This window comes from Panulirus ornatus, chromosome 5 (genome assembly GCF_036320965.1).
Source record: "Panulirus ornatus isolate Po-2019 chromosome 5, ASM3632096v1, whole genome shotgun sequence".
Classification (NCBI taxonomy): Eukaryota; Metazoa; Arthropoda; class Malacostraca; order Decapoda; family Palinuridae; genus Panulirus; species Panulirus ornatus.
Genome location: NC_092228.1, coordinates 1,480,065 through 1,552,153, shown reverse-complemented (window position 1 = coordinate 1,552,153; position 72,089 = coordinate 1,480,065). Strand labels below are relative to the sequence as shown.

General features: G+C 40.5%; 2 protein-coding genes across 5 annotated transcripts in view; both read left to right on the top strand.

The window, feature by feature from the left end:
- The window catches only part of LOC139747069 (gamma-aminobutyric acid receptor subunit alpha-5), a 95,364-nt gene extending 77,332 nt beyond the window's left edge, over positions 1 to 18,032 (top strand). For all 4 annotated transcript variants that reach the window (XM_071658872.1, XM_071658864.1, XM_071658889.1 and 1 more), the window contains exons 5-12: positions 1,927 to 2,147; positions 9,161 to 9,243; positions 10,009 to 10,146; positions 12,081 to 12,233; positions 13,550 to 13,710; positions 14,392 to 14,622; positions 15,858 to 15,969; positions 17,301 to 18,032. In XM_071658872.1, the coding sequence (XP_071514973.1) occupies positions 1,927 to 2,147; positions 9,161 to 9,243; positions 10,009 to 10,146; positions 12,081 to 12,233; positions 13,550 to 13,710; positions 14,392 to 14,622; positions 15,858 to 15,969; positions 17,301 to 17,554 (1,353 nt within the window). In that variant the 3' untranslated portion in view covers positions 17,555 to 18,032. The remainder of the gene's footprint in view (positions 1 to 1,926; positions 2,148 to 9,160; positions 9,244 to 10,008; positions 10,147 to 12,080; positions 12,234 to 13,549; positions 13,711 to 14,391; positions 14,623 to 15,857; positions 15,970 to 17,300) is intronic.
- Positions 18,033 to 22,548: 4,516 nt separating this feature from the next.
- On the top strand, positions 22,549 to 60,921 carry LOC139747063 (uncharacterized). The gene is made up of 12 exons (XM_071658853.1): positions 22,549 to 23,748; positions 27,440 to 28,207; positions 29,267 to 29,315; positions 31,848 to 32,040; positions 37,729 to 37,861; positions 40,375 to 40,484; positions 44,920 to 44,956; positions 51,732 to 51,875; positions 53,299 to 53,390; positions 55,370 to 55,547; positions 57,481 to 57,564; positions 59,751 to 60,921. The coding sequence occupies exons 1-12, from the start codon at positions 23,713 to 23,715 to the stop codon at positions 60,669 to 60,671; spliced, it is 2,745 nt and encodes a 914-aa protein (XP_071514954.1). The 5' UTR covers positions 22,549 to 23,712; the 3' UTR covers positions 60,672 to 60,921.
- The last annotated feature ends 11,168 nt before the right edge of the window (positions 60,922 to 72,089 follow it).

Here is a 72,089-nt window from a genome sequence, read left to right as displayed (position 1 = left end):
ATAATACTTATATCTACTTTTATAACAGAAACTCTGTAGTCCTACTTCCCACAAAGGAAATGTGTCTTAAGAAAATGGGCACAACAACAACATATGTATATTGCTTTTGTTACAGAGAAATGGGTTCATTGTCAGGGAAACACAGGGTGTTGTGGAAATCTGTGGCATCGCATTCTCTGAAATTCAGATTAGATATCAGCGGATCCAGGTATACTACTGAATTGCAAATGGAGATGAATTTTAAACCGCCTTTTTTGCCTCGCCAGTAAGTTGTAAACAGGAGACTATCATGTCAGTGTGGAAGGCTCGACGATTTTTGACACGGTTCTGCTGCAGATGAGTCATTACTGATGGTGTTTATCATCCCCACCTGCACTCCTCGAGCATGGTTGTTACTTGTGTAGTGTTACCTCGCGCTTCTGGTGGTACACTGGTGATGGCTACTGAATCATGACGAACCTCGCTTGACTCGACATTTCATTTGGCTTTTTTCTTTCTTTTCTGCTTTTTCCGAAATGCAAAACTTTCCCGTCAGTAAAGACATTAAGTTCTGGATGATGAGAGGGAAGAATATATATCCTGCCACTTTATTTCTCTGAGTATCAACATGATCGTGAACACTTCCTTTACTGTTATTTACCATTACGAAGACAATGACTTAATAAGTGTTCGCATAACATCACACCAAGTTTGGGTCACACTTGGTGACCAGGTTTGCTGCTAGGAGTCAGGGGGGCGTGGCGCCAACGCCTCTCATCGCCTGTTTTAAAAACTTTATGTGATTTTAGATTTATCTTAGATAATCTCTAAATCAGTGAACGATCATTGAACGGAATTACACAAGAAAAATATTTTTATACATGTGAAACGAGAAATGACATCAGCTGACTTCATTTTTCTCATTTTCGTTTTTCAACAAAATACTTTTTCTTTTCTATGTTTCTAAATGTTTCAACCACGTGAAACTTAATTCATTATATAGAAAATTAACCCAATTTTAACACTCCCACCTTGCTGAACCTTTCTCCTAACACAAGCAATATGAAAATACTATAATGAATGATGGTTGTGCGTTGATGGTTGATGATAGTAGAGGAGGTCAGAGGTTAACACGGCTGAGGCTCCGCTTGACCCACCTGGCACATCGTTACGACCCTTGAACCCGGAGATGACCATTGTGCATGACGGGAACGATCGTTTGAGAACGGCGGTACAACCCTTGAGCAGGACGGTGAGGCCCCTGAGTATGACGGTATTTGGGTACGAAGACCTGACCCTCGACCTGATTTTTAAGGGTCAGGTAAAAGGTCATAGCCAAGGGTCGTGCCGTCCTGTTCGAGCGTAGCCGTCATGGGCAACAGCATCACAATAACTGAAATAACATCTTTGTCTCCGCTTACCTTACTTATCTCTATATTTTGTCTCTCGCACCATCATGCCTTCTCCTTCGCCTTTTTGTACCTTTTACTTGCTCTTCCTTCCTTCCTTCCGTTCTTTCTTTCTTCTTTCTTTCTTTCTTTCTTTCTTTCTTTCTTTCTTTCTTTCTTTCTTTCTTTCTTTCTTTCTTTCTTTCTTTCTTTCTTTCTTTCTTTCTTTCTTCCTTCCTTCCTTCCTTCCTTCCTTCACACAACCAGACCATTTCTTCTACCTATCCAGACCTCTTCCACCATCTGTTATTTCCAGTTTACATATACATAGATCAGGACTGCAGGATACTATTACTGTCCTTCAGCAGATAACCTCATCTCTTTTTCCCTTTCATTAACCTCTTTATATTTCAGGTAAGGTCTGGCCCTGATGTGGACTCTTCTCCGTGACTGGAGCAAAAAAAATAAAAGATAGAAAAGTCAGGTCGTGTGTTGCCTGACTTTCCCTCACATCAGCATGACCACTACACCCACCTGACTCTTCTTCCTCCCGGTACAGAAGTACTCGATGGAGTGCTACCTGCGTCAGGAGTGGAGCGACGACCGCCTGCGGTTCAACGGGCCGCTGCAGCAGTTAACGCTGAACATCAAGATGTTGGAGGCCCTCTGGAAGCCGGACACATACTTCCACAACGGCCTGGGCTCCTACGTGCACATGACCACCAGACCCAACAAACTTATCAGGATCAACCAGAACGGTGACATCCTGTACTCCATGAGGTGCGTCATGAACACCTTCTCCCCTCACCTCACCTCACCTCACCTCACCCCGTTAACTGGGGGAGACAGAGAGAGAGTTGTGCTCTGTATGGTAAGCCGGGATGCGCCCTCGTCACCTGAGGGCATGGGAGGAGGAGACTGTTGCTGACGTTTCCGTCAGGAGGGTCGTGTGTGCTGTGAGTCGGATGATGAAGGCAACGATACGCTTGTATGAAGGGGGGATCATGGGGTGTGGGGAGCAGGCAGACCTTCCTACAGTGCCACATGAACAGTAGTCTCTTTATTTTATTGACAACTCCTTCTCCTCCTCCTCTCCTCCTCCTCCTCCTCCTCCTCCTTCCGTGTTTAAGTTGTTGTATGTCTTCCTCACCTGTGCCTCCGGAAGTAAGATAATCCTTCTCTTCCCTCCACATTACTGTCTCTCCTCCTCCTCCTCCCTCGCCACCAGCCGGAGCCCCCCCCCCCCCCCCCCCCCCCCGTACCTCCCACTCCCTCCTCGCCCGGTACAGGTCCTCGCTCGCCTCTCCCAACATCAGATCTTCCTGACAACACTTGTGTTGTGTTCATCCTGAAAATACCCTTCGACCGCCGCTGTGTGTGTGTGTAGGGTGTGGGTGTGAGTAAAGAGATGGTACATATATACAAGGTTAAGAGACGGGGCAGCACCAGTGTAAAACTGTCTCCCCGTAACACACAATTAGTGATCACACACACAGACACTACTGTGGTGAACTGGTCGTATGGATCATTAAATAAGAACACAACCTAACCATCCCATCTTCCTCCAGAGACCCCATACAGACCGCATAAAGACCACCTGTGACTAACAATACCAATCTTTATTTTGGAAAGAGACGATTTGTTGCCCGCTGCGCCACCTGTCCGCCACAGGTGGACGTAGACGACAAACGTTTAATTAATTTGGCATCGTTTACAACAGTCATCCTCGTCAGTAGAGACATAATCTTCTCTTCCACAGGAGGAACAAAAAGATGACGTCTGCATCATTATCATTATTATGAATAATAATTATTATTATTACTATTTTTCTATTAATTTTTATTTTATTACTATTTTACTTATTGTTTACTGAAGTTGTTTGCCACAACCCATGTTCATTTATCCATAAGACCCAGCGGTCTGTCTCTCCTGATGATGTGTACGAAGTCTGCTAAATCTTCGTCCCTACATATCTGAACTTTATACACGAACCAGTAGAGACCCACCCTTGGTGCACACGAAACTGCCTCTGAGTTAGTGTGTTTACTTGGCGGGGAAACTATATTTCAGTACTTTTTGTTTTCTTTCTGCTATGACATCTGAATAATTTTTTTTTTTTAAATAATTCTGATATGTTACTACAGTCTTTTGGGCTTTACTTATTATTGACTTTTAATCTGTATACCGGCTGTTTCAGCTGTTGTTATTAATCAGATGATGGTTACATAGTTCAACTATCATTTTAGATTGTTTATCGTATGATATGATCTCCGCTGTAACTTCACAGCTGCTGATAGGAATGTGTAGTTATGTAAAAGTTCGCTAAGACTAAGCTTAATGCTGGCTTTTGTCAGAGAGCAGCCAGGGAGAATAAAGAAAGAACAGCCTTCCGTCAAGATAGCCTGAGGCACACTGAGGCGGGTGCTGGTGCTCACACCTCTGGAAACGTCTCAGCGACCAGTTGTTTTGAGCATGTAATGTGGGTAGTCTTAGTGGGATGTGTTGACTGACTGGGATACGTACACTGTACACGATATACTGAGTGAGTGACAGCACACAGGAACCTGTCTGTATGTACTAACGAGGCAACAAGTGAGGACAATGATATAAGTGATGCTAGGAGGAAGGTAAAGCCTGCTCCACACCGCGCGTTAGGACGGCCCATGCTAAGCTGTTGGGGCCCAGGGTCGGCTCCACTGTGGACTACCCACCCGCCGGACAAGACGCTTATAGCATTAAAATCAGAGATAATGACTCGTTCACTCATGAACCCGTGTAGTTCATACTTCGCGTTCGAATTCATAAAGTGAATCATGAGTCCATGTTTGACAGTAAACATATAACTTGGTCTGTTAAGTTGACGTACTATCTGAAGTGAAATTTGTAAACATTGAAATACAGAGAGAATTGTACTGTATGATATTTGTTCCTGCGACTGTGACAAACTTGGTCACAGGAAGGTGGAAGCTTAGGTAATCAACCAGAGGGAGAAAGTTAGTGGAGCGACCCCGGGCGGCCGGCCTGGCTGATGGGACGGAAGATTCAACCTTTGTCTGGTCGTAGAACACACGAATGATGCCGTCCTCACGAACCTTCACGAAGGCGACCAACCACCTTGTGAAGATCAACGAATTAATTTCGTGATGAGTAGTTGTGGGTGCCACGTGACGTGGTTTGTGGTAATCAATAATGATTCTTAACTTCTAGAGTACAGTGGTACGACCCTTCAGTATATAGATGGCCCAGCCTTTGACCTGACCTATGAGAATCAGGTCAGAAGTCAGGACCTTCATAGCTGAGGGTCGTACCCTCGTCTTCAAGGGTCATTCCGTCCTTCTGTAGGATCGTTCCGTCGTGCTCAAGGGTCGTTCCGTTCTGCTCCTGGAACTTGTATCCCTAAAGTTCCATAAGTTGTGTTCACCAGCACTTGAATGTGTTGCTCTTATTGGATGTCATTGTGGAGAGGAAGACTACAGACGCGTGTTACCACGGCAGTCAGTACTCTCGTTGGTAAGTTGTCTTCTGTAAAGTTTTTATGATAAATCTCCTCCGCCATGTTGTCTCAGTCTCACAACCTACTCTCGCTCTTCCAGAGTCCAGGTAATGTAAAGTCAGACTAGAAGTCCCGTCTTTCCTGCCTCCCTCCTTCCCTGCCCAACCTGCACGACCACCCTCCCCACCAGCCAGCCCCTGAATGCAATACTTGAAATGTCAGCCAATCACGGACGGTGAGGGACACTGTTCACCCAGCTCATCATTCACCCTCAGACTGACAGTCAGTCAGTCGACAGTATGTATACTCGACCCTCCTGCAGCTACACCAGCAGCTCCCTGAGAGCCTCGGCGACTGTACTGAATGAAGTGTGTTGTGATGGTGGGAGGGGGTGAGGGAGTGAGCGAGGGGAATGGCAAAATATCGGAGGCTGAGGACACAGTAGACGTGGGTTTGGTCAGATGAGTTTCTAAGGCCTACGGAAAGATGGTCTGTCCGGGTGAGGACGTGCCTGGCTGGTCTGGATGTTGGATGAGCGTAAACACGCAGACTGGTGGATGACGAGGCCTTCCTAACTTTATATTCTTGGTGGATGAGATGTGTGTGGTTGGTGCTGGATGAAAGGAAATGACATGAAACGATGGAGATGGTTATAGTGAAGTGGCAGACGAGGAGGAGACATGAAGATTGAAGTAGGCAATGCGGGAACAAGACATGGGTGAAATATGGAGGATATCACAATGGAGGAGAAGCAGTAGTCATGCAGGAACAGTGTACGGAGGATGAGTCACTCATCTGTTTGTGTACACTGCGGGTAGAGAACTGATGTATACCCCGCCACTATTGTCTACCCTGTTGTACAGCATTGTCAGCTCTGTGTGGAGTGGCCTTGAGTTGCCACAAAAGGACTGGTGGATCAGAACAATGCACATCCATTTTCTTTCACACTACAACACCGTATTTCACACACAAAATGAAGATCAATATTTCAACAGAAAAATGTCAAGAAATAGAGATGAGAATCGCAAAGTTTCCTGATGTTTATTTTTTTTAGTTCCATTTGTTAAGATATTAATGACTGAATTGGTCAGTTATATCGTAAGTTACAAATATTTTTATATAAGGTGAAGTTATAGTGACTGTATGGATTACACATTATTTATCGTATGACTGCTGTATCCATGACGTAGTGTATGACTGCTGTATCCATGACGTAGTGTATGACTGCTGTATCCGTGATGTAGTGTATGATTGCTGTATCAGCTCCTGACCGTAACATATAAGTCATATATGGTCTGCCTCACAACCTGGCAGGATCGACTGATACAGTTTGTGACAGTTAAAGACCAAACTGTTGTTAACTGGGAGATGAACTGCCAGGCTCCCAGCGTTGGTCCGTCATACCAGCAATTCCTCAATATTTCTGTTCTTTCGGAAAAGGAAAAAAAAAAATGAAAACGAGAAGTTATCATGGATGAAACTGAACCCCATTTTCTGCGTTGTCTCAACGTTCGTGGCCAGAAATTGCGTAGCCTGAGTCTGACGGTCACGAATTGTGTTGTGTGGAATATATTTTTTTTTTATATATAACGAGAAACTGAAGGACAACAATCTGAATGACGCTAACTACCAGGTCCAGGGAACAAGCCTGTGCACCCGACAGTGTAAACTGGTCAGCAGACACGTGATCGTGGTACAATGAACAAATAGGAGGTGTGTGTACACTAGGCGCTCTACAGCATCATGTTAACAAGTCGAAGAAAAATGTTATTTTGAAATGAGTTTGTATGCCATCGATAATGACCATCCAAATGTAATTATACTAATTACTTTGTTGCCAGGAGAAACTGATTACTTGATCGTAAGAAAAGATTAGCCAATAGTAATCTAGGCCAGACCTCGCGGTAACGTTCCTGTTTAATCTTTAAAGAAATGAATTAGTAATATTTTGCTTTAAGAAACTCGTTTATTCATTTTGTCAATAACCTGATAGGTAGTTACTGATGACATAAAGATATGGAGACAAACCATAGCAGATGTCAAAAAAATGTACTTGATAACAATGAAGATCCCATGTTACAATGTCACATAAACACACTCTCATACTCTACTGTGTGGATGCTGCCATCTATTAAGTTTCTCCTACACAAAATTAATAAAACATTACTTATCCTACAGAATAACACAACAAAACCATACAATATAACAAACCTTTACTCATACAAATATTGAATAAATTTGATCATGTCGATTGTAATACTTTCCAGTGTGTGTATTTACCAGCCTATAATTTACATGACCCACGTGGGGGTTACAGATGAGAAGTTTTGTTTGTGTTAATAAATGTCAGCTGTTGTTTGGAAAACAGAAATATTATGGTTTCCGTTTTCTATTCAGTATTTTTTTTAGTCTCCCCCCCCCCCTCCCTCCCCTCCTGTTATGTTGACATTAACATTACAAGAGTACAGGTCTGAGAGCAGATCTTACAGAGGTGTTGATACTTCCTTAATATATTGTCGTGCTCACTATATTTTCCTGCAAAAAGATCATGTTGCTCTATTTGGTATATATAGAGGAAATAATTTCCTTAAGACCAGGTGAATTCATCTCATAATATATTAATTCCAGTTATTTTGTTATTGTTATAGTTTATCTGTACATAAGATTACGTCCAGAGGCCTGGATGGTTTGTAATTTCATGTTATAATAACCTTATAATAACCGGGTGGCGTTTGTTTGTCTGTTTGTTATGTTTACAAGTGTTTGGCACTGCACAACCCGGTCGACTATCTCTACCAACCATCAGCTCTTATCTTGAATGTAGTACAACATTTGTAACCCGCGCCAGCCACGTGAACCTGCCCTTCATGTACAGCGCTCGTTGTAAACCATTGCTCGTGGTAAATCACCCCTCCTTCTAACCGTCCCTTCCTTATAAACCGCATCTTATAAACCAGTTCCTTGGCTAAACCGCCCTTCCTGCATATAAACCACCTCTGCTAACTGTCCCGTACAGAAAAGAAACTACAGCCCCTTCCTCCTGTACATCGTGAGCTGCGTCCGTGACATATACCCTGAGCTGTGCCATTAGTGTTCATAATGAGCCTCTCTTGCCTCTTGGACAACTTGCCTCTCCCTGCACGTGGGCTGCATCACCACGACCACCACAAGACAAGGGCGCTACACTCCGACCCGGGCAAGTTATAATGTATGTTTCGTGTTCAGTACGTGTGGCGTCCCAGTCACAATGTTGAGGTCTGGGGGCAGAGGTGAGGTCTGGGGGCAGAGGTGAGGTCTGGGGGCAGAGTTGAGGTCTGGGGGCAGAGGTGAGGTCTGGGGGCAGAGGTGAGGTCTGGGGGCAGAGGTGAGGTCTGGGGGCAGAGGTGAGGTCTGGAGGCAGAGGTGAGGTCTGGAGGCAGAGGTGAGGTCTGGGGGCAGAGGTGAGGTCTGGGGGCAGAGGTGAGGTCTGGGGGCAGAGGTGAGGTCTGGGGGCAGAGGTGAGGTCTGGAGGCAGAGGTGAGGTCTGGGGGCAGAGGTGAGGTCTGGGGGCAGAGGTGAGGTCTGGGGGCAGAGGTGAGGTCTGGGGGCAGAGGTGAGGTCTGGAGGCAGAGGTGAGGTCTGGAGGCAGAGGTGAGGTCTGGGGGCAGAGGTGAGGTCTGGGGGGCAGAGTTGACACCCATTGAGTAGCAGAGGAATTTCTCACGTCATAACATTATGATATGTCTTTCATCTTGTAATCACCTTAGCGCAACGTTACAGCCCTGAAACACGCTGTTACGGTCTTTGAGCGCGATGGTACGATTGTTAAAAACGACGGTACGACCCTTGAGAGATGATACGACTTGTGGTCATTGTACCATGCCCTGTGACCTAACCTTTGAGGGTCAGGTGCAGTACTGATCATGTCACAATATGTTATCACCTTATCTCAATTATCGACGAATGGACTTGAAATGTTGCCAATTTCTCCATATATACTCAAGATCTACAGGTTAGGTTTTGACGTCAACCATAAGTTGACATTAGCTATCTCTTTATTCTCACGAAGTGATAGAAAACGTCTGGATGGTTTTTAAACTTCATCTTAGTATTAAGGTTATATGTAATGCGTACCAATTATAATAACTGTCGTTATCCGTTATGATGGTTGTGGTGGTATGTCTATTGTGGGCAAGAACAGTCGGTACATGACCTGACCTTCCGTAGTGCTCTCTCTCTCTCTCTCTCTCTCTCTCTCTCTCTCTCTCTCTCTCTCTCTCTCTCTCTCTCTCTCTCTCACACAGTGTTCGTCCCCGCCCAGGTTGACGATCAAGGCCAAGTGTCCCATGGAACTTCGTAACTTCCCGATGGACAAACAGTCATGTCCTCTGGTCATCAGCAGCTGTGAGTAGCGCACAACCCTCACCCCCTCCCAACCTCTCCTGTTGCCATGGTAGTGCACAACCCTCACCCGCCTCTCCTGTTACCATGGCAGTGCACAAATCCTCTCACCTGTTACCATGGTAACCACAGTCCATATACCATTCCTCTTGGGTTACCATGGTAACCGGTGTAGACATGATTCGTATCCACGGTAACTATAATATGCTTCTTCCCCTTGCCTTGGTATACCTAGTGAACAAGCTTAATTAGACCATTTCCTAGATGATATTTAAGGGCATTAAAGATTGACTCAAACAATTAGTTCCATATATTGGATCAGTTATGATGGTAGGATCGTACTGAAGTGTTGCATTACAATCATTACGTGTCTGAAGTAAAGGAAGCTGATCATCATTTGTATATATAAAGTCATTTTGTAGTTTCTTAAGAGTCATACAAAATGTGTGAAGTGTTGTATTATTCCTCACTCACTCGCGTGTCCTTAACCTTCTGCACGAAACAAATTATCCAAATCTTTCATATGAACGACCTTCCTGCAGACTAACCCATCCTCCACCACACCACACCACACTTTACAACCCACACCTTACCACACCACACCACACTTTACAACCCTCACCTTACAACCCACACCTCACCACACCTCACCTCACCACACCTTACAACCCACACCTCACCACACCTGACCTCACCTCACCTCACCTCACTTCACTTCACACCTACAGGAAGTCTGAGATTTCATGAGTTCTGGTGCTCCTCCAACAGATGGGTATCCAGAGAAGGATGTGAAGTTCGTGTGGGACCAGAAGCTGGTCAGCTTCGTTCCCGGCATGGCCATGAGCCAGTTTGAAATCCTCAACACCAAGTGTACCAATTACTCGGTCAGGTGGCGCGCAGGGAAAGGTCAGGCCAATTTGGGTCACAAATTTTATTCTTGATTTTAATTTTAGTAAATTTAGTTATGTCATAATTTTGGAAGGATTGATGTGAACAAATCTACATTTTTTTTTCTTCCATCTTACGTAGAAGCTCCGATCAAGGATACTAGTTCCCCAGGAATGTTTGAAGTACTGGAACTATTTGAAGGTCAGGTAGATGACCTGTAAAGGTCATCATGAGGGGAGTGAGATACTGCCTCATGCATAAGTCAAGGTTGTCACAGCCAGGCTCCGTCACCTCCAGTGTTTACCTTGGCAACACCACATGCATCAATTTAAACTTTTACAAACATTACAACTTTAAATGAACTAACGCTCGCCAAGCCAGAGCTTATTTTTCTCCTGAGTAACTGAGTTTTCCCTTCTTTTTTTCACATTTTCTTTGTAATTTCCTTGTATGTGTGTGTGTGTGTGTGTGTCGCTTTGCACTAGTCAGTGTCAGCCTGGTGTGTTGTGTGCCATTACTGGCACAGATCTGGCCGTGTGTGTACAGCAACACCTGTACTCTAGTGGTCATAATGTGACGTTATTGACCTTAGTGACCTTAGCACTTGATGAAACTAAAGCTCAAAAAACCAACCAATCGTTTGCTTCAGATGCTGCATATTGTATTACAATACTGTATTGCATTATGTGTTCTGTATTGTATTACATACTGTATTACATTATGTATTCTGTATTGTATTACAATGCTGTATTACATGATGTATTCTGTATTGTATTAACTCTACTATATTGTAGAAAAGATGACGAGTACTTTCGTCTGTCATATATATATCAAATCATTTCATATTTGAATGTTACACTTAAGACTACAGTGATTACTACAGCGAGTACCTCCGTTACTTATCGCTAAACAACTTGTCATTGGAAGACGCTGACAGTGTGGACACTTTATGATACTACACAAACACAAGTATAAGAAAAACACACTCCAGCTTGTGTATACTTTTACACTTACTTGTACGTCATATTCCGTGTCCTCAAGACAGTACTAAACCAGTGTGGCTATGTAAACACCTTCCTCTGGCTTGATGGCATATATTCAGACGTCTTGCCTCAGTGTTTCTTTTCATCATATGAGAGGTTGATGGTGGATGTGCTGCCACAATGATAATGATAACATCATTAATTTATGTTAATTTATGTTTCATATTTTCAATGTGATTAGCTGCTGATGTAATTAGCATTTATGTTTTATCTTTAGTGTATAGTAATATCAGTATGCAAGGATATGTGGTAATACTTCCCCCAGTTATGTACTCTATGTGGCAATACTTCCCTCAGGTATGTACTCAGTATGTGGCAATACTTCCCCCAGGTATGTACTCAGTATGTGGCAATACTTCCCCCAGGTATGTACTCAGTATGTGGCAATACTTCCCCCAGGTATGTACTCAGTATGTGGCAATACTTCCCTCAGGTATGTACTCAGTATGTGGTAATACTTCCCTCAGGTATGTACTCAGTATGTGGCATTACTTCCCCCAGGTATGTACTCAGTATGTAGCAATACTTCCCTCAGGTATGTACTCAGTATGTGGCAATACTTCCCTCAGGTATGTACTCAGTATGTGGTAATACTTCCCTCAGGTATGTACTCAGTATGTGGCAATACTTCCCCCAGGTATGTACTCAGTATGTGGCAATACTTCCCCCAGGTATGTACTCAGTATGTGGCAATACTTCCCTCAGGTATGTACTCAGTATGTGGTAATACTTCCCTCAGGTATGTACTCAGTATGTGGCATTACTTCCCCCAGGTATGTACTCAGTATGTGGTAATACTTCCCTCAGGTATGTACTCAGTATGTGGCAATACTTCCCTCAGGTATGTACTCAGTATGTGGCAATACTACCCTCAGGTATGTACTCAGTATGTGGCATTACTTCCCCCAGGTATGTACTCAGCGCTCCGGGTAAACTTCAACCTGTCCAGGAGTGCAGGATACTTCCTGATCCAGGTGTACATCCCGTGTATCCTCATCGTCGTCCTCTCCTGGGTCTCCTTCTGGATCAACCGGGAGGCCACCAGCGACCGGGTCGGCCTTGGTGAGTCGTCAGCGGCCGGGGAACCGCACACTTCTGCCAGGCGTACGACCAGGGTGGGGAGGGCATCACTGTCAGGCGCACGATCAAGGCGAGGAGGGGTGAGGGGCGTCGCTGCCATACGAACAAGCCTGGGGATGTCGCCCATATTAGAACGTAGGATTAGGGAGGAGAGATGCCCCTTCCAGACGTACAATTAAGGAGGGGAGGACGCCCCTGCCAGAGGTACAAACAAAAGAGGTACGCGACGCCCCTGCCAGACGCACGGGCATAGCTGGGGAGGGAGGGATTCATACAGCCGTCGCACCATCCAGTATTTTGATTTTTGTCACCAAAAATAGTGTTCACTTCACACATGCTGTGCGTGGAGCATGTGGACACAGAAGGCGCGGAGACTGGGGGGGCACAGTGATTGATTTATACGATACACGTTACATAATTGTATGATACACGTTACACTGTGCTTTGGTTGTGTTTGTGATTAATGTGGCTACTGGTGAGGTAGAAGAAAAGGTAGTCACTGCCTCGCCTCTCGTCTCTCCCTCACCGTCTGTTCAGTTCTTACTCTTAACAATACGAGACGTGTTATGCTGCCACAACCTCCTCCTTCCTGCTATATGCTGGTCTTCCAGGCTGTGAGGTTTTACGTATAATTTCTATGATAACTTTCTTACACACACACACACGCACACACACACACACACACACACACACACACACACACATATATATATATATATATATATATATATATATATATATATATATATATATATATATATATATATATATATATCACTAGTAGTCCTGCCTCTCTCCCTCCCTTCCTTATGGCCAGTCCTTCCCTTCCCTAGCACTAGTCTCACCCTTCCTTAGCACCAGGTTCTTGCTTTCATGTGTTCGTCTCTCTCCAGTTAAGACATGATGTGTTTTGTCTCCTCCCACACTGCCGTAACTACACACAGCCAACCATAGACTCCTGCCTGGTGATCTAATCATATGGCAGGTAGGATGGTCGCGGCTATTTAAATTTATTTGTTCCCTTTTATAACATAAAGAAAGATTCTTCCTGTTCCCACGCCTTCTCTTCGTTTTGCTCTTCCTCTTCCTGCTATAGTCGTAGTTTTCTTTCATTCTTTATGAGTCCTTCTGTTATTCTTCCTTGTTTTCTCTTTCTTTTACTCCATTTTCGTGTTTGCTCTCCGCTGTCTTCCTTTCACTTCCGTTCTCCTTTTCCAACCTTCCCTCCGTACCTACCCTCCTACCTCCTGTAGCAAAGCCTGGCATCCACCACCTGAAGCCGGCTCCTCCTCCTACAGGTATCACCACAGTGTTGACACTCTCCACCATCAGCCTGGACACCAGGACAGACCTGCCCAAGGTTCATTATGCCACCGCCCTCGACTGGTTCATCCTCATGAGCTTCGGTTACTGCATCGCCACCCTTCTGCAGTTTGCCGGCGTCCACTTCTTCACTAAGGTGAGGTCAGGAGGGACAGAGGCCCAGCAGGGGTCAGAGGGTCACCTTCTCTCTCCCTCTCTTCTTACCCTCTCATATTTTGCTGGGTCAGGTCAAAGGCCTTTGGTATCGAGGGTGTAGTGGTCTGACCTGAACTATACTGTACTGTATGGAGGGAGAAGCTGCGGTGAAGATGGTGTAGTAGGTGGCATTTGACCTAACCTACCCGTAAGAGTGAGGTTATTTCAGGTTGATCAAGGATGTGGTGAAGCTGTGTTTGGTTGTGCCTCCCTATGTATTGAACACGATGGTGAGAGATAGTGTGGAGGGAGAGTGTTGTGTTGACGTTTCTATGATAATATTCTGTTTGTCGTGTATCTTGATTCTTTAGTTATGCTCTTGCTTTTCATCCCTTACTCTGCATCCTTCACAACTCCCGTCTATCCATTGAGGATAGGGATGTAAGACTGTAGGTAGTGTACCCTGACACAGGGATCATAGAATTTGACAACTTTAAGGAATTAGAATATTTTATATTATTTTCAAGAAAACAGTAGAGTCGAGATTTGCCCAGCCAGTAAGTGTAGAGTAAACAATTAAATGAAGTTGGAGATGAGGTGTGAGGGAGGGATGATGCAGTGTCTGGCTGAGAGTGTGTGAGGTGTTGTTGTAGCAGTGAGGTAACCCAGCCTGATGCCACAGGTCGGCTCTGGAGAGATCATGGCGGAGGAGGAGGAGTGGGAGGACGTGGAGATCTTGGAGGACCGCTGCAGCCTAGGAGATATGCAGGAGCTGGTCCAGGCCCAGGACACTTCCTTCGACGGTTCCATCGACGCGTCCCTGGACAGCCGGCCGGAGATAGTCTTCCTCAACTCGACCCATAAGAAGAACTGTCCTAGGAATGCAGCCAAGCTTTACGCCACACTCAACTCTGTGAGTCCCTCAGTAGTGGTCGTCTCCACTTCGTCAGATCACATTCCTCTAAACTTTTGAACTTTACGAAGGTATGAAGTTCCTATGTGCCAATTTTTTTTTTCTCTTGTTTTTACTGATATTTATTTACGTAGTTTCAGTGATACGTAATGGTTCACTTTCCCTCTTCTATTAAGTATTACTTTGGTTTTTGCTCCCGAGAGCTGGCTGCTTGTGTGCCCCTACCACTACCTAGAGCACACAATACTGGACAAGCTGCTGCCTCTCATGAGTACCGTGTGGCCGTTATCAACTCAGTGGGTCGTTTTGATAACTGTTTCTCTCCCTACACGTCGAAGCTTTGGAACTCTACCCTCTCATGTCTTTCCTAGTAACTATGACTTGGCATATTTTAAAAGCAGGTCTTTCACTTCCTTCCAAATTCTTATATACTTTCCCTTGTTTGTTCATTTTCCCTTTCACTAACCTCTCTATATTTCAATTAAGGCCCGGCCTTGATATGCACTTTTGTCTGACATTAGAGCCTCCGAAGAAAAGATAATATGACATGTTATAAATGACAGTTTCGATGAGGGTGTTCATGAAGGTAATAAAGTTTTTCTTTTCATCCATGGTTCATCCTACCAAGCCAGGCTGCCGCAGACCTCTGGTTCCAGGCGATCACGTGGGAGTAGTCCCACCACACACACACACACACACACACACACACACACACACACACACACACACACACACACACACACACACACACACACACACACACACAGTATATGTCACAACATGAAAAGACTGTTATATATCTTGTATCTCCCCTGATCATGTGATTATTACACGAAAGCAGAGGTTTTATTTAACTGTGAAGAACAAGTTTACCGATTGTAAAGTTCTTGAATATTGAATCTAAAATGTAAGATCTAAATGCACCAGAGAGGACAAAAAAGATTATTATTGTATTTCATGAATTATCTTGATTTACAGTATACAGAATCATTCAGAAAGCTGTAGGTATTATCACAGTAACATGTTCTGGTGTATATATCATCACAATAATATGTTCTGGTGTGGGTATTATCACAGTAACATGTTCTGGTGTATATATCATCACAATAATATGTTCTGGTGTAGGTATTATCACAGTAACATGTTCTGATGTAGGTATTATCACAGTAACATGTTCTGATGTAGGTATTATCACAGTAACATGATGTGTTGTTATTCTTGTGATGTGGCGGCAGGACGCGGGCGTGTTGAATCATGCAGGGGACAGCCTGGCCACTTTCAAGAGCACAGAGACCCAGACGGAGATGAAGGAGCGGTGCTGGACCCAGTTCTACCACTGTGTCCTTGGTGAGTTGGGCCCCACCTGACCGGCCTTAGTGAGCAGGGGGCCCACCTGACTGGCGTCGATAAGCAGGGGGCCCACTTGGCTGGCGTCGGTGAGTAGGGGGCCCACCCGGCTGGCGTCGATAAGCAGGGGGCCCATCTGGCTGGCGTCGATGAGTAGGGGGCCCTCCTGTGTGGCGTCAGTGAATAGGGGGCCCTCCTGTGTGGCGTCAGTGAGTAGGGAGCCCTCCTGTGTGGCGTCAGTGAGTAGGGAGCCCTCCTGTGTGGCGTCAGTGAGTAAGGGGCCCTCCTGTCTGGCGTCAGTGAGTAGTGGGCCCTCCTGTGTGGCGTCAGTTAGTAGAGGGCCCTCCTGTGTGGCGTCAGTAAGGGGCCCTCCTGGTTGGTGTCAGCCAATGGGAGATTACCCGCCTTTCCTATAACACTGTTCTTGATGTTAGAAATGTAATTAGGTTAAACTAACTATTCGTGCAACACAAATCAGCCAGTGATTGTGTAAGTGGCTTAAACTAGCTGTCTGACACAGTTCTTCTAAACATGTCAAGTTCTGCAATTGGATAAAGCGACAGTGTTTTATGCGCTACTGCCAAGCGAAACATAACACTCTTAGCCATTACTGATGCGAATGTGGATTACAAATTATGAACCAGACACCACTGCTGTTATCTTAGTACTTACATTTTCTGGCATGACTTGCTTGATAGTTAGGGCGTTTGTGGAGGCCCCGTGTTCTCAGGACTCTCCAGAACCACAATGATCCCCTTCCAACATATGGTAGTGAACATGAGAGATGTGAAGACCAATAAATTCTCACGGTAAACTGACGTGGAACAGGATGTTGATACTTGGTAAACATTCTTGCAAGATGTATCTCATGTGGTTGTCAGTCTGGTTCATTTTCTACCTCTGGTAGGGTGTTCTCTCTCTCTCTCTCTCTCTCTCTCTCTCTCTCTCTCTCTCTCTCTCTCTCTCTCTCTCTCTCTCTCTCTCCTGTTTCTTTTTATTTGACCTCAGTACTGTCATAGGTCATACATGTCAGGTATAGTTAAACACCAGATTTGTCATTTATTGAGCATGACGGTACAGTCTTTGGCAGGTTGACGACCCTTGAGCATGATGATACTTCCCTCATGTATGATGACCTGGCCTTTGACCTGACCCATAATGATGACAGGAAAGGCCAAACCGTCGTACCCAGGGGTAGTGCCATCATGTTTCCCGGGTTACATGGACACTTCAGTTGGTGTCTTGCGTCTGACTGACCCCCAGTCCTTCCCATAAGGAGAGGACCACGTCACTGACCCGTTCATCACCATTACCCTCCTTCCCACCTACAGGAGACGACAGCTACCGAAGGGAACGGCAGAGGACGGCGTGCCTACAGAGGTCCATCAATTCGGTCTCCGTCATCGACACCATCAGCAGGATCCTCTTCCCTCTGTCCTACGGCCTCCTCAACCTCTGGTACTGGTACTCCTACTACGACACAGAGCTGGTCTTCAACTGGAGTGACCCAGGCTTCCAGGATATCGGCATACGACCTCAGGATCAAGATCCTTATGCTGGCGGGGAGAGGAGACAAGGGCAGTAGACATGTTGGAGAAAACTATGTAAACATAACTGGGGAGAAAACGAAGACGATATGAATTCCTGAGAAAAGATAATGATATATGTGGGAGAAGCTGTGTAGGGACAATATGAACGACTGGAAACAAACATAAACTAGAAAGAAAATTAAGTACGAAGAACATTTGAGGAGATAAAATCAGTAAAAACACTTTGGAACAAGGCGAGAGTATGAGACGAACTTGGGGAAGATAACGATGATTAAAGTCCAAGATACTAAGAACCTCGGGAACAATAGAAGAACCAGTATAACATCACACGTTGTGGCATGATAGTCGTTCAGTTTCTGTAATTTTGCAGCACCACAACTGACGTCCGGGATTATAAACAAATGTGCAATATAATATGAATGACATAAACGGTCAAAACCAAGAACCTTACGTAACATAAGGTAACGGCACATGACTGTTATGACTAGGCATAATGAAAAATAAGGCATCATGTTGATTGTTTCATTACCAAGATGAAATAGTGCATGATAAGCTTTCAAAGGGGATCTTGAGAAAGTTCACTCAGAAACTACTTCAGTATCAAACTAGCGAGGCAAAATCGAATTTGAGAAAGGCCTCTTTTCCACTTCACATTGGAGGTTTTTGATATGTGAAATATGAAATCTCTAGAAATGACGGAAGCCAAAATATGAGCAAAGTTTTATAGACATCTTAAATAGACGACACATCTGAGTATCATCTCCAACTCAACTTCATTTTCTAATAAAAAAAAGAATGTGGAGATATTCGTAGTAATGTTAACACAATTTCCTCTGATAGAGAGATCTTGTAGGATCTCTTAGCATCGTAGAAATGCAATGAAAGCTATTGACCCACAAATACATCAGAACTTGGAATACATTTGTTACCGTTTGTACATCTGATCACACAGAAAATGATATTGAAACATCGTGGCCAATAACATGACAGAAAACGAGGATAAGAAGACTGACCTTAACTAATGAAGATTAAAACCATCTGACCAGAAACTGCGTTCCCATCTGGAAATATTAAAAGTTCATCAAAACAAACTTTATCACGTGAAGTGATCGACAGTATGCCAGTAATATTAAGCTGTATCTAAACTGTTTAGTTATATATATATATATATATATATATATATATATATATATATATATATATATATATATATATATATATAATATATATATATATATATATGTATAAATAAATATATATATATATATATATATATATATTTTATTTTATTCTACTTATTTTGCTTTGTCGCTGTCTCCCGCGTTTGCGAGGTAGCGCAAGGAAACAGACGAAAGAAATGGCCCAACCCACCCCCATACACAATGTATACACACACACACGTCCACTCACGCAAATATACATACCTATACATCTCAATGTACACATATATATACATACACAGACACATACATATACACCCATGCACACAATTCACACTGTCTGCCCCCATTCACTCCCATCGCCACCTCGCCACACATGGAATACCATCCCCCTCCCCCCTCATGTGTGCGAGGTAGCACTAGGAAAAGACAACAAAGGCCCCATTCGTTCACACTCAGTCTCTAGCTGCCACGCAATAATGCCCGAAACCACAGCTCCCTTTCCACATCTAGGCCCCACACAACTTTCCATGGTTTACCCCAGACGCTTCACATGCCCTGATTCAATCCACTGACAGCACGTCAACCCCGGTATACCACATCGATCCAATTCACTCTATTCCTTGCCCTCCTTTCACCCTCCTGCATGTTCAGGCCCCGATCACACAAAATCTTTTTCACTCCATCTTTCCACCTCCAATTTGGTCTCCCACTTCTCCTCGTTCCCTCCACCTCCGACACATATATCCTCTTGGTCAATCTTTCCTCACTCATTCTCTCCATGTGCCCAAACCATTTCAAAACACCCTCTTCTGCTCTCTCAACCACGCTCTTTTTATTTCCACACATCTCTCTTACCCTTACATTACTTACTCGATCAAACCACCTCACACCACACATTGTCCTCAAACATCTCATTTCCAGCACATCCACCCTCCTGCGCACAACTCTATCCATAGCCCACGCCTCGCAACCATACAACATTGTTGGAACCACTATTCCTTCAAACATACCCATTTTTGCTTTCCGAGATAATGTTCTCGACTTCCACACATTCTTCAAGGCTCCCAGGATTTTCGCCTCCTCCCCCACCCTATGATTCACTTCCGCTTCCATGGTTCCATCCGCTGTCAGATCCACTCCCAGATATCTAAAACACTTTACTTCCTCCAGTTTTGCTCCATTCAAACTTACCTCCCAATTGACTTGACCCTCAACCCTACTGTACCTAATAACCTTGCTCTTATTCACATCTACTCTTAACTTTCTTCTTTCATATATATATATATATATATATATATATATATATATATATATATATATATATATATATATATATATATATATATCTTTCTATTTTCATACTATTCGCCATTTCCCGCGTTAGCGAGGTAGCATTAAGAACAGAGGACTGGGCCTTTGAGGGAATATCCTCACCTGGTCCCCTTCTCTGGTCCTTCTTTTGGAAAATTAAAAAAAAAAAAAAAACGAGAGGGGAGGATTTCCAGCCACCCGCTCCCTCCCCTTTTAGTCGCCTTCTACGACACGCAGGGAATACGTGGGAAGTATTCTTTCTCCCCTATCCCCAGGGATAATATATATATATATATATATATATATATATATATATATATATATATATATATATATATATATATATATATATATATATATATACCTCGCTACCTCGCAAACGCGGGGGACAGCGACAAAGCAAAATATAATATAATGTATATTTTCTTTCTTTTTTCTTCTACTTTATTCGCCATATATATATACATATATATATATATATATATATATATATATATATATATATATATATATATATATATATATATATATATATATATATATATATATATAACTAAAGAGAGCTGAGAGCAAGTTTTCTCTAAGGCACATTGGATTGAATAAGACAGCACATTTAGAGTTATTACTCTTTAATATTCTCTAATTTTCTCAGTATCATTCTGTCATTAAGCGGGTGGTCAAACATCAGTTGTCGGGAGTCCAGCAATTAATACATTCAAGATTTCACATCCTCAGAAGCATCATCAGGAATCTACAAAAAGAGAAATGTACTGCGTCACAAAATTTGTTAAGAAAAGTAAAACGCTGTGTATAAAAGTATTTGGAAAAACACAACACCTAACACATAAAAGTAAGAGAAACACTGAACAAATTATAAGTCTCATGAGAGGTAGTACAATCTAAATACAACATATGGCAATAGAAAAATAACTCAATATGCTCTCGTGTTCAATCCTCTCTCTCTCTCTCTCTCTCTCTCTCTCTCTCTCTCTCTCTCTCTCTCTCTATATATATATATATATATATATATATATATATATATATATATATAGTATGTGTGCATAGAAGCCCTTAAAAAACTTGTTCCATCACTTGTAGCAGTTCTGATTAGAGACAATCGGTTGCTTATCAAGTTATGCTATTGTTTGAATTAAAATGTCAACCAATGATTTTTTCTGATTGATATGTTTTATTACATGTGCTTCATATGTATGGTAAAGATTCTGAAAACTACCTGGAGGTCGATAATATATGTATAAAATATATATATATATATATATATATATATATATATATATATATATATATATATATATATATATATATATATATATATATGTGTGTGTGTGTCTGTGTCTGTGTGTGTGTTTATTTTTTTTTTTTTTTCATACTTTGTCGCTGTCTCCCGCGTTTGCGAGGTAGCACAAGGAAACAGACGAAAGAAATGGCCCAACCCCCCCCCATACACATGTATATACATACGTCCACACACGCAAATATACATACCTACACAGCTTTCCATGGTTTACCCCAGACGCTTCACATGCCTTGATTCAATCCACTGACAGCACGTCAACCCGGTATACCACATCGCTCCAATTCACTCTATTCCTTGCCCTCCTTTCACCCTCCTGCATGTTCAGGCCCCGATCACACAAAATCTTTTTCACTCCATCTTTCCACCTCCAATTTGGTCTCCCTCTTCTCCTCGTTCCCTCCACCTCCGACACATATATCCTCTTGGTCAATCTTTCCTCACTCATTCTCTCCATGTGCCCAAACCACTTCAAAACACCCTCTTCTGCTCTCTCAACCACGCTCTTTTTATTTCCACACATCTCTCTTACCCTTACGTTACTCACTCGATCAAACCACCTCACACCACACATTGTCCTCAAACATCTCATTTCCAGCATATCCATCCTCCTGCGCACAACTCTATCCATAGCCCACGCCTCGCAACCATACAACATTGTTGGAACCACTATTCCTTCAAACATACCCATTTTTGCTTTCCGAGATAATGTTCTCGACTTCCACACATTCTTCAAGGCCCCCAGAATTTTCGCCCCCTCCCCCACCCTATGATCCACTTCCGCTTCCATGGTTCCATCCGCTGCCAGATCCACTCCCAGATATCTAAAACACTTCACTTCCTCCAATTTTGCTCCATTCAAACTCACCTCCCAATTGACTTGACCCTCAACCCTACTGTACCTAATAACCTTGCTCTTATTCACATTTACTCTTAACTTTCTTCTTCCACACACTTTACCAAACTCAGTCACCAGCTTCTGCAGTTTCTCACATGAATCAGCCACCAGCGCTGTATCATTGTACAAAGGCAAAGGGGATAAGAGTGAGTGCTCAAATTACAAAGGTATAAGTTTGTTGAGTATTCCTGGTAAATTATATGGGAGGGTATTGATTGAGAGGGTGAAGGCATGTACAGAGCATCAGATTGGGGAAGAGCAGTGTGGTTTCAGAAGTGGTAGAGGATGTGTGGATCAGGTGTTTGCTTTGAAGAATGTATGTGAGAAATACTTAGAAAAGCAAATGGATTTGTATGTAGCATTTATGGATCTGGAGAAGGCATATGATAGAGTTGATAGAGATGCTCTGTGGAAGGTATTAAGAATATATGGTGTGGGAGGAAAGTTGTTAGAAGCAGTGAAAAGTTTTTATCGAGGATGTACGGCATGTGTACGTGTAGGAAGAGAGGAAAGTGATTGGTTCTCAGTGAATGTAGGTTTGCGGCAGGGGTGTGTGATGTCTCCATGGTTGTTTAATTTGTTTATGGATGGGGTTGTTAGGGAGGTAAATGCAAGAGTTTTGGAAAGAGGGGCAAGTATGAAGTCTGTTGGGGATGAGAGAGCTTGGGAAGTGAGTCAGTTGTTGTGTTTATTTATCATACATAATCGTTGTTTCCCGCGTCAGCGAGGTAGCGCTAGGAAACAGACGCTTGTGGATGTTTTTGTCATTCTTATACATGACATGATGGTATTCCTCCATTAAATAATACAATGAAATACCTTGTATGAAAGAATGTATGTGAAATTATTAACTGTAAAGATATAATACATACTTTTTGACTGGGTTTATCAATATCCTTTCGTGCTCAGAAGAAAAATGTTAGTAATATTTTCTTGCATTATGGAGTTAGTTTAAACAGTAAAGTGTTTGATTTAGGTTGGCTCTTGATCCCATCGGCCTGTAGCAACTGATTTATAATTCATCATATGGCTATACTTGTGATCTTATACAAGAACAATGTGATCTTATACCAGAACTCATGATGTCGGTTTTTGCAATGGTGCTGTCACTGGTCTATCCGTAATTACTAAACTTCTAACATTAACACATATCAATTGTTCCCTTACTATTGATTTCTCTTATGATTGTCATAGCGACAAGTTTGATTTCTTACATTTCACAAAAGTATAAATGTCACTCATGAGACGATCTTTACCAATGTTTCGTAAAAAAAATATTTTCAGTAAGTTTATGGGATGGTGACCAAGGTATGACATTCTTATTTGAACATCTTTACTAATTTTTGAAAAGATAGTAACTTCCGAATTGAACATATTTTTTTCGTTAACTCCTTTTAAGAAATGTAAAATGAATATATTGAACTGCATGAATAACTGAAAAGAATGACAATATTTTATTATTAAAAGTGGTGTACCTAGTGATACCAACAAGTCGGAGGGTGGATCATGGACGACATAATGTCGCGACTTAAGATAACTCAGGTAAATTGCTTTTTCTGTTTGATGGTTACACTAAATTCTGATATCAGACTGACGGAAAGTAATGATAGCCAGTAAGAAGTATAACAACAACATTCTCAGAGACAGACAGTAAAGGACTTGTAGGGTTTGTGGTAAAGACGTTCGACTTTTTGGATGGTATGGAAGTTGTAATTATTCATTTCTTAATTATTCTGGGAGATTTTCAATTTTTTCCCCCTTAATGTGTTTGTGAAATTTATTTACGCTATTATCATGACCTGGTGCATAATTTTTTTCCTGGGAATGATACTGTGGGGACTCCCATGATTAGTGAAAATGCTTGGAAAGTTAATAAGTGTAATAAGTGAATGTACACTGATAACACGACATGATGACAGACATCTTAGCAGAAGAGTTATCTGAAATCATATTGTTGTCGAAATACGTCAAAGGTTTTATCTTCTTTCTGCATACTTAGCACAGACAGTCAAAAAAACAAATCTCCGAGCAATTGACTGGAATCGTCATAACATATTTTAAAGTTGCATCAAAAGAATGATAGATTTAAGTTGCTAGAGAAGTTAGGTATGGATGGCTTCAGAGTTACTGGTTATGTTTAGGTGTATTTCACTTTTACCCCCTATTTTTGAAGAAAAATATAGCCCTCCCCACTAATTATTATTATTGGTAGTATTAGTATTTTATTATTGGATAAAAACCATAGCTCCAGTTCATGTTTCCCTGCCCAAAGTCAGCTGTACAAAGTTTGATAATTTTATACTTATGATTGTTTGCCTTTGGCTATCATGGTAAAGTTCCAGTTTAGGTGCACCAAAGAAAGAACTTGCGGGTCGATAGGAATTGCATAAGTATGCCTTTGGCTTCATATACACACATACAACCTCCAGTTGTCGTGTATAATGCCTGTTGTTATGTATGATTATGAAGAATGTGTTGGCTGAGAGCGAGTCATGTTTATTTTAAGAGATGGGGACAACAAAGGCTTGGATAATCTTGACAGAATTAACCTCAGAAAGTATGCATGTGATATTCATCATGGTAAATTACTTGTTTACTCATGCCGTAAAAGTTTGGGACATTGAGTGCTAGTGTTGTGTTTAGTGAATAAAGAAGAAATTGGTCAACATAGTTTTGAGCATTTTATTATATCCTGTGATGTTAAATAGGGTGATTATAGTAAGGGAGAATGTGGGGTTAATTTATGTAAAAGTGGATGAAATATACACCCAACCATTCAAGCATTTGAGGTTTAGTGTTCAACAGGATAGTCAAAATATAGTATTTTACTAGTGCCGATGAATGTCAATGAGCAGACAACTGAGCAATGGGTCATGCTACAGCCCAGCTTCCTAAAATCAGCCATTATATATTATCCCTAGCAGCAGACAGGAGACTAGTTTTATAGTGGTATATTTCTGCTATACCTCTTATCTATGAGGGGTTAGGTGCAGCTTTCATTAGTTCTGCTTATTATATTTTTACAAGTATTTTATCTATTTTTGTATTAACCTTATATTGTCCTTGATATATGAAACTCACATTGCAGTCACCTTACATAACATTGTAGAATAAAATGCAATGCCCTGCAACTCACTGAATTTTCTAAACCTTGCATTGCCATTAGAGATCAAAAGTACTCATTTTCCAAGGTTTTGGTAGTTTTTATTTGTTATTTTTTACTATATCTTTAACCACAAAGATGTGCAAAAACAATTTTGAAAGATAAGCTGGTTGATGTGTTAATTATATCATTTATCTTGGGAATTATGAAAATATAATGATTGCCTAAGGATTGTATTGTTCCCAGCCTGGATACTCTGAGGTAAAATTTTATGAAAACCACATTAAGTGGATTTACTTAGTATTATATACACCAAACAGTAAAAGTATATTATAGGGATGTACCATTATTTGCTTACATACAGTTATGAAAATTAATGTTTTTCATTTGAAATGGTCAAAGTGCATTTGCTACCCCTTAAATGATAACTAACATTTATGAAAATCAAGTGATTTGTGTCACTTAATGGAAACAGTTCCAAAGGGTGAACTTATAATTGGAATACTTTTTTTATAGTTTAGGTCAGGGTCTTTTGTGATGTGTTCATTCATATTTAACCAGACTAGTAGATAAAAAACTTCTTTTAATGTAAGTGCAGTTTTCAGTCTGTTTTAGGAAATATAACAAATTTAAAATGAATTCCCTCAACATGAAGATATACCCTTAGAATAAAGTAAAAAGTTTTACTCAATGAATTCCAGTGTGCACATTTAAATTTGGATTTTCTTTTCATATCTGCTTAATGTTCGGGTAGGCTTAGGTTAGAGAAATTAAAGCAAAAATTCTGTGGTACAAGAACATATTCTAAAAACCTTTTAAGGAGGAATTATAATGTAGCAAATGGAGGATTTGGAGTGCATAGGTAAAGGATGAGTTTCTTGATGTGGCTTGTATAATAGTTGTCCAGAATGGAAAGTGGAGAGTCTTATGTCAGGGAAAGTGATATGTTTAATGGCATTGAAAATGGAGAATTTGTGTAGTATGTGAAATGAACAGTATGGAAAGTGGTAGGGTCAAGCAGTATTGGTTAGGGAGTGGATGTGATTTGGGTAGGGGATGGAGCTTTTGAATCAGGTAGGAGAGGAGATATGCAGCTCTGGAAGAGGAGTGAGTGTGTAAGTCAGGGAGGGGAGAAAGAGTCTGTTGTTTGGGAAAGTGGTGTGGCATACTGCTGGGGAGCAGGTAGTGAGGATAAAAGAAAGTATATGTGAGTTGGGTAGAGGAGAGTTTATGCATATGCAGGTGGGGAAGGGGCTTGTAGCGTGGGGAGAAGAAGGGATGTGCAGCTTGAGTTGGAGGGAGGGTAAAAGGGTAGGGGAGCGGGCTATGTGTCTCAGGTAGGGGAGGGGATATGTGACTCAGGTAGAGGAGAGTTTATGCAGATGTAGGTGGGGAAGGGGCTTGCAGCATGGGGAGAAGAAGGGATGTGCAGTTTGAGTTGGAGGGAGGGTAAAAGGGTAGGTGAGGGGGCATGTGTCTCAGGTAGGGGAGGGGATATGTGACTCAGGTAGGAGAGATGCTTGGTTCAGGGAGGAGAAGGGAGTATGCTGCATGGATAAGGGAGGGATTGTGAATTACAGCAATCATTAGGAGCACTAAAAAAATGGTAGTTATTGATGTTATGAAGTATGAAACTATTAAGGTTATTTGGTAATGGGGATGGTAGGGATATGGGTAGTAGTGAAAGATGATTCTGTAGGGATGGAACAAGGCAAGCTTTGTGGGAGGACAGAAATGAATTGTAGTTACTTAAATTCTTTTTAATTGAATTGGTGGGGATGGTTAGGTAATGAAATAGGTACTTTTAGAAGTAGATGAATGGAAGTAATGATAATATATAAATTGATGTTTGGTACCATGAAAAACTGCCCTTTTCATAGACATGTATTGGTAGTTTTTCAGTTTACAGTCTTGGTTTTATTTGGTAAAATCATTATGAATTTTGAGTCAGATATTTTTTTGTTTAGATTAAAACTAATCTAGATGTACAGGGCAGTCTGGTTGTAATAGGCTTCGCTTGTTACAGTATTTGCAGTTTTGGTTTCTAAATTTTTATTCAAAGAAAAATGATTTTGATAGCTGTGATTTTCTGTCAGTAAACATTTTGTCTTACATGTCTTGATAACCTAGACAGCAGAGGACTCAACTAGCGAAGAAATATCACCAAGCAGTGACGATGAGTCAAGCAGAGAGGAAGAAGGGACACCATACAGTGAGGATAAATCAAGCAAAGAGGAAGATGGGACACCAAACAGTGAGGATGAATCAACCAGAAAAGAAGAAGGGACATCATGCAGTGAACAGTCAGCCACAGAGGAAGAAGGAACACCATGCAGTGATGATGAATCAACCAGTGACAAAGAATGGACACCATGCTTTGATGGTAAATCACCTAGAGAAGAGGAAGGGACACCATACAGTGATGATGATTCAACCAGTGAGGAAGAAAGGACAACATGCACTGATGATGAATCATCCAGAGAAGAGGAAGGGATGGTATACCTTAATGATGGATCAAGCAAAGAGAGAGAAGAGACACCTTGTGATGATAATGAATCGTCTAGGGAGGAAGAAGAGACACCATGCAGTAATGAATCAGCCAGAGAGGAAGGGTTACCTTGCTATGATGATGAATCAACAATAGAGGAAGAGAGGAAACCATGCTGTGGTTATGGAGAAATAAAGCTGCCTGCAGGAATAAAGGTGAATGAAGAGAACAAAAATATCTATGATGACCAGAATGATAATGAATCAACTAGAGAAGATATAAGTGCATTATTTACTGATACAGTCAGATTGACTGATAACAAAGAGGTGAAGAGCAGAGAAAAGGATTCAGTCAGTATTGATAGAGATACAACAAAAAGGAAAGCAATTATGGGTACAACCATTAAAAAGGTAATGTTTCTTGTTAAGAACCAGTTGAGTAGGATTTGCCTTCTTAGTAGCTGCAGTATATACATGTGTTTGTACATAAGTTGTATGATTTGAGGGGAGAGCAACTTCAGGTATTGAAGACTGTTCACGCCTATGATGCACCTACCTTAAAGAAAACACTGAGCACTTATTACTTTATTGCCCTCTACAAGCTACACTCATACCATCACAACACTTTATGATTTGTGGTCCCAACAGGTGGATGTGGAATCTTTCTCAGTGCTGATGAAGCCTCATAGGAATGAAAGGGACTCCTGGTGCAAGAGGGTATGTTTGAAGGAATAGTAGTTCCAACAATGTTACATGGTTGTGCGAAGGAGGGTGAATGCGTTGGAAATGAGATGTTTGAGGACAATATGCGGTGTGAGATGGTTTGATCGAGTAAGTAATGAAAGAGTAAGAGATGTGTGGTAATAAAAAGAGTGTGGTAGGGAGGGCAGAAGAGGGGTGTTTTGAAATGGTTTGGTCACATGGAGAGAATGAGTGAGGAAAGACTGACAAAGAGGGTATATGTGACAGAGTTGGAGGGAACGAGGAAAAGTGGGAGGCCAAATTGGAGGCGGAAAGATGGAGTGAAAAAGATTTTGAGCGATAGGGGCCTGACCATGCTGGAGGGTGAAAGGCGTGCAAGGAACAGAGTGAATTGGATCGATGTGGTACACCGGGTTGACGTGCTGTCAGTGGATTGAATCAAGGCATGTGAAGCGTCTGGGGTAAACCATGGAAAGCTGTGTAGGTATGTATATTTGTGTGTGTGGACGTATGTATATACATGTGTATGGGGGTGGGTTGGGCCATTTCTTTCATCTGCTTCCTTGCGCTACCTGGCAAACGCGGGAGACAGCGACAAAGCAAAAAAAAAAAAAAATACACATACATACGCACATATACACACACACACTCATATACATATATACATATGAAAAATGTAAGAAACAATTTAGAAAACTGAAACTTCTAGCTTGAAATGAAATGAAAAAATGAATGTCACATACATTTCTTTATGTGTATTCACTACAGGAAGAGTCCTCATCTGAAGCTGCTGGGCATGGAAAGAGAATGTTTGATGGTAAGTAAGAGTTTGTGTATAATTGTAAATGTAATTAATGCAGTGAAAATCATCACACTAGGTGAAAATGTTGATCTTGCACCATAAGTATTTTGAAATGCTTAATGTGTTAGTAAACAACTAGGGAAAGTGAAGTTGCATCAAACAGAGGAGGAAATGGGTAGAAATTAAAGAATCTCAAAAAATTTTCTGCTTTGATTGATTGATTGAGTGAGTGAGAGGGTGAAGGCATGTACAGAGCATCAGATTGGGGAACAGCAGTGTGGTTTCAGAAGTGGTAGAGGATGTGTTGATCAGGTGTTTGCTTTGAAGAATGTATGTGAGAAATACTTAGAAAAGCAAATGGATTTGTATGTAGCATTTATGGATCTGGAGAAGGCATATGATAGAGTTGATATAGATGCTCTGTGGAAGGTATTAAGAATATATGGTGTGGGAGGCAAGTTGTTAGAAGCAGTGAAAACTTTTTATCGAGGATGTAAGGCGAGTGTACGTGTAGGAAGAGAGGAAAGTGATTGGTTCTCAGCGAATGTAGGTTTGCGGCAGGGGTGTGTGATGTCTCCATGGTTGTTTAATGTGTTTATGGATGGGATTGTTTGGGAGGTGAATGCAAGAGTTTTGGAAAGAGGGGCAAGCATGCAGTCTGTTGTGGATGAGAGAGCTTGGGAAGTGAGTCAGTTGTTGTTTGCTGATGATACGGTGCTGGTGGCTGATTCATGTGAGAAACTGCAGAAGCTGGTGACTGAGTTTGGTAAAGTGTGTGAAAGAAGAAAGTTAAGAGTAAACGTAAACAAGAGCAAGGTTATTAGGTACAGTAGGGTTGAGGGTCAAGTCACTTGGGAGGTAAGTTTGAATGGAGAAAAACTGGAGGAAGTAAAGTGTTTTAGATATCTGGGAGTGGATCTGGCAGCGGATGGAACCATGGAAGCGGAAGTGATTCATAGGGTGGGGGAGGGGGCGAAAATTCTGGGAGCCTTGAAGAATGTTTGGAAGTCAAGAACATTATCTCGGAAAGCAAAAATGGGTATGTTTGAAGGAATAGTGGTTCCAACAATGTAGTATGGCTGCGAGGCGTGGGCTATGGATAGAGTTGTGCGCAGGAGGGTGGATGTGCTGGAAATGAGATGTTTGAGGACAATATGTGGTGTGAGGTGGTTTGATCGAGTAAGTTATGTAAGGGTGAGAGAGATGTGTGGAAATAAAAAGAGTATGCTTGAGAGAGCAGAAGAGGGTGTTTTGAAATGGTTTGGTCACATGGAGAGAATGAGTGAGGAAAGATTGACCAAGAGGATATATGTGTCTGAGGTGGAGGGAACGAGGAGAAGTGGGAGACCAAATTGGAGGTGGAAAGATGGAGTGAAAAAGATTTTGAGTGATCGGGGCCTGAACATGCAGGAGGGTGAAAGGCGGGCAAGGAATAGAGTGAGTGGGAACGATGTGGTATGCTGGGGTCGACGTGCTGTCAATGGATTGAACCAGGGCATGTGAAGCGTCTGGGGTAAACCATGGAAAGTTGTGTGGTGCCTGGATGTGGAAAGGGAGCTGTGGTTTCAGTGCATTATTACATGACAGCTAGAGACTGAGTGTGAACGAATGGGGCCTTTGTTGTCTTTTCCTAGCACTACCCCACACAAATGAGGGGGAGGGGGATGTTATTCCATGTGTGGCAAGGTGGCGATGGGAATAAATAAAGGCAGACAGTATGAATTATGTACATGTGTATATATGTATATGTTTGTGTGTGTATATATATGTGTACATTGAGATGTATAGGTATGTATATTTGTGTGTGTGGACGTGTATGTATATTCATGTGTATGTGGGTGGGTTGGGCCATTTCTTTCATCTGTTTCCTTGCACTACCTCGCTAACGCGGGAGACAGCGACAAAGCAAAATAAATAAAAGCAAAATAGATTTATTTTCATAGGTCCTCATAATCTAGCTTTTGTAACAGTATCAGCAGTAAATTAACTGAGAATTATGAATTTCCGGATGAATTAGCATGTATTCAGAAACAGAAGAAAGGAGCAATTAGAAGTTTCAGAATTGTGAAGCAAAAATTTGTATGTACAGTGCTTATCCCTATGAGGCAGACTTTTAAAGAGCAATTGCTTTACTTTCATAAAACTTTTTTTTAGATTATGGGTTCATAAGAATAAAGGATTGATTTAGGTGTCTTAAAGAATTCTATCTGAGTGTAAAGAGGATAAAGATGTCAGCAGTAACATATGTTCTTGTTGAGAATACCTGCTGTATCTGCATAAGAATATTGTGTTCAAAAGGCTTTTTCCAAAGGAATTTTTTTTAATACAATATTCGAATGTATACTTCCATGTCATATCTCTTCTTTAAGGATCCGGATGTTCCTTAGTCATTTTCTCTTGTTAAAAATCTTGTATGTGTACGTTTGTGTTAAAAATCTTGTATGTGTACGTTTGTACATATTGATATTTGAGCATATTGATATTTAGTGAGGATTTGATTAGATTTTTTAATAAGGTTTCCCTATCCATAATGTAAATTTTTTGCAGAATTTAAACCTTGGACAAAAGAGGAATTACACACACTAATCAACAGAATGAAGGAACAACTTCCTTCCGCCAATCAGTGCTGTATAAATGTACTCAAGAAGTATGATTGGCAGAAAGTTGCTTTTGATTACTATTCTGCTGAAGACTGTAAAAGAAAGATGCACCATTTGATGGCTAAGATAAGAATGTTAAAGTAAGCTTGTTACATAAGTCTTCTCTCTTGTAATATACATAGCCTCAAATTGAAGGTCTGGATATTTTTTTCAGTAACTACAGTATTGAGGTTTTTTCTTTTTTTTTTTTTAAGCTTATGTAATTGCTAGAAATGTTTCATATACTGTTACATTGATTAGCCCCACATTTTGTTGCAATCTTCAGAACCCCCCTACTTGTGATTTGTTTTTTTATTACAGAATCAAAGGTGATAATCCAGATCTCATGCTACCAGTCATTTTGTTCTGTTTATTTATCTATGTCTTTCATGCATGTTTCCTCAGGGAACTCCCATCAAGGGGGTGGCCACAACAAAAGTGTTCCACTTGTCCCTGCCTTTACATGCCTCCCTTGCATACACCATCCCATGCGTTCTTCCCCCCATTTCTCTCCCTCCAGTACTCTTCCACCCAGTTTCCCTATGTCACAGGTGGACTTCCTCTCACACCAACCCTTTGCTCATGCTATCATACATGATCCATGTAAATGCTCCGTCTTGCTTTTTTCACATGATCAAACCACCTCAAAGTATTGTGTTTTATTCACCCTCCCACTCCACAATTCATTCTATTTGCATTTCCTACCATACCACATCTCTCATACACCCCTTCATTACTGTCTTCATTCCATGGGTCATCCCATATGCTTCTCTTAAATAACTCATTCCACAGCCTGGGCTCTTGGCCTTTGTGACTCATCCCTTGTTCATGGTTGACTACATAGTTAAGGGTCAGGAAGACTGTGCTGTCCCTTAATCCTTTCTTCACTTCCAAACTTGCACTTCTACCCTTCATTATTCCCTTAAGGGACCCAATGACTCCTACCTGGTACTGCCTTCTTCCTTCTCTCACCTTTCATATTACCAGACTTACCCAAGATAGCTCCCAAATACTTATGTTCTGTCACCTCTTTCAGCTTTTCTCTCCTCATATCTGTAATACAGTTTAGTACATTCTCTGCTCTCATTCTATAAGGTTTTGGAGATTCTACCTTTTCACTCTGTTTCCTTTCGAACACCATTACTTTACTTTTACTTGCATTCACCTTCAATTACCTACATTTTTGTACATCATAAAATGCTTAAAACCTGCAACTTCTTGTCGTGCTTACCAAATCATACGGTATCACCTGTAAACAGGCTTGTTGCAAGCCACCATACTTCACCACAACACTTCATCATTACGCCTTTTTTCCCAAGTTTTGCTTTCTTCTCTTTTGTGATTCTATCCATGTATATGTTAAAAAGCCAAGGTGATGTCACACAACCCTGCCTCACACCCACATGTATCACAAAAATTTTGCTCAATCCCCCATCCACTTTTACACATGCATTTGTTCCTCTGTAGAAGGCGTTCATGCCATTCATCAGTTAACCTCCTTCCCCATATATCCTTAACACATCCCATAAAGAATTCCTGTCACTCTCTAGATCCATAAAAGTTTTATGCAGCTTTTTACCCTTTGCTAGATACTTTTCCATAGTCCCTTTCACTGCAAAAATCTGATTCATACATCTCTTACCTATTCTAAGAACCCCTTGCTTCTCACTCATTCTGCATTCAGTCATGTCCATCACTCTGTCAGTCAAGACTCTTGTAAACACTGTTCCTAGTATACTTAAAAAACTTGTTCACATGTAATTTCTACATACATCCTTTGGACCTTTTGCCTTTGATAAAGGAACAATGATAGATCTCACCCAATCCTCAGACACAACCTTCTGCTTTCATGCCAGATTCCATTTCAAGTGCATCCACTCTGTCACGCTTTCTTGTCTATATTTCAGCATATCAGCTGTAATCCCATCCAATCCGGGTGCCTTTCATTGCTTCAACTTCATTATCACCCTTTTTTCCTCTAGTCATGCACTTGTATTCAATTCTTTCCATTCTCCATACCCATGTATGTAACAGTTGGTGCCTCACCTTCTCCCATATTCATCAGTTCTTCAGAATACTCTTTCCATTTTACTTTCACAGCCTCCTTTTGATTCTGCAACTCTCCTTGTTTACTTCTCACATTTACTTTTCCTTTCTTACACCCACCTCTGTCCTTCTTCACCTCCTTCCACGACAGTATTTTATTTTCCTTAAACTTTTCACTTAGTTTTCTTCACAAATCATCCGCTCTTTCTTTGCATTCCTCTATTAGCCTCTTAACAGTCTGCTTACACCTCTTATAGTCTTCCTTTCTGCTTTGCTGAACTTTCTATGGTTTATTCTTATGAGCAGTGTGTCACAGCATTTTAGATCTTATCTGGCCACCATGCATTTCCCCTTTTATTGTTTTTCTTACAGCTTTGTATCCAACTACTAATTCTACAGCCTTTAACAATCTTCTCTAGACATTTTAAACACTTCATTCACATGATGGCATTACTACAATTTCTGCTCTTTTATCTAAGCATTTTGTCACTCATCTTTCCTACTCGTCCTTGCATTCTTTCTGATTCATTGTCTCCCTTGCCAGCACTTTTTCTTCTCCTGATCCTAACCTCTAGAAGGACTGCAAAATGGTCAGAATCTCAGAGTCCTCTCACAACCTTTTTAAAGTTTCATCCAATGCTAAATTATCAGTCATATCCTTTTATTGTTCTTTTCCATCAATTTTCATTCACATATATATGTGCTGCATCTTGTGCTGAGAAAAGGTGTATGCTGTGAGTAAACCTCTCCCAGCATAGACATCCACAAGATTACTTCCATTCTCATTTACTCCAGGCACTCCCCATTTTATAAGTATCTCACCAGTTTTGTTACATCTCACTTTTACATTCATATCACCCATACATCCTTCCTCTCCTTCCTAAACCCATTTTTACAGGCATTCAAATTTTTCCAGAAATGCTTCATTACCTCACACAGTCTTCATATTCACACGCACATCCATGTATACCTATGCATACTACACAGTTCCAATTTTTCCTTTCACTCTTACTATTTTTTATCCTTTCTATCCATGCTCTGTAACACCTTCCCATACTCTTGGTGATAGCACAATTGCACATCCTTCTTCTTCTCTTTCCTGATAATTTTCATTCATTTCTGTCCATACCACTCCTCCTTTCATGGCCCCATAACTTGCTTTCATCATTTCCATTTTTACTCCATACACCTTGCCCAAGGATATGGGTTTCCTCAATCCCAGCACATCTAAACTATATTTTATTTCGTTCTCTACATAATTCATTATGGTTGCAAGACAGTCATATTTCAGAGTTATGGAAGACTGTCATATTTCACAGTTAATTTTGATGTGCTCTTAAACTGGAATTTTACCAAAATAAGTACCCTATCTTTCTGTAATAAGGCCCTATAGAAGCTGAATATTGACTGGTTAGGTCATGAACATATGGGAAAGTGTAAGGTATATACAGGATAGAGTTAATTGGAGCAATGTAGTATACAGGGGGTAACATGCTGTCTCTGGACTGAACCAAGGTATGTGAAGCTGTTAGGGGAAAACGTGAAAAGGTGTCTTGATGGTCACTGTGAAGTAGATTGAAATGAGCAAATTATTTAACCAGTGGAGTGGAGCATATGTACTACTATGAAAGACTGAGAGAAATGAAATCCATAGTCTAGAATGATGGAAGGTTTGAAAAGTGGCATCCTAAGTGTGAAACTCAGCAAAGCAGTATATACACTACAGGTCAAATGATTCACTCCCCAGTAGGGGCATCCAGCCACTTCATCCACATGGAGGTTAAAAGGCACTGGCATCAGTTTCTCAGTGTGTTTGTGTCTTTTAACCTCCATGTGGCTAAGGTGGCCAGATGCCCTTTCTAGGGCTCAAATCTGACCCATAGTATGGATACATTTGTCTTTCCTTTAATATATCAGCAAAGTAGATAAAGAATCATCAAATTATGTGTGATACCTGAAAATAAATGAAAAGGACACTAGATGTAAATATATGAATACTCAGGAAGGAAGCTGGAATATGTATTAAATGTAACGCCAAGAAAACTAAGATTTTACATGGAATTTTGATAGAAAGATTTAAAAGAAGGTAAGACTCGTATTTAATGACAGTACCGAATGAACCTTGTGTAGATGTATATACACCAGAGTAGTTGGTTCTGTGAAAAATAACATTATGCAGCAAGCATGATACTTGATGGGCAGAAGTAAGGTGGTTGACAGAAATAGCATTAACCAAAGGGCAAGTATTATGGTGAGTTCCATGTGCTAACCTCACCATCATGGCAAAATCTCTTTGTAAGTAGGTACTTTTAGGTACACTTAAGGTAATCTTCCATCCATGTTGGAGAGTACTCCTTATTCCTTCCTGTAGCTCTAGCTATTTCAGTGGGGTACAACGTCAGAAGCTTTTTGTCTATGTAGGAAAACAGGCTATGTATTTTCTCTTTGATTTAAGACATAACTCACCCTGTCATAGAAGTTTAAGAGGAGCATAATGTATGGCATCTTTAGCTTGAATCTGTGATGATTCCCAGTAAGGAAGTTTCTCCTCTGCAAGTAGGTGTTTATTTGTTTTCTAAGTATCTTTTCCAGTATTAACAGACAACACTTGTTAGTGACACTGGCCTGTAGTTCAGGAAAGTATCATGATAATCCTTCATAGATATAGGCATGGTATTTGTATTTTTCCATGTCTGTGTGACATTTCCTTCATCTTATGAACTTTTTTTTTTTTTTTTCGCTGTCTCCCGCGTTTGCGAGGTAGCGCAAGGAAACAGACGAAAGAAATGGCCCAACCCACCCCCATACACATGTATATACATTATGTCCACACACGCAAATATACATACCTACACAGCTTTCCATGGTTTACCCCAGACGCTTCACATGCCCTGATTCAATCCACTGACAGCACGTCAACCCCGGTATACCACATCGCTCCAATTCACTGTATTCCTTGCCCTCCTTTCACCCTCCTGCATGTTCAGGCCCCGATCACACAAAATCTTTTTCACTCCATCCTTCCACCTCCAATTTGGTCTCCCTCTTCTCCTCGTTCCCTCCACCTCCGACACATATATCCTCTTGGTCAATCTTTCCTCACTCATTCTCTCCATGTGCCCAAACCATTTCAAAACACCCTCTTCTGCTCTCTCAACCACGCTCTTTTTATTTCCACACATCTCTCTTACCCTTACGTTACTTACTCGATCAAACCACCTCACACCACACATTGTCCTCAAACATCTCATTTCCAGCACATCCATCCTCCTGCGCACAACTCTATCCATAGCCCACGCCTCGCAACCATACAACATTGTTGGAACCACTATTCCTTATGAACTATCTAACAATATTTCCAGTGGTCCAGCAGGTGCCTGTGCACATTCCTTCATTGCATATAGGAAGACTTCTATAGTACAATGAGCCGTATGTGAGTCAAGTTGTTTTCATAGCCAAATCATGTCATTTCCGTCAATTTCTGTACCTTCCAAGACCTTCTCTCGCTCACTTTGCTACTGCAGAGGTAGTATTGTTTACCACTATAAAAACACTTTTAAACTTATCATTTAGTTCCTGAAATGTTTCATCATCTTAGTGATGAAATCAAGGAAAAGTTTTGGCTTGTTCTTTGCTTTTTTTTAAAGTTTTTCCTCATTCCTCCTTACCTTGCATATAACTGAATGAAAATTAATGGATTAGAAACAAATATCATAATATTTTAACTGTGTCTCTCTTTCCAGAACAATGACTGAAATTCTTTCAGAATTGGAAGAGAAATTGATGGAAGGACAAATAAGCGATGGTTTGATTTTTGAGGACAGACAGATCTTTGCAAAGTCCTTTATTGAAAAAAACAAGGAAAGGATACTCCCGGTGAGTATTGTAGTTAGTGTGTGAGTTTCATTGGAGAAAAATAGGAGGAAGTGAAGTGTTTTTGATATCTGGGAGTGTACATAGCAGCAAGTGGAATCATGGAATTGGAAATGAGTCGTAGGGTTGGGGATAGGGCAAAGGTTCTGGGGGAGCACCGAAGAATGTGTTAAGAGAGAGAACGTTATATTTAAGGGCAAAGGTGGGTATGTTTGAAGGAATAGTCATCCCAAAAAATTATGTGGATGAGAGGCATGGGTGATTGATAAGGTTGTGCGGAGGAGAGTGGATGTGTTAGAAGTGAAATGTTTGAGGACAATATGTGATGTAAGGTGGTATGATCGAGAAAGTAATGTAAGGGTGAGAGAGATGTTTAGTAATAAAATGAATGTGATTGAGAGAGCAGGAGAGGTGTCCTGAAATGGCTAGGAGATATGGATGGAATGAGTAAGGAAAGTTGAAAAAGAGGATATTTGTGCTAGAAGTGGAGGGGAAAAGGAGAACAGGGAGACCAAATTGGAGAGGGAAGGGTGAGGTGAAAAAGATTTTGAGCAATTTGGGCCTGAACATGCAGGAAGGTGAAAGGCGTGCACAGGATAGAGTGATTGCAGTGATGTGGTATACTGTGTTAGATATGCTGTCAGTGGACTGATCCAGGGAATATGAAACATCTTGATAAACTTTGGAAATGTCTGTAGGGCCTGGTTTTGGATTGGGAGCAGCGGTTTTGGTGCATTGCACACAACAGCTAGAGAATGTATGTGAGTAGATGTGGCCTTTGTTTGCTAGTTTTTACATCCTGGTTAACATAGGAAATGGTGTTCAAGTATAAAGGAAAAGACATTATTTTGCTCTAGTGCTCTCACAAGATTGGTCTTCAAAACACCAAGTTCATATTAACCCTTCTGCTGTGTAACTGATTTTCCGGGTACTTCTCTAGTGTCAGTTTTCCAACAAAATAAAATTATTACTTGCAGGTATTCATTAGCTTTTCACTATCAATTGGAGATATATTTTATAGATCTAGCAGTCAAATTCTTGATTTTTTTTTGTTAGTCTTGCCATGACAGTACTAGCAACTGAGGCCCTCATCAAGGCCATCTCCAATTTTTACTTTTCCAAGAAGGAACAGAGAAGAGGGCCAAGTTGGGAGTTTTCCCTCTAAGGCTCAATCATTTGTTCTGGAATGCCACCTTACTAATGTGGAAAATGATGAATACTTTTGAAAAAGATAATGTTTGATCACTTTCTTGTGGAGGCAAAGGTGAAGATTTTTAGAGGTTTTCAAAAAGGAAGGAAGATTGTTGGGGAGAAGAGACTGGTGAGAGTAAGTGAGCTTGGAAAGTAGACTTGTGTGAGGAAGTACCAAGAGAGATTGAGTGTAGAATGGCAAAAGGTTGAGCAAATGATGTGAGGGAATGGGTGAAGAATGGGATGTATTTAGGGAAGCAGTGATGGCATGTGCAAAAGATGCATATAGCATGAGAAAGGTGGGAGGTGGGCAGATTAGAAAGGGTTGTGAGTGATGGGATGAAGAAGTAAAGTTGTAAGTGAAAGAGAAAAGAGAGGCACTTAGATGATACTTACAAGGAAGGAATGCAAGTGACTGGGAGATGTATAAGAGAAAGCAGCAAGAGGTCAAGAGGAAGATGCATGGATTGAAAAAAGAGGGCAATGAGAGTTGGGGTGGGAGAGTATCATTGTTTATGGAGGGAACGAAAAGTGGGAGACTAAATTGGAGGTGGAAAGATGGAATGAAAAAGATTTTGAGTGATTGGGGCCTGAACATGCAAGAGGGTGAAAGGCGTGCAAGGAATAGAGTGAATTGGAACGACGTGGTATACCAGGGGTCGACATACTGTCAATGGATTGAACCAGGGCATGTGAAGCATCTGGGGTAAACCATGGAAAGTTCTGTGGGGCCTGAATGTGGAAAGGGAGCTGTGGTTTTGATGCATTGTACATGACTGCTAGAGACTGAATGTGAATGAATGGGGCCTTTGTTGTCTTTTCCTAGCGCTACCTCGTACACATGTGGGGGGAGGGGGTTGTCATTTCATGTGTGGCGAGGTGGCGACGGGAATGAATAAGGGCAGACAGTATGAATTATGTACATGTGTATATATGTATGTCTGTTTGTGTATATATATGTATACGTTGAGATGTATAGGTATGTATATGTGCCTGTGTGGATGTGTATGTATATACATGTGTATGTGTGTGGTTTGGGCCATTCTTTCGTCTGTTTCCTTGTGCTACCTCGCTAACGTAGGAGACAGCGACAAAGTATAATGAAATGAATAATAAAATATGAATATACACCAAAGAATATTTGTCATCTGTCTGATGCCATTTTTTAGGTGAAAGTGTGCATTAACCAGGGATTGGAGTAAATTATGTAATTATAATTGATATAGAAAGATATGTAGTATTGATTTAATATGTGATAAGTACTTTTTCAGTTTGAAATTTAGTTTTATTATGGTTAATTTATCAATATTTATTTCCTGTTAAAGAGCAAGATATTTGAAAGTTGTGCAGAGGCTTGGAAGAAAACTCCAAAAAAAGAGAAGTACAAGTATATTGAAGAGGCCATTGTAGCAAGAATGAATGTGATTGTTCCAGGGTAAGTTTTGTCTTATCTTTCTAGGTTTTCTGCCCAAAGAAGGTTGTTGTGATATAGAATAATCTCAAAAGTTGTTTATTGGTAGCACCTGATAATTTGTTTGTGATAAAAAACTTGACTTTGGTTACCATTGAAAGAAAAGGATCATTGGATTGGGGATTGCTCTTTTCATTTTATCTTTTCTTCCTTTGGCTTCATTTTGTTGATTTACATTCATACACTAGCTCACTTAATGGTTTGCTTCAAATTATGAAGCTCTGTTTTACAAGCATTGCAGTTGCCCTCTATTATTTGGTTACTTCATCTGAAGTAGGCACCATTTATAAAGTTTAATTCCTTAGTTGGTTTTGAAATTGCAAAACATTGTTAGTCACTTTCACTTAAAACCTGAGGACTCAGTAGGAAACTCAGCAAAGAAGAGTAATGAAAATTTAAGGATATTAGGACAAAGCAGCTGGATTGGATGGTACTACAGTTGAATTTCTTAATAAAGAGTATGTCTATGTTACTGACTGATTTTTTTAGACTTTTAAGTGTATTAGTGGATCATGGTGAGGTACCTGAGGATTAGCAGAATGCATGTGTAGTGCCATTATGTAAAGGCAAGGGGTTCAAAGGTAAGTGTTCATATTACGTAGGTATAAGTTTGTTGAGTGGAGCTGGAAAGTTGTATGGAAGCATCAGACTGGGGAGGAACAATATGGTTTCAGGAGTGGTAGAGGATGTTCAGATTAAGTGTTTCCTTTAAAGAATGTGTGTGAATTACTTGGAGAGACATAAGGATTTGTATGAGTCATTTATGGATTTGGAGAAAGCATATGATTGGGTGGATAGAAATACCCTGTGCAGGGTCGTATGAATGTATGGTGTGGGAGTAAAGCAAGTGTGTAAGAAGGTAGGGAGGAGGGAAGGAGAGTCTTTGGCAGATGTGTGTCATGTTTCTATGACTTTTGAATTGTTTATGGATGTGTTGGTGAGTGAGGCAAATGCAAAGATCTTTGAAATAGGGGCAGGTATGCAGTATGCATGGGGTGGTGGGACCTGGAAAGTGAATCAATTGTTGGTTGCTGATGAATCGGTACTGGTAACAGATTCGATTGAGAAATTGCAGAAGTTGGTATCTGAGTCTGGGAAAGTATGTGAAAAGAGAAAGTTGAGAGTAAATGTGATTCTGTGTACCTATTTATATCTCTGACAACCATTCCTTCCGGGAACTCACATCAAGGGGTGGCCATGGCAAAAGAGTATTCAGTTATCTGTGTCCTTACAATCCTCCCTTGCATACACCATTACTTGCATTCTTCCACTATTTCTCTCCCTCCAGTATTCCTCCACCCTGTTTGCCTATGTCACATGATCTTCGTGTCACACCAACCCCTTTAATTGTATTATCTTACACCCTCATTGTAAACTCCCAGTCTTGCATTTTCCCATATGCCAAAACCCCCTCAAAGTATTACGTTTCACCCATTCTATCACTCCACACTTCACTCTCTTTGCATTCTCTGCCATACCACATCTCTCATAAACCTTTTCATTTCTTTTTCCTTTCCATCTTTATGTTGCAATAATTGCAATGTTTCTTAAAATTCATGAACCAACTAGAACTTGCTGGAAATGCTGTGGCTGCTTCTTCCACTGTCATGTTATCATATATACTCATGACCTCTGCTTGTATCACAAGCTTGCTAATAGCAACATTTTCATGAGTTCTTTGTTTGATCCACATGTTCATCGTGTATTCCAATCTCTCTGTGATCAAACTTCAGGAATACAAGGTCTTAAATGCTCTGGTTAATGTTCCACTCTTGGCATGCTTCTTGAATTTGTCTGCACTATCACAAATAGTACATAAAGTAGGTTAACTAAGTCCAAGGACATGCTTAACATCATCTGTTCATTCACCTCTCATAAGATTTGAGCACAACCATCGTAACCTCAAATGGTGATGGCCTTACACTTTTGAAAAGCACTGACACCAGGAGAAGTTAAAAGACTTTTTGATGGCATGATGCAAGGGGAAAGACACATGCAGTATACAGTATACTGAAGCATAAAATACTGTAGCACTTTGTGACCATAGACAGTATATATGCACTAAGGACTGCAAAGCGTGAAGCTGCACACCTATGTCATGTAGACGCATGAATCTTGTATGGCGCTGGTAACACCATACCAATGCATGCTAACCCAGTGATGGTAGTGTTATTCCAACATAAGTCCATGTAATTAAAGAAAGGGTGTAAGAGGACCATGCACCTTATTCTGAAAATGGTTTTGATCAAACACATGTAATTCAAGAGTTCCCTGTATACATGGATGAATGAGGATAATGGCAAGCAAGCATGATTGGATCATGTAAACGTGCTGCGAGAAGCAGCTGTTGGGATGCCTGATCTTTTCGTAATGGAGGTAATGATGAAAACTATAGAGACTTCAGGAAAAGAAGAAATTAAATGGATAGGAAGAGTGTAATGCAAGTGAATGAGCAAGAATAAGAAGCTTATGTAATGAGATATCAGGACATGAAGAATGGCAAAATGTGAGAATAAATGAAGCAAAGTGAGAGGGTAAGATACGGAAGATATTTAGGGATGGGAGTTATTTAGGGAAGCATTGATTACATATGTGGCGTGTGGAGGATGGGATGTAGGCCTGTAAGGGTAGTGAGCTGTAGGATGAGTTAGTTGAGTTGTTAGAGACAAGAGAAATGTATGAGCATTACTGAAATGGAAGGAGTGCAAGTGTTTGGGATTTGTGGGTGAGGAAGTGGCATGTGTAAGAGTAGATGAAGAGTTAAGCAAAGTTCCAGTATACATATGTATGAGACAGGGCTGTTTGATGTCAATGTAGGTTTTGAACATATGTCTGGATGTACTGATAAGAGAGATGAAAGGAAAACTAGGGATGATGTATGCAGAGGTTGAGTGTAATGGTGAGGTATGGTAGCTAGTGACAAGCCCATCTGCAGATGATACTGTGTTGTATGCTGAGAGTGGTGAGGAGTTGCAGAAGATTATAAACATGTTTTATGAATTATGTAAGTGGAGGTGATTGAAGGTAAATGTGAGTAAAAGTAAAGTAATGGTGTTTGAATGGAAACAACATAAAAGTATAGATTTTGCAAAGTCCTGCAGAGTGAGAAGAAAGTACGCTAATAGGTGATAAAGATTATAGGAGGAGAAAGATCAGAAGAGGTGACATAATTTAAGTATTTGGGAGCTATCTTAGGTAAACCTGGTGATATAGGAGAGATAAGGGAGTGAGCAGTACAGGGTAGAAGGGTTACTGGGTCCCCTAATAGGAAAATGAAGGTTAGAGGTGTAAGTATGGAAGTGAAGAAAGGATTAAGGGACAGCATAATCCTCCTGACCCTGACATATGCAGCTGAAACATGGACATGAAATGAGTTGCATAGGCCAAGAGTCCAGGCTGTAGATATGAACTATTTGAAAGGAGCTTATGGTATGACTAGATAAAATGAAGAAAAAAAAAGCTTGGGTTTGAGGGGGGATGTATGAGAGATTTGGTGTGGCAAGAAATGCAAAGGGAATGAATTGTCGAGTAGTAATGTGGGTGAAACATAGTACTTTGAGATGGTTTTGACATGTGGGAAGAATGCAAGATGGTTGATTACAAGGAGAGTGTATAATAGTATGATTTAGGAGGTTGGTATATGAGGAAGGCTGCCTGTAACATCAAATATAGTGGAAGAGTACTAGAGTGAGAGCATTGGTGGAAGAATGCATGGAATGGTTTATGTGAGGGAGGCATGTAAGGATGGATTAGTGGACATTATTTTGCCTTGGCCATCTCCATGATGGAAGTTTTCTGGGGAAATGGATATCAGAGATGTATATTGATAGAAAGGTAGGAGTGGCAGGAGGTCAAGAGGAAGTTACAAGGGCTGAAAAAGAGGGCAAATAATAGATAGGATGACAGAGGATCAGCAAACTTCATTGAGAATTAGAAAATGATTTTGAAGTAGGTGAATAGTGTGATGAGAGCAAGAGAACAAGTGAAAGCATTAGTGAGGGTAGCAGATGGGAATGTAATGCCAAGAGGTACCTGACTGGTGTTATTCTAGTCTATGCAGAGCATGCCTCACTGAATTCAAACCTGTGGATAATCAAATTTTATTCACATTTGGGAAGTAAGTGTTTCATGTACTTCTAGGTGGTTAAATTATCATATTTTTTTCATACATATTCACCATTTCCTGCATTAGCGAGGTAGCATTAAGAAAAGAGGACTGAGCCTAAGAGGGAAAATCCTCAGTTGGTCCCCTTCTCTGTTCCTCCTTTTGTAAAAAAAAATAATTAAGTTGTCCCTGTATTTGACAGATTTGGCTTTCACATTAAGTCTTTCACATTTCTCATGTTGTAATGTCTTTGATAAAGTTTACAGATTTTGATAAATAATTTTCTTATTTCAGATGTGAGAAAAAACGTCAAGTCATGACACCATTTGAGGTAAACTTTATTTTTTTTGTTGAATATTAATTTTAAAGAATACAGTAATTACCCATTTGTAATTATCTACTTGCACAGTCACTGGGATAAAATTTTCCACTCATGGTGCCCATCTCATGAATTTTCTTTGCCATCAGGTAACCTATTAAACTACTTGCATTCACAGTGTCCATGGTCAGTTTCTTTCATCCTTCCACTACCCCGACACTGAACCAGTACATCCTTTTTTTACGTGTATTTTTTTCTAGCTTATTGTCATGGCATATGGTTACTCTGGTACTGCCTCTCTTGAAGAACTGTTCATTGTCATTGTTATCCATCTGATTTGGAAACCTATAAACTGTTATCAGATCCCCATTCTCTCTCCAACCCTCCATAGTAGATGGTTATGTAGCACTTAGTTTTCTTAATTGTGTACCATCATAGTTGCTCCTCTCTGTACCTTCTCATTGAGATGTTTTTGCTTCTTTAGGTGCAGTAACTGCACTTGTAGAAAATAGACCAATATTGATGTTATGTATGTTTCGGGTAGTTTACGAAGATGTCTTTAGCCACATCCTTGAATGTGATTATAAAGTTTGCAAGCAAACACTTCACCGTTTTTACATTTCTCTTTATGAATATCCCTAGTGACAGATTAAGTGTAATGACAGCCACTAGGTCTCTTCCACCTGTTAGATTCCTGTTTTGTATTTCGTGTCCTACTCTCATTATCTTGCTCTAACTTGGATTAAATCTGATCATCCATTTGCTTGCCAGCTTTAGAGTTTGTCTAGGTCTCCTTTAAGCTGAAGTGATCATCTTTTCTTATTTTGACATCATCCACAGACATGGTTTGGTAGGACTTCGGTTCAGAAGGCAAGTCATTTGCATACATCAATATTAGCAGTTAGCCCAAGACGAAGTCCTGCACCATGCCATTTATCACACCATCCCATTTTGAGGATGTTCCTTTTACCTGTGTTCTTTGTTCCCTTCTACAAAGATGATCTGTTCTCTGAAGTATTCTGCACCTTATTTCTTCCAATAATATTAGCTTCTTATCATCCTCTGATGAGGCATAGTGTCAAAGGCTCTCTGATAATCCAATGACATATAGTTTGCCCATTCCTTTCTTTGATCTAAGATGGAGCTTACCTTGTCATTGAAGTCTAGAAGATTGATCGATCATGCCTGACCTTTCCCCTGAAATGGTATTGCTAGTCAAAAATTTTTCCCTTTTATTCCATTAACCTTGCATCTGATGAACTTTTGGATTGTTCTTTTGAAAATCTCTCTTCCTCCTACCTCAACTTTGCAGTACTCCTTCCTTTCTTTCATATATTTTTCATTTGCTGGGTGGCTGCAGTGCCTTTTATATCTCCTCCATAGTACATCACAGAGCTCTTTCACGTTATCACATTTCCTGTCATATTATACCTCACATCCTATTGATCCTCCTCCTCTGTCACACATTTTACAGAAACTAGTACCACTAGTTTGTACTCTTGTTATAAAACTCCCTTTCCCAATAAATTCTGTCAAAAACTTGATCATTTCCACATAATATACTTGTTATTGCTTTTTGGATTCTGTACTTCTAATCCCTCTCTTTGAGTCCTCATCCTGCACTTTCATGATCAAGCACTGGGTTCTTTACCTGCTCTGATCCCTCATGTGTGTCTTTCTGTCTGTCTGTATACCTGTGATGCCTGTTCCCTTTGGGATTTCCTATCAAGCGGTGGCCAAAGCAGAAGAGTCTTCACTTATCCCAGTAATTACATGGCTCCCTCGCATACACCATTCTCTGCATTTTTCTACCATTTCTCTCTGTCCAGGTACTCTACCACTCTATTTCCCCATGTGTTAGAGGTGTTCTTCCTTTCACACTGGTCCTTTAGTCATTATATCATACACTTTCCTTGTAAACATCCTGTCTTGTCTTCTTTCCATGTGCCCAAATCACCTCAAAGTATTATGTTTCATCCGTTCTACCACTCCACAGATTATTCCCTTTGCATTTCCTGCCTTACCAAATCTTCCATGCACCCACTTGTTTCTTTCTTTATTCCATTTTGTCCTACCACATGATCCTTCACATATTCCAAATCAAGCACTAGATAAACCTTCATCCTAGGAACCCTCCTAAATTTCCAGAGCTCGGTCATTTAATGGTGAAAAAGCATTATCAGAATGGGGAAGTACAAATTTGACATCAGGGGTAGGCCATTTAGATAAACATTTGATATGGAGGTCCTCAAACAGATATGTATATACCTACTAAAAAGTGGGGTACAAAGGAGTGCTTGTCAGGAGTGAGCAGCCATTGCATTTCCCTGGAACACATTTTAGACATATGATGGGTGTCTGTCACTACAGTATCTAACCAAGTTTTAGATTTAGTTCTTTTAGTGTAACTTTGTTCCAATGCAGTACTTCTATTATGAAAATTTAGCATACATGTTCTGCACAATTATAAGATATTGTAAATTTTCTTGATTATCCAGCAGTGCCCAATGATTTTGTTACTGAGGATTGGATATTCAGGAAGGAAAAGGTACCAGTAGCATCATTCAGGCTAAAAGAACCTTTTCATATGTGTTGGGCCTCATGGAAGCATGCTGCATTGTGTTCATGAACTTTGCTTCTTCCTTAAAAGTTTGGTAAAATGATTATTGAGAATGAAACTTTCACAGAAGACAGTTAAGTAAGGACTTCATACAGTCTATTTTACCAGTGCTTTATAGGTTAATGTATCCATAACCATTCTTCCTTGCCATACTACCATTCTCACTGTACAATGAGCCAATTTTGCTCAGTCTTTTTGCATTCTGTATTTTCACTTTATGTGGTGGCACTTTCAGGGCATCCATTCATAATTGTGGCATACTGTTTTCTGTTTTTGCTTTCACACATAACTTTGTATACATGTATCGCCTAGCTCCCCTCCTTGAGCACATCCTCTTTTTCAGTGTTTTGAGGGATTTACCATGCAGTATTTCACTCTCTTAATCTTTTATTCCCATTATATTTATTACCTGTTCTCATAACATATATTGTTTCTTTCTGAACAAAAGAAAATATTGATTCATTTATACCTTTGACTTTTTTTTTTTTTTTTTTTTTTTTTTTTTTATACTTTCTCGCTGTCTCCCGCGTTTGCGAGGTAGCGCAAGGAAACAGACAAAAGAAATGGCCCAACCCCCCCCCCCCCATACACATGTACATACACACGTCCACACACGCAAATATACATACCTACACAGCTTTCCATGGTTTACCCCAGACGCTTCACATGCCTTGCTTCAATCCACTGACAGCACGTCAACCCCTGTATACCACATGACTCCAATTCACTCTATTTCTTGCCCTCCTTTCACCCTCCTGCATGTTCAGGCCCCGATCACACAAAATCTTTTTCACTCCATCTTTCCACCTCCAATTTGGTCTCCCTCTTCTCCTCGTTCCCTCCACCTCCGACACATATATCCTCTTGGTCAATCTCTCCTCACTCATTCTCTCCATGTGCCCAAACCATTTCAAAACACCCTCTTCTGCTCTCTCAACCACGCTCTTTTTATTTCCACACATCTCTCTTACCCTTACGTTACTTACTCGATCAAACCACCTCACACCACACATTGTCCTCAAACATCTCATTTCCAGCACATCCATCCTCCTGCGCACATCTCTATCCATAGCCCACGCCTCGCAACCATACAACATTGTTGGAACCACTATTCCCTCAAACATACCCATTTTTGCTTTCCGAGATAGTGTTCTCGACTTCCACACATTTTTCAAGGCTCCCAAAATTTTCGCCCCCTCCCCCACCCTATGATCCACTTCCGCTTCCATGGTTCCATCCGCTGACAGATCCACTCCCAGATATCTAAAACACTTCACTTCCTCCAGTTTTTCTCCATTCAAACTCACCTCCCAATTGACTTGACCCTCACCCCTACTGTACCTAATAACCTTGCTCTTATTCACATTTACTCTCAACTTTCTTCTTCCACACACTTTACCAAACTCAGTCACCAGCTTCTGCAGTTTCTCACATGAATCAGCCACCAGCGCTGTATCATCAGCGAACAACAACTGACTCACTTCCCAAGCTCTCTCATCCCCAACAGACTTCATACTTGCCCCTCTTTCCAGGACTCTTGCATTTACCTCCCTTACAACCCCATCCATAAACAAATTAAACAACCATGGAGACATCACACACCCCTGCCGCAAACCTACATTCACTGAGAACCAATCACTTTCCTCTCTTCCTACACGTACACATGCCTTACATCCTCGATAAAAACTTTTCACTGCTTCTAACAACTTGCCTCCCACACCATATATTCTTAATACCTTCCACAGAGCATCTCTATCAACTCTATCATATGCCTTCTCCAGATCCATAAATGCTACATACAAATCCATTTGCTTTTCTAAGTATTTCTCACATACATTCTTCAAAGCAAACACCTGATCCACACATCCTCTACCACTTCTGAAACCGCACTGCTCTTCCCCAATCTGATGCTCTGTACATGCCTTCACCCTCTCAATCAATACCCTCCCATATAATTTGCCAGGAATACTCAACAAACTTATACCTCTGTAATTTGAGCACTCACTCTTATCCCCTTTGCCTTTGTACAATGGCACTATGCACGCATTCCGCCAATCCTCAGGCACCTCACCATGAGTCATACATACATTAAATAACCTTACCAACCAGTCAACAATACAGTCACCCCCTTTCTTAATAAATTCCACTGCAATACCATCCAAACCTGCTGCCTTGCCGGCTTTCATCTTCCGCAAAGCTTTTACTACCTCTTCTCTGTTTACCAAATCATTTTCCCTAACCCTCTCACTTTGCACACCACCTCGACCAAAACACCCTATATCTGCCACTCTGTCATCAGACACATTCAACAAACCTTCAAAATACTCATTCCATCTCCTTCTCACATCACCGCTACTTGTTATCACCTCCCCATTTACGCCCTTCACTGAAGTTCCCATTTGCTCCCTTGTCTTACGCACCCTATTTACCTCCTTCCAGAACATCTTTTTATTTTCCCTAAAATTTACTGATAGTCTCTCACCCCAACTCTCATTTGCCCTTTTTTTCACCTCTTGCACCTTTCTCTTGACCTCCTGTCTCTTTCTTTTATACTTCTCCCACTCAATTGCATTTTTTCCCTGCAAAAATCGTCCAAATGCCTCTCTCTTCTCTTTCACTAATACTCTTACTTCTTCATCCCACCACTCACTACCCTTTCTAAACAGCCCACCTCCCACTCTTCTCATGCCACAAGCATCTTTTGCGCAATCCATCACTGATTCCCTAAATACATCCCATTCCTCCCCCACTCCCCTTACTTCCATTGTTCTCACCTTTTTCCATTCTGTACACAGTCTCTCCTGGTACTTCCCCACACAGGTCTCCTTCCCAAGCTCACTTACTCTCACCACCTTCTTCACCCCAACATTCACTCCTCTTTTCTGAAAACCCATACTAATCTTCACCTTAGCCTCCACAAGATAATGATCAGACATCCCTCCAGTTGCACCTCTCAGCACATTAACATCCAAAAGTCTCTCTTTCGCACGCCTGTCAATTAACACGTAATCCAATAACGCTCTCTGGCCATCTCTCCTACTTACATAAGTATACTTATGTATATCTCGCTTTTTAAACCAGGTATTCCCAATCATCAGTCCTTTTTCAGCACATAAATCTACAAGCTCTTCACCATTTCCATTTACAACACTGAACACCCCATGCATACCAATTATTCCCTCAACTGCCACATTACTCACCTTTGCATTCAAATCACCCATCACTATAACCCGGTCTCGTGCATCAAAACCGCTAACACACTCATTTAGCTGCTCCCAAAACACTTGCCTCTCATGATCTTTCTTCTTTGACTTTTAGTTCATACATTCCTAGTGCTGCCCTTCATGGGAGGGGGGGGGAATGGGTGAAGGCAGTAAGTATGATTATGTACATGTATATATGTATATGTATGTATACGTTGAAATGTGCAAGGAATAGAGTGAATTGGAACAATGTGCTATACCAGGGTCGACGTGTTGTCAATGGATTGAACCAGGGCATGTGAAGCGTCTGGGGTAAGCCATGGAAAGTTCTGTGGGGCCTGGATGCGGAAAGGGAGCTGTGGTTTCGGTGCTTTATTACATGACAGCTAGAGACTGTGTGTGAACGAATGGGGCCTTGTTGTCTTCCTAGTGCTACCTCGCGCACATGAGGGGGAGGGGGTTGTTATTTCATGTGTGGCAGGGTGGCGATGGGAATGGATAAAGGCAGACAGTATGAATTATGTACATGTGTATATATGTATATGTCTGTGTGTGTATATATATGTATACGTTAAGATGTATAGGTATGTATATTTGCGTGTGTGGACGTGTATGCACATACATGTGCATGTGGGTGGGTTGGGCCATTCTTTCGTCTGTTTCCTTGCGCTACCTCGCTAACGCGGGAGACAGCGACAAAGCAAAATGAATAAAAAAGTAAACGTTGAAATGTATAGGTATGAATATGTGCGTGTGTGGGCATTTATGTATATACATGTGTATGTGGGTGGGTTGGGCCATTCTTTGTCTGTTTCCTTGCGCTACCTTGCTAACGCAGATGGGTTGGGCCATTCTTTGTGTGTTTTCTTGTGCTACCTTGCTAACGCAGGAGATGGCAATTAAATATAATAGATAAATGATATATATATGTATACAGTCTAACATAGATCAACTTTTTTTTCAGGTATACTACAATTATCATTGCACAGTAAAGGCTGAAAGAAATCTCAATTTCAGGAAGGAACAGATGGAGAAGTATAAAACTCTTAGTGTGAAGGAGAAATATCCCTATATTTATAGGTCAGCTGTGGATCTGTACAATACAGTTGTAAGCATTACCACATAGAGTTGTGTGTATTTAGTTTTTTCTATGAACTTGGTGCATATGTTTATATAAAATTCCCATCTTTACTTTGCATTCATTGATTGAATGTGTAATTATGTATTCCTCATGCCGACTCTCTCTCATCCTCATATCACACAGGAGATAGCAGGTAATAAATGAGGAGAAAGTTAAACTGCAGAACTTGGAACAAAGTCCAAAAGCTCTGTTTGCATGCAGATTTTCCTCATTATATGAAGTTTTACTACAACAAAAATCATTAATCATAACCATTTATGCTATTATGACATATGATGCTCTACTGCATTGTATTTTATGCATAAGGAAACTGTGAAACCTCTTTCGCTCATGAATGTTGAGACCAAAACATTGTGCTTATGACTTATAGAGAATTACAGGAGCTTTTACAAGAGATTAATAGCAGTCTGATTAGTATACTTATACAGCTCCTTTCCCTTGATTTACATGGAGGATGTAATCCTAGAGAGTGGTATGCAAGCCAAATTTGTGTTAATCAAAATATTTATTGCATTGTAAAAAAAAGAGGTTACATGTTAGAATGTTAGATACAGAAGCTTCATTAATTTAGACTCCTCATAGCTGACAAATAGAGAAAGGAATGTTTCTTTATATTGATGAAAATAGATTTAGCTAGTATGATGCAGTCCTGCACTGATGTTTCTGTGTATTGATGAAGGTAGACTTTGCCATAATGATGCAGTGCTTTACTGTAACAGACTGAGAGATACTAGAGCTAGAGGCTGGAAATGAGCAATTGAGACCATTCCTTCATGTTTCTGGTGCTACCTCACTAATGTGGTACGCAGTGAGCATGTATGATAAAAGATATCCTGAATAGATTATATATTGTCTTTAGACGAATGTACTGTACCTTCAGGAGTAAAAGATACCGTAGATTATTATAGAATTTTCAGTCGATCCAGTAGTATATCAATTGCTTTAAACTGTTAATGTTTATGGGATGTATTTTAGAAAATGATACATCACTAAAGATGATGTACAAGAAGATGGAGTATGGTAATGTCACATTTTCAGTTTGTTACTTTATCTGATGGTGTTAGACCATTTTCATATTCCATATCTTTGCAGTAAAAGTGCTCTTTCACATCCTTCTCAAAAGTTCTCTTGCTTATCTTCATATTATGTCCTCTCAGAGAACTGTTTACATCAGTAACATATTTAAAAACATATGGGTAGTGTCAGGTCACCCCTCACCTTTCTAACAGAATAGGTAAGTCTAAGGCCCCGTGATTCTGGTTCCATCTTTGTTGCTCTCCATTGGACCTTTTCTGTTAGTCCTTTGTGCTTCTTTAGGTGCAGTAACCAAATATGTGGGTGTGGTAATGTTTCTATTGTTTTGTTTTCTTATATGATGGTTGTTTTTCAGCGAGAAGCTGCTGTGTGTAATATGGGTCATTCTCATTGGAATGATTCTATAAGAGGAGGGCCCAGTAAAAAAGAAAGTGAAATTCTCCTGAGGTGAGTGGTGCAGCCTAAGTTTGTTGTAGAATTTTCCAGTGTTGATATATATTTATTATTTAGGTTAACATTGTTATGCTTTTTTGTTGTCTTTTGTTTTCAGTTTCTTTGAATTCCCAATTTCAGATAGATACAGGTTTACCCCATATGAATTACAGCATGCTTTCTTGTAAAAGACCGTTCTACAAAACTACATTATTCATATTTTTTTCCAATTGTAATTTATGTATTTATAATTGCCCAAGGACCCTTTTCCTTAAAAGATCTTGGTATAACTCCAAGACCCCTTTCCCAGGAGCTCCTGCAGCTTCAAGGCTGCTCAGCTTCCAATGTCAGGGAAAGAATGGACTCCTTTGGATTGAGAAGTTCTTCTGTAAGATTGTACTGCTTTGTACTCTCTTTCATCAACAGACAAAGAAACAGCCTCACCCAAAGGTGTCTTTTCACTAGCACTGTTACCCAGGCAGGGGGAGTCCGATAACCCATAAATGTATGTGTTCACTAAAGATTCATTCTTAGCCAAAGATTTTCAGCCCAACATGATACAGACATAAAAGATACAATGAGATGGAAATATTGGAAATAATAATTTTCCTCTTTGTACAGTATAATAGAATCAGCAGAAGGAACAATTTATACAAGAATATAGTTAAAGTTTAAAGACACCCTTAAAGGCCCCCAGCCATACCATATGGCCTGCAGGTCATATATTGCTCACACCTGTGTTAGGGGTTTTAGAATTATCATGTATGGGGACTAATTGGGACTGGATATGATTGTTTTCCCCAGGAGCACCTGTTCTCATAAGTGGGGTTGGTAAAGATTTTGGTGTTGCAGCCAAGGATTTTATTTTAGCTCCCTAGCTGTGAAGTTAACATGATTTATGTAAAGCACGTTAGCTTTGCTTACTTTTATGTTGCTATATGAAGACTGCTGTTGAAGAGCTTGCCTTATATTCAGTGTGATATCTTGGAGAATACCTTGAGATCTTCATTGAATTGTCTGGGAAGCCCCATTTTTTTATTTGCATCAAAAATTTGGAATCTTTCTCCGAGGAAGTATTTAATTTTTGATTAAAAGATTGGTTTGTTGGCCCAACCTGGCCTATTTGTCAAAGCCCTGTCAGAAGGAACTTCCAAGCTAGCATTTCTGTGGAAGCTTTCCCTTGAGGGGTTTCCCAGAAGTCTTTCACATTCCCCTACACTTTATCAACCATACTTTGATCTAGATGCCAAGGATCAGTCCTGTGGGCATTTGGCTCACCCTTGTGAGGTGAAGGATCAATAATGTACCACACAATAATCTTTGGGTATGTTTTTGGTCATCTTCCTGTTGCTTTTGAAGTTGTTCTCTAACCCCTGCCTCTATGCTTTTATACTCTCATATCTCGCAGGACACACTTACCCAAGAGAGAAAAAAATTATTTTGAAGAATGAAAAGCCGTTTTCTCTCTGAGGAGGTGCCCTACTGGCAAATCTAATTGTTTCTTCCTGATGTATTATCCCCTCACTAGGAAAACCTTGCCTCAACTGATGGAAGTCACCATCATGGTTATGTCCATGTTCCAAAGAATTATGAGGTACTTGGCCTGGTGCTGCATGATAAACAAGAGGACAATAATATCTTCACTAGGTGGTGACTGCTGAGTGTAGGGGAGAGTTCAGAAGCAATCTATTGCTGCAACTGATGTTTGGAAAGGGTGAGAGGCATTAATCTCACCTGAAGTAGGGCAATCAGAGGCTCCTAACCCCTGGAGATTATAATTTGCAAGACACTGCCTCAGAGACAAAGGTTTTCATTATTCAAAACTCACTTTTCTTTTACTTACCCTTGTTTGTTTTGTTGCTTTGATTCTTATTATTAACTCTCTGATAACTTTGTTGCTTTCACCTGTGATACAGCATGTAATAATCATTTAAGATTATGTAGGAAAATAATTTAAAAAGCACAAACATGACTTTCAGTGTTTTCATCATCAGGTTTTTAGAGATGCCTTGGCTTCCTCCTGTCTCAGCTCTCAATCTGTATTTTGAGGAAAATTTAAAGAATGGGAAGTATAATGATATAGATGGACCTAATAGGCTGTTTCAGGCCTTGAAGGAATTCGGAGAATTACCTGATCATATGAGATTGGCTTACAAGGAGAAACGAATTAAGGTTTGTGATATTCTTTATATTATTCAATTTACTTTGTGCAGAATATATTATATCACTATTGAATTAGATATGAGATTGATAGGATTGCTTTCATGGTCAAATACTTTTCAGAGCCCTTTGATCATGTTTTTTTTGCACTGCATTGAAGTCAGTCTCATGCTTAGAATGTAGAAATGTATAACATCTTGACCACATGAAATACTGTGTCATGTAATGCATCTTAAACCTTATCCCGAAATTTTGCTGTAAAGTTCATTCCAGAAAACTTCAAAAACATACTGAAAAATGTTTAAGAATTTACAAAAACTGGAAAATATGCCTCTGCTAGGCATTGAATAACATATAACACCTATCAGCCTGTCATAACATAGCATAGTGATGCCTCTTGGTTTATCATAGGAAAGACCTCTTTTGACTTGGGGAAATAAAGTGGAAGAGTAATGGAAGGAGAGAGTTGAGGAAGAATGCGTGGAGTGGTATTTGAGGAAGGTATTTAAGAACTCTTTTGCTGTGGCCACCCCATTTGTGGGAATTCCCAGAGGGAGTGGTTGTCAGATACTGTCCATACACTGCTCCTCTCTGTTTCGCATACAATTAATTTCCTTATCTCATCACTCACTACCCTTTCTCATGTGCCTACATCTTGGCTGAAGAATAAGACAAATGGTAGATGAGGTGGGATTATCTTGAAGTTTCAGGGAGGATAAGAAAATAACGTATTTTGGAAGATTTATGGAAAGAGGATTTATCAGTTAGTGTAAACCCCAGATAATAACGAGGCACTTTTGAATGACAATATTTTTAACAGCACCTTTTCTGTGACAATTTGCAAATGGCACCTTCATTAACAGCACCTTTTACAATGAGTATCACTTAATTAGACCCTAAAATCACCCGGTGTCAAACAGCATTGGAGGCAGTCCTTATACCAATTCGCATACATCTTGTCCCTCTCCTCACTCTGGCCTACAAAGGTAGTGTGAAGCATGTCCTCCCCTCACTTTTCTACTGTATGTGAATAAGAGAACAAATAGGATCATCGGATCATCACTAAGGGGGAAAAGGTGAGGAAGTGGTAATAGGCAAAAAAAATGGTAAAAAGAGATGGAATTAGTATTTTGAAAGACTTTATAATGTATTGGATGAATTAATGTAGATGCATTGTTTTTGGGATGAGGTGTTTTGAAGATTGAGAGGCTTATGGTTGATCGTGTAATGAAAAGTAAGATGATGAAAGCCTTGCATAAAATGAAAGTGTCAGGAATGGATGGGAACACTGTTGAATTTTTCAAGAAAAAAGTTCAGGGATGTTGATCGGTTAGTCAGGCTGTTCAGTGTATGTATGGCCCAGGTTGAGTTGCCTGAGAATTGGCAGAGTGCCTGGTATATTGCTATTATGTAAAGGCAAGGAAAACAAAAGTGAATTCTTGAAGTACAGAGGATTTAGTATGTTGAATATACATTGTAAGATGTGTGGGAGAATAGTGAATGAAAGGATGGTGTCATGTGCAGAGCATCAGGTTGGGCAGAAGCATTGTGCCTTCAACATTGAAAGAGGATATGTTCATTAGGCGTTTTCTCTGAAAAAATTTTCATGAGGAATATTTGGGACAGAGAGGGATTTGCTTGCGGAATTTATGAACCAGGAGAAATTGTACTGGGTTTGTGAGAGATGCCATTTGGAAGTTTTGGTAAATATATGGTGTGGGAGGAAAGCTTCTAGAAGCTATGTTTATCACTACTATTTTATTGAGTTTAATGTATTTTTACAGTCACTGTTCTCAGCTTACACAGGACTCAGCTACACTGAGTACATAATGAAATTATGTGTTAAAAAAGTTTGAGTTTTCTATGGACTTGAGGCCCTGTGCTTAACCCAAATGGATTTTATATTTGTTGTATATCCCATTGCTTATATGATGTTCACTTACAGATGGTAGCTGCATACACCAAAGAGTTTACATCATGGTGGCAAAGTCAAAATGCTGTGGTGCACACTCTTGCTGAAAAGTTCCTGGTATGTCTTTGTTTTTTGTTATCATTATACCTAATCACTGTTTCCCGCATCAGCGAGGTAGTGCCAGGAAACAGTTAAAGAATGGCCCAGCCACTCATATACACACATATATGCATAAATGCCAATACATGCTCATATACATGCATATACATATAAACATATACACATATACATACACAGACATATATACTATATATATATTTGTTTATTTATTTTGCTTTGTCGCTGTCTCCCGCATTAGCGAGGTAGCGCAAGGAAACAGATGAAAGAAATGGCCCAACCCACCCACATACACTGTGTATACATACACGTCCACACACACACATATACATACCTATACATCTCAACGTATACATATATGCACACACACAGACATTTACATATATACGCATGTACATAATTCATACTGTCTGCCTTTATTCATTCCCATCGCCACCCCACCACACATGAAATAACTACCCCCTCCCCCCTCATGTGCGCAAGGTAGCGCTAGGAAAAGACAACAAAGGCCACATTCGTTTACACTCAGTCTCTAGCTGTCATGTCATAATGCACCGAAACCACAGCTCCCTTTCCACATCCAGGCCCCACAGAACTTTCCCTGGTTTACCCCAGACACTTCACATGCCCTGGTTCAATCCATTGACAGCATGTTGACCCTGGTATACCACATCGTTCCAATTCACTCTATTCCTTGCACGCCTTTCACCCTCTTGCATGTTCAGGCCCCGATCACTCAAAATCTTTTTCACCCCATCTTTCCACCTCCAGTTTGGTCTCCCACTTTTCCTCGTTCCCTCCACCTCTGACACTTATATCCTCATGGTCAATCTTTCCTCACTCATTCTCTCCATGTGACCAAACCATTTCAAAACACCCTCTTTTGCTCTCTCAACCACACTCTTTTTATTACCACACATCTCTCTTACCCTATTATTACTTACTCGATCAAACCACCTCACACCACATATTGTCCTCAAACATCTCATTTCCAGCACATCCACCCTCCTCCGCACAACTCTATCCATATATACACATATATACACATATGCATATTCATACTCGCTTGCCTTCATCCATTTCTTGCACTACCCTGCCCCACTGGAAACAGCATCACTACCCCATGCTTCAGCACCAGGAAAACAGACAAAAAGGCCACATGCATTCACACTCAGTTTCTGTCATGTGTATATTTATTATATTGTGTTATGTAAACAGTGAGACGGTAGACTTGATATTGAAATAGTAGAAAGGAACATTAGGTTGAAATGTAGGGTTGAAGTAGTAGGTAGGAACATTTGGCAGGAAAATTAGGTAGAATTAGACGGTAGGAACATCAGGTAGAAGTAGAAGTAGGGGCCTCTGAAAACACTGTGCTAGAGTTGCCCACTGTCAGTTGCCTATTCAGGGTGAGGCACTATAAGCTGAGAAGTAGCACTGGAGTTCACCAGTTAAAGGAGACACTTTTGATATGGCCACCCCTTTCAGGGAGTTTTCAGAGGGAACATTTATCAGAAATATGGATATATAGGTCTATATACCAATGTGGTTGGAACAGCGTATATTTCATATAGCCTTGGAAGTATTAGTTTGCCAATGATTACATTTGATGACCAGCATGAACACATATAAGATTGATAATAGTGTACTGGCTATAAAGACAATTTACAATGGTGAGGGGCAGATGTATATTGATCCTCCTTTTATGAGTGAGTAAGAGATATATTGTGCAGTGTTGTGGAATTATATGGCAACATCTTTTGCCTCTCATTAACAAGTTCCAGTAATAAGAATTTTTGAAAGCATGCCTGGAATACCTTTTTCCTTCTCTGTCTATTTAAACCAAGTATTTGTCATTAGTATTTCATTAGCTTTTTAATTTCATGGGTCTTTTCCTGGGTTTAATAAGTCTTCATGTGTGCCCTCTCATTTTTCCATGATGTCCTCCCAATCCCTATTAAAGAATGGTTTTACTCTACATTTTCAAAACCATGTTTTCTCTAATCTGATTTGGTTTCCCAGTACCTTACCCTACCCTTCTACTTTATACCTCTTCTCACCTTCCACTCGTTTCATACAAGTCATACTCACTCACTCGTTCATTCTTCTCCATCCATTCTTTTCCCTTGCTCGGATTATCTCAGTGATGTATGAGTATTTAGTAATTCATAATTTTCCACCTCCAGGGTAAAAGGTTAGTGTTATCTGAATCAGAGAAAAAGACTTTAGTAACTGAAAATCTGCCTGTAAAGGAAGTAATGCCAGTAGATGTATCTCTGCCCTTAGAAAGAGAATCAGTATTTACAAGGAAGAAAAAGGTGTCTGGAGTGGCAGAGAATGAAGCTCCAGATATTAAGGAAGAAAAATCATCTGCCAGTGTGAAGAGAAAGGTGTCTGCTGATGCAAAGAAAAAAGTTACAGTCTGTAGAGAAAAACAGTCATCTGCTGTCAAGGAAAAGGTGTCTGCTAATGCAAAGAATAATGTTCCATTTTGCAAAGAAAAACAATCATCTGTCATTGTGAGGAAAAATGTGTTTACTGTTGATGAGAAAAACGTTTCAGTCTGTAAAGAAAAACATTCATCTTCCATTGTGATGGAAAAGATTTCTGTTAATGAAGAGAAAGAAATTCCAGTCAGTAAAGAAAAATCAACTGCTTGTGAGGAGAAAGAGGTGTTTGCAGTTGCAAATGAAGAATTATCTCAGGTTAAAGAGGAAGACATGTGTCCTGATAAAAAGGAAAGATTTTTGCCTTGTTCAAGGATAATAGAGCCTTTCATTACAAAGGAAACAATACCTTCCAGTGCACCAGATTGTTTTAGGACTATGTTTCAAAAGCTTTCAGATATCAAGCCCACTCTCAGTTTAAAATCAAAGATAAAACATCTTAAAAGTTGGAAAAGTAGCTACAAAAGACTTAATCCCACAGACAGAATAGTATGCAAAAACTTTTTTGAAATGCTGGATATTCATATTTCAACAATGATCTTGACAGATGTTGCAGATTTGAAGAAAGAGGAACGCAAAACATTTTTGGGTAAACATCGGATGTTTTTGAGAGGTGTCTTCAGACGTGATATTTTTCAAGAATGTTATCCTGTTAAATGATATCCTTTGGTAGATGACTTCCCTTTTTCAGAAAGTAAAGCACATAGTAAATGCAAATATGTCAAATAGGAGTTATGTTTGGTAAAGTGGTGGTGACATGAATTTCTTTGGAAATGATTATTACTCTCATAAGTGCTTTCAATATTGTAGTAAGTTCTTGAGAGTAGCATGCCAGGTTTTATATGAAAGAGGATGAAAATACAGCTGATTATATTGTTGCTTTTCATTTGTGTGTAATTTTTACAAGAAATGGTGTTTATATTATTATTAATTTTATTTTACTAGATCAGTCTCATTTTTGCTATTTCTTTCACTAGTGAGGTAGGATCAGGAACAGTTGAAGGAGTGGCCTCATTCTCTCATATTCATTCCCTAGTTGTCATGCATTGTGCACTGAAACCATTATAATTATTATTATTTTTTTTCTCATTCTTTTTTGCCATTTCCTGCATTAGCTAGATTCAGGCAATTAACAGCGTGTCAGCCCATTTACCACAGTGCTCACTTCTCTCTATCCAAAGCGTGCTGTTCACCCTTCGGCATGTTTAGGCCCAGAGCACTCAAAATCTTTTTCACTCCTTCCTTCCATTTGGTGTTCCCCTTTCTCCTTTTCTCCACTTCTGACACATATATTCTTTCTGTTAATCCCTCCTTAGTCTCTCCATATATACAAACCATTTCAGCACAACCTCTTCAGTTCTCCCACTCATATTCTTATTACCACAAGTCTCTCTTATCCTTTTACTATATACTTGATCAACCTGACTTACACAATATTGTCCTCAAACATTTCATTTCTAACACATCTAACCTTCTACAATCATTTTCATCTATATAGCCCATGCCTCGCATCTGTATAGCATTGTTTAAACTACCACCCCTTCAAATATAACCATTTTTGCCCTCCCAGATAACGACTTCTCTTTCCACATTTTCCTCATTGTTCCCCAAACCTTTACCTCCTCACCCACCCTGCGAATCACTTCTTCAATGGTTTCAATTTCTGCCATTTGCACTCTCATGTATCAGAAACACTCCACTTCCTTCAAATTTTCTCCATTCATACTCACACCTCAACTAACCTATCCCTCTACTCTACTTAACCTAATAATGTTTCTTTTATTCACATTTATTCGTGGCTTCCTTTATGTAAATACTCTCCGAAACTCAGGCACCAGCTTCTAAAGTTCCTATTTCAAATCAGCCTCCAGTGCTGTGTCTTCAGCAAGCAACAACTGACTCAGTTCCTTGGCCCCTTTTCCCCCTACATACTACAAATCTGCCTTCTCTAAGATGTTTGCATTTACCTTCTTCACCACCACTTCCATAAACAAATTAAACAGCCATGGGGACATCACACACCCTTGCTGCAGACCCACCTTCACTTGGAACCACTAACCAACTCCTTACACTCTTGATAAAGAGACCTCACCAATGTGTACTTGTATATGTCCCTTTTTTGTACACTAGGTATTCCAAATCACCAGTCTTTTTTCAGCACACAACTCCACAAGCTGTTCACCATTTCTGTTCATCTTACTGAATACCCCATGCCCCCCAGTTTTACCCTCAACTGCCTCACTATTCACCTTTGCACTCAAATCTCCATTACGAATACCCAGTCTCTTACATCAAAACTGCTAACTTATTCACTCATCTGCTCCCAAAACCCTTGCCTTATGGTCTTTCTTATGGCCAGGTGCATAAGCACTAATAATCACCAATCGCTCGCCATCCACTTTCATTTTTACTTGCACCAGTCTAGAATTTAGTTACTTCCACAATCCCTGCTTTATGACTAGTGCTGCTCATTCCTTAAATCTTGCCCACTTACCAACCCCTGACTTTACTCCTGAGATATTTCTGAACCATTCTTCCCCTTTACCTTTGAGCTTTGTTTCACTCACAGCCAAAACATCCAGGTTTCCTTTTGCAAACATACTACCCTATCTCTCCACTTTTCTCATTTAGACACCCCAGCCAGAGCCTTTGAGGAGGATGAGCACTCCTTGTGTGGCTCCTTCTTTTGTCCTGTTTTTTAGAAATTGAAATACAAGATGGAGGAGGGGGTTTCTGCCCCTGACTCCTGTTCCCTTTAGTCATGTTCTATGACACCCAGGGAACATGAAGGAAGAATTCTCTCTTTTATGTAACCCAATAACCCCTTTTGTGGGGCTCCCATAGCTTCAAGGTGCATTGCAGGGAGTTCTGTGAGTTGCAGGGATCTGTAGAACTCTGTTGGAATGAGAAGTTCATGGACTAGATTTTACTTATGTTTGTCCATTTATGATTATTTAACCCCACCAAAAGTGATTCCACTCCTGGTGTAGCCTCATTCAGTTTTTGGTTTCGATTTGGAAATTGTTTATTATTTTGATTACTAAACAGAACTGTTAAGAATCCTATGTTCATGCTGAATGTCAAGTAGCAACATATTTCATGGATTATTTACTTCATTATGGTTCTCTTGAAATTTATGATGATCTGCATTTTTAAGGCATTTAATGACACTTTTGAAAAAGTTAAGGGGCACTTACTACTTGAGATGTCATGTTCTGGTATTGATTAGATTCAGAGGATTATTGTTTTCTTAAGAAAGGATTTATACTTTTGTTTTTCATGGAATTTGGTTAAATTTTGAATTTAATGTCTAAAGTATAAAAAGATACTGATATGTTAACATTATTTGATAAATTCATTTCTTCTGAACATGGCATATTGATAGTTTTTTATGTGTAATAAAAGCAATTATTATTTTTGCAAACAAGGAAGCATTTTACTACCTTTTTTTACATCTTTTAGTATGAAAAATACTGATAGGCTGATATTATTGATATGGCAGGATTTTGAGCAATCAGGGCGTGAACATATAGGAGGGTGAGAGGCATGCAAGGAATAGAGTGAATTGGAACGATGTGGTATACTGGGGTCGACATGCTGTCAGTGGACTGAACCAGGGCATGTGAAATGTCCGGCGTAAACCATGGACAGGTCTGTGGGGCCTGGATGTGGATAGGGAGCTGTGGTTTCGGTGCATTACACATGACAGCTAGAGAATGAGTATGTGGGAATGTGGCCTTTTTTTGTCTGTTTTTCCTGGCGCAACCTTGCTGAAGCAAGGGTTAGCAATGCTGTTTCCTGTGGGATGGATTGGTGCCAGGAATTGATGAGGGCAAGCAAGTATGAATATGTACAAGTGTATGTATGTATGTGTATGTATATATGTTATGTATATGGATGTATATGTACATGTATGGGCATTTATGTTTATATATATATATATATTATATATATATATATATATATATATATATATATATATATATATATATATATATATATATATATATATATTTTTTTTTTTTTTTTTTTTCATACTATTCGCCATTTCCCGCATTAGCGAGGTAGCGTTAAGAACAGAGGACTGGGCCTTAGAGGGAATATCCTCACCTGGCCCCCTTCTCTGTTCCTTCTTTTGGAAAATTAAAAAAAACGAGAGGGGATGATTTCCAGCCACCCGCTCCCCCCCCTTTTAGTCGCCTTCTACGACACGCAGGGAATACGTGGGAAGTATTCTTTCTCCCCTATCCCCAGGGATAAATATATATATATATATATATATATATATATATATATATATATATATATATATATATATTTTTTTTTTTTTTTTTTTTATACTTTGTCGCTGTCTCCCGCGTTTGCGAGGTAGCGCAAGGAAACAGACGAAAGAAAATGGCCCCCCCCCCCCCATACACATGTACATACACACGTCCACACACGCAAATATACATACCTACACAGCTTTCCATGGTTTACCCCAGACGCTTCACATGCCCTGATTCAATCCACTGACAGCACGTCAACCCCTGTATACCACATGACTCCAATTCACTCTATTCCTTGCCCTCCTTTCACCCTCCTGCATGTTCAGGCCCCGATCACACAAAATCTTTTTCACTCCATCTTTCCACCTCCAATTTGGTCTCCCTCTTCTCCTCGTTCCCTCCACCTCCGACACATATATCCTCTTGGTCAATCTCTCCTCACTCATTCTCTCCATGTGCCCAAACCATTTCAAAACACCCTCTTCTGCTCTCTCAACCACGCTCTTTTTATTTCCACACATCTCTCTTACCCTTACGTTACTTACTCGATCAAACCACCTCACACCACACATTGTCCTCAAACATCTCATTTCCAGCACATCCATCCTCCTGCGCACATCTCTATCCATAGCCCACGCCTCGCAACCATACAACATTGTTGGAACCACTATTCCCTCAAACATACCCATTTTCGCTTTCCGAGATAATGTTCTCGACTTCCACACATTTTTCAAGGCTCCCAAAATTTTCGCCCCCTCCCCCACCCTATGATCCACTTCCGCTTCCATGGTTCCATCCGCTGACAGATCCACTCCCAGATATCTAAAACACTTCACTTCCTCCAGTTTTTCTCCATTCAAACTCACCTCCCAATTGACTTGACCCTCACCCCTACTGTACCTAATAACCTTGCTCTTATTCACATTTACTCTCAACTTTCTTCTTCCACACACTTTACCAAACTCAGTCACCAGCTTCTGCAGTTTCTCACATGAATCAGCCACCAGCGCTGTATCATCAGCGAACAACAACTGACTCACTTCCCAAGCTCTCTCATCCCCAACAGACTTCATACTTGCCCCTCTTTCCAGGACTCTTGCATTTACCTCCCTTACAACCCCATCCATAAACAAATTAAACAACCATGGAGACATCACACACCCCTGCCGCAAACCTACATTCACTGAGAACCAATCACTTTCCTCTCTTCCTACACGTACACATGCCTTACATCCTCGATAAAAACTTTTCACTGCTTCTAACAACTTGCCTCCCACACCATATATTCTTAATACCTTCCACAGAGCATCTCTATCAACTCTATCATATGCCTTCTCCAGATCCATAAATGCTACATACAAATCCATTTGCTTTTCTAAGTATTTCTCACATACATTCTTCAAAGCAAACACCTGATCCACACATCCTCTACCACTTCTGAAACCGCACTGCTCTTCCCCAATCTGATGCTCTGTACATGCCTTCACCCTCTCAATCAATACCCTCCCATATAATTTACCAGGAATACTCAACAAACTTATACCTCTGTAATTTGAGCACTCACTCTTATCCCCTTTGCCTTTGTACAATGGCACTATGCACGCATTCCGCCAATCCTCAGGCACCTCACCATGAGTCATACATACATTAAATAACCTTACCAACCAGTCAACAATACAGTCACCCCCTTTTTTAATAAATTCCACTGCAATACCATCCAAACCTGCTGCCTTGCCGGCTTTCATCTTCCGCAAAGCTTTTACTACCTCTTCTCTGTTTACCAAATCATTTTCCCTAACCCTCTCACTTTGCACACCACCTCGACCAAAACACCCTATATCTGCCACTCTGTCATCAGACACATTCAACAAACCTTCAAAATACTCATTCCATCTCCTTCTCACATCACCGCTACTTGTTATCACCTCCCCATTTGCGCCCTTCACTGAAGTTCCCATTTGCTCCCTTGTCTTACGCACCCTATTTACCTCCTTCCAGAACATCTTTTTATTCTCCCTAAAATTTACTGATAGTCTCTCACCCCAACTCTCATTTGCCCTTTTTTTCACCTCTTGCACCTTTCTCTTGACCTCCTGTCTCTTTCTTTTATACTTCTCCCACTCAATTGCATTTTTTCCCTGCAAAAATCGTCCAAATGCCTCTCTCTTCTCTTTCACTAATACTCTTACTTCTTCATCCCACCACTCACTACCCTTTCTAAACAGCCCACCTCCCACTCTTCTCATGCCACAAGCATCTTTTGCGCAATCCATCACTGATTGACAGGCGCGCGAAAGAGAGACTTTTGGATGTTAATGTGCTGAGAGGTGCAACTGGAGGGATGTCTGATCATTATCTTGTGGAGGCTAAGGTGAAGATTAGTATGGGTTTTCAGAAAAGAGGAGTGAATGTTGGGGTGAAGAAGGTGGTGAGAGTAAGTGAGCTTGGGAAGGAGACCTGTGTGGGGAAGTACCAGGAGAGACTGTGTACAGAATGGAAAAAGGTGAGAACAATGGAAGTAAGGGGAGTGGGGGAGGAATGGGATATATATATATATATATATATATATATATATATATATATATGCATGTTCAGGCCCCGATCAGACAAAATCTTTTTCAATCCATCTTTCCACCTCCAATTTGGTCTCCCACTTCTCCTCGTTCCCTCCACCTTCGACACATATATCCTCTTGGTCAATCTTTCCTCACTCATTCTCTCCATGTGCCCAAACCATTTCAAAACACCCTCTTCTGCTCTCTCAACCACGCTCTTTTTATTTCCACACATCTCTCTTACCCTTACGTTACTTACTCGATCAAACCACCTCACACCACACATTGTCCTCAAACATCTCATTTCCAGCACATCCATCCTCCTGCGCACAACTCTATCCATAGCCCACGCCTCACAACCATACAACATTGTTGGAACCACTATTCCTTCAAACATACCCATTTTTGCTTTCCGAGATAATGTTCTCGACTTCCACACAGTCTTCAAGGCTCCCAGGATTTTCGCCCCCTCCCCCACCCTATGATCCACTTCTGCTTTCATGGTTCCATCCGCTGCCAGATCCACTCCCAGATATCTAAAACACTTTACTTCCTCCAGTTTTGCTCCATTCAAACTTACCTCCCAGTTGACTTGACCCTCAACCCTACTGTACCTAATAACCTTGCTCTTATTCACATTTACTCTTAACTTTCTTCTTTCACACACTTTACCAAACTCAGTCACCAGTTTCTGCAGTTTCTCACATGAATCAGCCACCAGCAAACAACAACTGACTCACTTCCCAAGCTCTCTCATCCCCAACAGACTTCATACTTGCCCCTCTTTCCAAAACTCTTGCATTTACCTCCCTAACAACCCCATCCATAAACAAATTAAACAACCATGGAGACATCACACACCCCTGCCGCAAACCTACATTCACTGAGAACCAATCACTTTCCTTTCTTCCTACACGTACACATGCCTTACATCCTCGATAAAAACTTTTCACTGCTTCTAACAACTTGCCTCCCACACCATATATTCTTAATACCTTCCACAGAGCATCTCTATCAACTCTATCATATGCCTTCTCCAGATCCATAAATGCTACATACAAATCCATTTGCTTTTCTTAGTATTTCTCACATACATTCTTCAAAGCAAACACCTGATCCACACATCCTCTACCACTTCTGAAACCACACTGCTCTTTCCCAATCTGATGCTCTGTACATGCCTTCACCCTCTCAATCAATACCCTCCCATATAATTTACCAGGAATACTCAACAAACTTATACCTTTGTAATTTGAGCACTCACTCTTATCCCCTTTGCCTTTGTACAATGGCACTATGCACGCATTCCGCCAATCCTCAGGCACCTCACCATGAGTCATACATACATTAAATAACCTTACCAACCAAGTGTTTGCTTTGAAGAATGTATGTGAGAAATACTTAGAAAAGCAAAGGGATTTGTATGTAGCATTTATGGATCTGGAGAAGGCATATGATAGAGTTGATAGAGATGCTCTGTGGAAGGTATTAAGAATATATGGTGTGGGAGGCAAGTTGTTAGAAGCAGTGAAAAGTTTTTATCGAGGATGTAAGGCATGTGTACGTGTAGGAAGAGAGGAAAGTGATTGGTTCTCAGTGAATGTAGGTTTGCGGCAGGGGTGTGTGATGTCTCCATGGTTGTTTAATTTGTTTATGGTTGGGGTTGTTAGGTAGGTGAATGCAAGAGTTTTGGAAAGAGGGGCAAGTATGGTCTGTTGTGGATGAGAGAGCTTGGGAAGTGAGTCAGTTGTTGTTCGCTGGTGGCTGATTCATGTGAGAAACTGCAGAAACTGGTGACTGAGTTTGGTAAAGTGTGTGAAAGAAGAAAGTTAAGAATAAATGTGAACAAGAGCAAGGTAATTAGGTACAGTAGGGTTGAGGGTCAAGTCAATTGGGAGGTAAGTTTGAATGGAGAAAAACTGGAGGAAGTAAAGTGTTTTAGGTATCTGGGAGTGGATCTGGCAGCGGATGGAACCATGGAAGCGGAAGTGGATCATAGGGTGGGGGAGGGGACGAAAATCCTGGGAGCCTTGAAGAATGTGTGGAAGTCGAGAACATTATCTCGGAAAGCAAAAATGGGTATGTTTGAAGGAATAGTGGTTCCAACAATGATGTATGGTTGCGAGGCGTGGGCTATGGATAGAGTTGTGCGCAGGAGGATGGATGTGCTGGAAATGAGATGTTTGAGGACAATGTGTGGTGTGAGGTGGTTTGATCGAGTAAGTAACGTAAGGGTAAGAGAGATGTGTGGAAATAAAAAGAGCGTGGTTGAGAGAGCAGAAGAGGGTGTTTTGAAAAGGTTTGGTCACATGGAGAGAATGTGAAGAAAGATTGACCAAGAGGATATATATGTCAGAGGTGGAGGGAACGAGGAGAAGTGGGAGACCAAATTGGAGGTGGAAAGATGGAGTGAAAAAGATTTTGAGTGATCGGGGCCTGAACATGCAGGAGGGTTAAAGGCGTGCAAGGAATAGAGTGAATTGGAACGATGTGGTATATTGGGGTTGACGTGCTGTCAATGGATTGAACCAGGGCATGTGAAGAGTCTGGGGTAAACCATGGAAAGTTCTGTGGGGCCTGGATGTGGAAAGGGAGCTGTGGTTTCGGTGCATTATTACATGACAGCTAGAGACTGAGTGTGAACGAATGGGGCCTTTGTTGTCTTTTCCTAGCGCTACCTCGCACACATGAGGGGGGAAGGGGGTTGTTATTCCATGTGTGGCGAGGTGGCAATGGGAATGAATAAAGGCAGACAGTATGAATTATGTACATGTGTATATATGTATATGTCTGTGTGTGTATATATATATGTGTACATTGAGATGTATAGGTATGTATATTCGCGTGTGTGGACGTATATGTATATACATGTGTATGTGGGTGGGTTGGGCCATTCTTTTGTCTGTTTCCTTGTGCTACCTCGCTAATGCGGGAGACAGCGACAAAGCAAAATAAAATAAATAAAATAATGAATAACTTATTGAGTCTTTCTCTTCTCATACTTAAAAGCTATTATGATATTTGTCAGCAGACACTTTCCTTAGATGTTCTCCAAATATGGGACTTTAGCGACAGGTTAGGGACAATATCTAGTTCCAAGTCCCTCTCACACATAGAATCTTGAGGCTTATTTCCTGTTAGGTAATTCTCATATTGAGGCCATCTTTTGCTTTGTACCACCCTCATTACTTAACATTGGCTTGGGGTGAATTTTATTGATTATGTTTCAAACCAGTTTTAGAGTCTGTTCAGATCCTCTTGTAAGGTGATGCAGTCCTCTTTGCTTTTCAATTTTCTCATGACCTTTGAATCATCTACAAACATAATCATATAGGATTCCATACATTTAAATGAGGTGACCAAACCTGAGAAACAAATTCTAGTTTTGGCCGTATGTATGATGTGAACAGCTTGCTAGATATTCCCTCATCCATGTACTTAAATGCTATTCTGATATGTGCCGAGACAATTTGTCTCCTTTACTGTTTTTCAGATGTAGAACTCTGGTGATAGGGACGATGCTGAATCCCAAGTCCATCTCACATACCAAATCCTGAAGCCCATATCCTACCAGATAATCATATTGAGGCCTTCTATGTTCCATCATCATTATCTTACATTTGCTTTGGCTGAATTTCATTAGCCACTTATCAGACTAACTTTGGAGTCTGTGTAGGTCCTCTTATAAGCTGTTGTAAATCTTCTAGCTTTTCTCTTCCCTCACAACTTTTGCATCACCGGGGAATATACTTAGGAGGGAACTATACCTTTAGGCAAGTCATTTACATATATCAAGAAGATTAACATCCACCTGGAGAAAGCTCGTATAACATGTGTCCTTTGATCCCTTCCTCTGAGGTAAACTTATATCCATTGAAGGAGTCTCCCCCTTATTTCTTCCTGGTATTCCCATTTCTTAAGTAGACTCCCATGCAATATTGTGTCAGATACTTTTTGGCAGCCAAGATGTAAACAATCTGCCTAGCCTTCTTCCATTTTGTCTAAGACAAGAGCTCACTCATAGAAATCAGGGGTTCATGATGCATGACCTTTACCTTGAACTGTGTTGCTTCTCACTTTGGTAAATTCTCCTTTGTATAAAGTTATCCATTTATATTCTGATTAACGTTTCCAGCACCTTACAGACCACATTATCGGGGAGACTGGTCTGGGGTTCAGTGCATTTTTTGTTTCCTTTCGTGCAGAAGGGTATGACATTTGCCCTTTTTCACTCCCATCGTACTTTATCTTTTTCCACTGGCATCTTGAACAGTATTTCAAGAGGTCTTCCTAATGTGTCTGCACACATCTTCAGCACATAAAGTGAATTTTCATACGAACAGTGAGCGTTAAATAGGTCAGGATGTTTTACCGTTTTTATTTAATTTTTTATATATTTTTTAAAGCTGCCTCCTGATATCGGAGTCACCACCCTATTTTAGACCGAAAATCCAACTTTTTTATACCAGCCCATTATGAGGTGTGGTGTCAGATGTTTGCTTGTAGTTCAGATACACACAATCCAACATAATGGTTACTTCCCTCGGTCCTTCCCATCACATCTTAAGGCTGGTACGATGAATACTGCTGTCCAGACGAAAGCACCTTTGAAATTACGTTCTTGGGAAATTCTGTTTTCCATTGTCGCTAATTACTTTCATCGCTCACGCGGCAGAAAATTCTGAATTAGTCTTCCGTCTTCGACTGACAACGACGAGAAACCTTGTCAGTATAGTATATGATTTCAGCAATATGAACAAGTAAAAGATGAAGTTTGTAAGCCACCTGAGTATTTGAATATGTAAGCCCTAAGGTAGTTAATCATAAGAAACACTAGAATTACTAATATAAAGTATTAAGTAAATGAATTGCACTTAGTTGAACGTAAATTACTTAATCTTATATGTTACTATATAAAGGTGTAAGCAGCGATGGAATGAACTGTAAGCCCCAGAATAATGAAACGAGCAATGAAAGAATGAGTACATTGAAAAAAATTATTATTAAGTCCATTGTAAGAGTGAAACAAGTAATAACGAATGAATGATTCATGTAGCAGACGGCAAAGTTTTTAACAACGAAGCATTACTGAAAACAGTAAAGCCGATTTATGCCATTATGGTTTAAAGCGTGTTGTATCTTCAGATATTGTAAAATCATTTACGTACACTCAAAAGAAATGAGTATTCTTTATGTATGGATCGTGTACCTGGCAGCGGTGGCCAGATGAGACAAGGAGCAAGGAGGCTCATCTT

Bases quoted from the DNA above. Each gene is read 5' to 3' on its own strand.
- LOC139747063 (XM_071658853.1), top strand. From the start codon at position 23,713: ATGGACGACATAATGTCGCGACTTAAGATAACTCAG. The intron at 23,749-27,439 runs GTAAATTGCTTT...TTGATAACCTAG, and splicing joins CGCGACTTAAGATAACTCAG to ACAGCAGAGGACTCAACTAG. The intron at 28,208-29,266 runs GTAATGTTTCTT...TATTCACTACAG, and splicing joins TGGGTACAACCATTAAAAAG to GAAGAGTCCTCATCTGAAGC.